Genomic DNA, 70,099 nt, shown 5'->3' on the forward strand with positions numbered 1-70,099 from the left:
TACAGGAGCCATAGTTTAATTTGCAGATCTCTACATGTGCACACATAGCACTTCTGCGTTGATAATAGATGTTGGATGAATGTGTAGGAATCATGTGATCATGAGCAGACACAGTGTGTCAGATTGCAGTTGATGGATTGGAAATGTTTTCTATAATTCTGGGTCTACGAAGTGCTTCATAGATTAAATAATTGTGTTTCAATTGGTTATGGAGGGACTTTTCCATTAAAGTAGGGAAGCAGCATTTAAGAAAACTATAATTGAATACATTTGAGACATGATTTTTAGGCTTTAATGTATATTGTGGTATATGTGCTGCTATTAAATATTAGGATACTAATCCAAAAACTATCACTTATACAAATACAAGGTTTTTGCTGTAACATTGCATTTTGCATATCTTGTATTTCAGTATCTTTCACAGATCTTGCTTTAAAGCTACTAATTTTATTTAATCAGGGATCCACATCCTTTCTTGACCTTTTGGCTAAGATCAAGTGTATTTAATCAGGGATCCAGAAGTAGATACGTATATGATCTGAATGTAGTCATAATTTTCTGTCTGTCTTGCACACTGTAATCAGGCAGTTGTTCTTATAGGAACTCTGTTCCTCTGTTCCATAGGTACAGAGTTCCTGTGCCTTGTACATTTGTTCCTGGAATGCAAGCAATTGATTCTTTCTGTTGCCATGCTAATTTTGAGTCATTCTTGCATTCATTTAATCCAGCTTGCCATGGGGCAGATACCTGCAGTTTAATACTGTACAGTGCATCTACATTTTATTACTATCTCTAAAGCTTTAAGTCCATATTTGGTTATGGAAACAGTCTTCATTTCATTTCAATTAAGTGAAAACTCATCATTAACAAAAATTTAAATATGGCAGCAATCTCAATTCAGATGACAAAGTGCAACCATAAAACTAAATTGAATCTGGTTTATTTAAAGAACCACAGCTGACTAATATTTTTGTATATTATGGATTCAGAGCACTAACTTTGTGACCAGCCCAGCCAGGTTCCAGTCCGCACTCTGTGCCTACTTATTGAATGAATTTGGACAAAGCACTTCCCCTCTGTGTAACTGTGTTGTGGAATGCAATGAGGAATGCCTCCTGAATCTCTGAGAATAAGTTACCCAATGGGTGGCCATTAAACCAGTGATTCACACTTCATAAGTGTGTAACTCCTGGAAGGTCCTATATGACAGAAGAGCTTTAAGTAGTATTTCAAAGTAGGAAGTATAGTTAAGTGCAGAATATAGAATTTCAGTTGACAATTCATGTGGCCCACACCTGATATTTCCATGCAGGATCCTCTACCCCAGAAGACAAATATCAGTCACTGTCAGCATGGCCACCAGGGATCTGGCAGTAGGAATGATCTTAATACAGACTGTGGTTGGAATCTTGGGGGAACTTCTGTCTTCTTTACCATTATCTCCTCCTTTATTTCACTGGGTGTAGGCTGAGGTCTACAGATTTGATTGTCAAAAATCTGATTGTAGCCAACATTTTGGTCCTGTTCTCTGCTGGAATACACAATACAATGTCATCTTTTGGGTGGTATCACATCCTCAGTGATTTTGAATGCAAAATTTCCCCCTGTGTTCGTGGGGTGGGTAGGGGGTGTCTATTGGCACCACCTACCTCCTGAGTGTCTTCCAGGCCATCACCATCAGCCCCAGGAATTCCAGGGTAGCAGCGCTTAAAGGGAAATCTCCCAAGTACATTGTCCCTTCAGTTGTCCTGTGTTGGGTGTTGCAGATACTGGTATATATCCTGTGTCCTTTGTTTATGACTATCACTTTGAACAACAAAAACATCACAAATAGAAAAAGTTTTGGATACTGTTCAATTAGTCGTCTAGAGAAAAGCAGAGACTTGCTGTATGTAGCATTGTTGTCATTCCCTGATGTGCTATTTTTGGGGCTCATGCTCTGGACCAGGAGCTCCATGGTCTTCCACCTGTACAGGCACAAGCAGAGAGTCCAACATATTCTTAGGACCAACATCATCATCACCCGAGACTACAGTCACCAAAACCATCCTTCTCCTGGTGAGCACCTTTGTCTACTTTAACATAACACCCTCTCCTCTATCATTCATATTGTTTTGGGTCTTTTTGATAATCTCAACTGGTACTTTTTGAACACAGATTTAGTGATCACTCTATGTTTCCCAACCCTCAGCCCCTTTCTGTTCCTGAGCCGTGACCCCAGGGTATCCATGGTCTGCTTTTCCTGGATAAGGAATATAAAATCCCCTCATGTTATGAGATATATGTAAATTGTAGGAATTTCCTGAATGTTCCTAATGTTGGTAATTAACTCATCCCCTCAGGGTCCCAAGTACAATGATGAAAAGGTAACAAATACCTTGAGCATCTCCTTCAAAGTTAACAATTAGTTATACTAGTAATTGTAATGTGATATTATATAATTATCTTGTAAATACTGATGTGCTTGAAGTTTTGCGATGGTCAGTGGAGGTGCACAAAAACAATGCAATTATAAACACCAGGTCCTGAAGCAATCGGGATATTATAGAGAAATCTTTGAGGATGTCACATAAGTTTGTTACCTAAATTTCCATGAAGTGAAATAGGCATGAAAGTGTAGGAAAAGGAGCATGTGTCAGGTTATCAGAGGAACTCAATTGTGCTGGAAGGGAAGTTCCATCAGTGAGAACAGGTTTGGAGGAGTCAGTGATCATTCTGTAGTTTCTCTACTAGAGGGGTAATGCTCAGTCATGTGAAATGCGATGTCATGGGAGCTTGGGAAATGAGGATGTATAAACATTTTCACGTAGAAAAGGACAGATTGAACTGCAATGGGTAGTAGAGAGCATAGAATTGCATTTTAGCTGCTTTTTAAATTATTATTATTATCATTATAATAATTATTTTTCACGTGGTATTTTATTACTTTTATTATTGTTATTTAAAATATTTTTTTTTATGTTTAACTTTTTTTTTCATTTTATTTATTTTTTCAGTGTAACAGTATTCATTCTTTTTGCACAACACCCAGTGCTCCATGCAAAACGTGCCCTCCCCATTACCCACCACCTGTTCCCCCAACCTCCCACCCCTGACCCTTCAAAACCCTCAGGTTGCCCCAACCTCCCACCCCTGACCCTTCAAAACCCTCAGGTTGTTTTTCAGAGTCCATAGTCTCTTATGGTTCGCCTCCCCCCCCAATGTCCATAGCCCGCTCCCCCTCTCCCAATCCCACCTCCCCCCAGCAACCCCCAGTTTGTTTTGTGAGATTAAGAGTCATTTATGGTTTGTCTCCCTCCCAATCCCATCTTGTTTCATTTACTTTTCTCCTATCCCCCTACCCCCCCCATGTTGCTTCTCCATGTCCTCATATCAGGGAGATCATATGATAGTTGTCTTTCTCCGATTGACTTATTTCACTAAGCACGATACGCTCTAGTTCCATCCACGTCATCGCAAATGGCATGATTTCATTTCTTTTGATGGCTGCATAGTATTCCATTGTGTATATATACCACATCTTCTTTATCCATTCATCTGTTGATGGACATCTAGGTTCTTTCCATAGTCTGGCTATTGTAGACATTGCTGCTATAAACATTCGGGTACACGTGCCCCTTCGGATCACTATGTTTGTATCTTTAGGGTAAATACCCAGTAGTGCAATTGCTGGGTCATAGGGTAGTTCTATTTTCAACCTTTTGAGGAACCTCCATGCTGTTTTCCAGAGTGGTTGCACCAGCTTGCATTTCCACCAACAGTGGAGGAGGGTTCCCCTTTCTCCACATCCTCGCCAGCATCTGTCATTTCCTGACTTGTTAATTTTAGCCATTCTGACTGGTGTGAGGTGATATCTCATTGTGGTTTTGATTTGTATTTCCCTGATGCCAAGTGACGTGGAGCACTTTTTCATGTGTCTGTTGGCCATCTGGATGTCTTCTTTGCAGAAATGTCTGTTCATGTCCTCTGCCCATTTCTTGATTGGATTGTTTGTTCTTTGGGTGTTGAGTTTGCTAAGTTCCTTATAGATTTTGGATACTAGACCTTTATCTGATATGTCGTTTGCAAATATCTTCTCCCATTCTGTCAGTTGTCTTTTGGTTTTGTTAACTGTTTCCTTTGCTGTGCAAAAGCTTTTGATCTTGATGAAATCCCAATAGTTCATTTTTGCCCTTGCTTCCCTTGCCTTTGCCGTTGTTCCTAGGAAGATGTTGCTACGGCTGAGGTCGAAGAGGTTGCTGCCTGCATTCTCCTCAAGGATTTTGATGGATTCCTTTCTCACATTGAGGTCCTTCATCCATTTGGAGTCTATTTTCGTGTGTGGTGTAAGGAAGTGGTCCAATTTCATTTTTCTGCATATTATTTTTAAATTTAAATTTAAATTTTATATTTTTAAATTTTTTTTTGTTTATTTTCAGAGTAACAGTATTCATTGTTTTTGCACCACACCCAGTGCTCCATGCAATACCTGTCCTCCCTATTACCCACCACCTGGTTCCCCAACCTCCCACCCCCTGCCCCTTCAAAACTCTCGGGTTGTTTTTCAGAGTCCATAGTCTCTCATGGTTCATCTCCCCTTCCAGTTTCCCTCAACTCCCTCTCCTCTCCATCTCCCCATGTCCACCGTGTTCTTTGTTATGCTCCACAAATAAGTGAGACCATATGATACTTGACTCTCTCTGCTTGACTTATTTCGCTCAGCATAATCTCTTCCAGTCCCGTCCATGTTGCTACAAAAGTTGGGTATTCATCCTTTCTGATGGAGGCATAATACTCCATTGTGTATATGGACCACATCTTCCTTATCCATTCATCCGTTGAAGGGCATCTTGGTTCTTTCCACAGTTTGGCGACCGTGGCCATTGCTGCTATAAACATTGGGGTACAGATGGCCCTTCTTTTCACTGCATCTGTATCTTTGGGGTAAATACCCAGCAGTGCAGTTGCAGGGTCATAGGGAAGCTCTATTTTTAATTTCTTCAGGAATCTCCACACTGTTCTCCAAAGTGGCTGCACCAACTTGAATTCCCACCAACAGTGTAAGAGGGTTCCCCTTTCTCCACATCCTCTCCAACACACGTTGTTTCCTGTCTTGCTAATTTTGGCCATTCTAACTGGTGTCAGGTGGTATCTCAATGTTGTTTTAATTTGAATCTCCCTGATGGCTAGTGACGATGAACATTTTTTCATGTGTCTGATAGCCATTTGTATGTCTTCATTGGAGAAGTGTCTGTTCATATCTTCTGCCCATTTTTTGATATGATTATTTGTTTTGTGTGTGTTGAGTTTGAGGAGTTCTTTATAGATCCTGGATATCAACCTTTTGTCTGTACTGTCATTTGCAAATATCTTCTCCCATTCCGTGGGTTGCCTTTTTGTTTTGTTGACTGTTTCCTTTGCTGTGCAGAAGCTTTTGATCTTGATGAAGTCCCAAAAGTTCATTTTTGCTTTTGTTTCCTTGGCCTTTGGAGACATATCTTGAAAGAAGTTGCTGTGGCTGATATCGAAGAGGTTACTGCCTATGTTCTCCTCTAGGATTCTGATGGATTCCTGTCTCACGTTGAGGTCTTTTATCCATTTCGAGTTTATCTTTGTGTACGGTGTAAGAGAATGGTCGAGTTTCATTCTTCTACATATCGCTATCCGGTTTTCCCAGCACCATTTATTGAAGAGACTATCATTTTCCCATTGTATATTTTTTCCTGTTTTGTCGAAGATTATTTGACCATAGAGTTGAGGGTCCATATCTGGGCTCTCCACTCTGTTCCACTGGTCTATGTGTCTGTTTTTATGCCAGTACCACGCTGTCTTGGTGATAACAGCTTTGTAGTAAAGCTTGAAATCGGGTAACGTGATGCCACCAGTTTTGTTTTTGTTTTTCAACATTTCCTTAGCAATTCCGGATCTCTTCTGATTCCATACAAATTTTAGGATGATTTGCTCCAGCTCTTTGAAAAATGCCGGTGGAATTTTGATTGGAATGGCATTAAAAGTGTAGATTGCTCTAGGCAGTATAGACATTTTAACAATGTTTATTTTTCCGATCCAAGAGCATGGAACGGTCATCCATCTTTTTGTGTCTTCTTCAATTTCTTTCATGAGTGTTCTGTAGTTCCTCGAGTACAGGTCCTTTACCTCTGTGGTTAGGTTTATTCCCAGGTATCTTATGGTTCTTGGTGCTATAGTAAATGGAATCGATTCTCTAATTTGCCTTTCTGTATTTTCATTGTTAGTGTATAAGAAAGCCACTGATTTCTGTACATTGACTTTGTATCCTGCCACGTTACTGAATTGCTGTATGAGTTCTAGTGGTTTGGGGGTGGCGTTTTGGGGTTTTCCATATAAAGAATCATGTCATCTGTGAAGAGAGAGAGTTTGACTTCTTCCTTGCCAATTTGGATACCTTTTCTTTCTCTTTGTTGTCTGATTGCTGTTGCTAGGACTTCTAATACTATGCTGAACAAGAGTGGTGAGAGTGGGCATCCTTGTTGTGTTCCTGATCTCAACGGGAAGGCTGCAAGCTTTTTCCCATTGAGGATGATATTTGCTGTGGGTCTTTCATAGATAGACTTTATGAAGTTCAGGAATGTTCCCTCTATCCCTATACTTTGAAGCATTTTAATCAGGAACGGATGCTGGATTTTGTCAAATGCTTTTTCTGCATCAATTGAGAGGACCATGTAGTTCTTCTCTCTTCTCTTATTGATGTGTTCTATCACACTGATTGATTTGCGAATGTTGAACTATCCTTGCAACCCAGGGATGAATCCCACCTGGTCATGGTGGATAATCTTTTGAATGTGCTGCTGGATCCTGTTTGCTAGGATCTTGTTGAGAATCTTTGCATCCATATTCATCAGTGATATTGGTCTGAAATTCTCCTTTTTGGTAGGGTCTTTGCCTGGTTTGGGGATCAAGGTAATGCTGGCTTCATAAAAAGAGTCTGGAAGTTGTCCTTCTGCTTCAATTTTTTGGAACAGCTTCAGGAGAATTGGTGTTATTTCTTCTTTGAAAGTTTGGTAGAATTCCCCAGGGAATCCGTCAGGTCCTGGGCTCTTGTTTTTTGGGAGGTTTTGGATCACTGCTTCAATCTCATTACTAGATATCAGTCTATTCAGGTTGTCAATTTCTTCCTGGTTCAATTTTGGGAGTTTGTAGCTTTCCAGGAATGCATCCATTTCATCTCGGTTGCTTAGCTTATTGGCATATAACTGTTGGTAATAATTTCTGATGATTGTTTCTTTTCCTTGGTGTTAGTTGTGATCTCTCCCTTTTCATTCATAATTTTATTAATTTGGGCTTTCTCTCTTTTCTTTTGGATTAGTGTGGCCAATGGTTTATCGATCTTATTGATTCTTTCAAAAAACCAGCTTCTAGTTTCATTGAGACGTTCTACTGTATCTCTCGTTTCTACCTCATTGATCTCTGCTCTAATCTTGATTATTTCCCTTCTTGCAGTGGAGTTGGTTTGATTTGTTGTTTGTCTGTAGATTGTTTCTGTATTTCTGTTCAATGATATTCCTAGGATTTTTTCTCTTTTATAGGACCCCCTTAATATTTCCTGCAGTGTCTGCTTGGTGGTTGCATAGTCTTTTAAGCCTTGCCGTTCTTGGAAACTCTTTATCTCTCCATCCATTTTAAATGTCAGTCTTGCTGGATAGAGTATTCTTGGTTGCATGTTCTTCTCATTTAGTACTCTGAATATATTTTGCCAGCCCTTCCTGGCTTGCCAGGTCTGTGGACAGGTCTGATGTTATTCTAATGGGCTTTTCTCTGTATGTAAGGAGCTTCTTTGTCCTAGCTGCTTTTAAGAGGGTCTGTCTTGAAACATAATTCCTCATTTTAACTATAAGGTGTCGTGAGGACTTTTGAGCATCTAAAATCTTGGGGGGAAGTCTCTCTGCCTGTAGTACATGAACGTTGTTTCCATCTTGAATTGGGAAAATTTTCATAGACAACTTCTTCCACTATATCCTCTTGACTTCTTTCTTTTTCCTCCCCTTCAGGGATTGCAATAATTCTGATGTTGGAATGTTTCATTGCATCATTTATTTCCCTGATTCTGTTTTCGTGGCTTCTGAGCTGCTTGTTCCAGGCTTCCTCCTGATCCTTTCTCTCTGTTTGTCCTCCAGATCACTAATTCCATATTCTGTCTCATTTAACCTAGCTTTTAGAGAATTCAGGTTAGATTGGAACTCATTGAGAGCATTTTGAACATCATCCCTGGTGGCTTTCAGTTCTGCCCTACTCAATTCTGTTTGGTCATCTATGGCTTTCTCCAACCTAGCTATTGCCTGGATAATTGTTAGTCTGAATTCCTTTTCCGACATATTGTCTATGTTGATAGCCATTAGCTCTGTTGCAGAAGGTCCATCCCCTGTATTTTTCTTCTGTTGGGTATTCCTCCTCCTAGTCATTTTGGTGAGAGATGACTGAACAGATGCACCTGGACTTATCGATTGTGGTGCAGTCAAGGTGCACCCTGGAACGCTTCTGTGCAGTCAGGATTCCCCACCCAAATGAGAGAGAAAAGAAAAGAAAAAGAAATAGAGACGAGGAAAGAAAAAGAAAAAAAGGGAAAAGAAAAAAGGAAAAATAAGAGAGGGAGAGAGAGACAGAAAAAAAAGGGAAGATAAAAGAGAAGGCTCAGCCCAAGTGGGCCCCAAGGTAGGATTTATGAAGTATACAAACAAAAACAGACAAACAAAAAGACTGATAAAAGTATATGACAAGAGAAGAAAAATATATATAAGCAAAAAAAGGGAAGAACCTCATCAGAAAGAACCCCAAGTATAAAATTTATATATTATCAGGACAAACACAAATTCACAGAAACACTGGCAGAAGGAAAAATTGGGAGAGTGGGTATAAATTCTCAGTGTGGGCGAGGAAGTTTATTTTGATTCTTCCTGGATGTATCTTGATGTTTTTGTTAAGGGACTCAAGTTTCCTAAGTTACAGAGGGATTAGAAACTGGTTTGCCTATAGGGGTAGCATTGATTGGGGAAAGGGGATTACCTTGAAGTTTAACTCTATATGTATAGTAGAAAATAAAAATTAAAAAAAGAATAAACTAAACTAAGTGAAATTAAAAAAAATTTAAAAAATAGAAAAGCAAAAGAAAAACACATGTGTATGTATCAAAAAGTTCAGGTTAGAAGGTTATTAAGGAATTTGATGTACTGGACATCTCAGTGTGATGGTAAATAAGTTAAAAAATTATCTGTATGTATTAAAAAAAAGAACCAGAATATTGGTAAAGAGTTAAAAATAAAAGTTGTATTTATGAAGTAGTGGTGGTTGTTCTCTTGTCGTCGTCTTTTTTTTTTTTTTTTCATCCTTCCTGGTTGGTTTTCTGGGGGAGGGGCCTGCCATGTGGGTTTTCAGACAATGATGTTCCCTGAGTTAGGCCCTCCCTCTCCCCTCAAGGGGATGGGCTCTGAGGAAATTGTTTTTTTCAGGCTTTTGTTCTCTGGGGGTTTTTATGTTCTTTCATCTGTTTTCTCTTGTCTTGACAGCTTTTGATGGTTTTTGGAGGTTTAGAGGAGAGCAAACTGCACCCCGACCTCCCTCTCAGAGAGAAGCCTCAGAATGCTCTGAGAGCTGGTGGCAGAGTCGGTTCTGAGTCCCGGTCCCTGGGGATGCAGGAGCTCCTCGTTGTACCCAATACCAGGGCAGCGGCGGCTGTCTAGGCAGCTCCAGACCGCCAGAGAGGTTACAAGCAGTGATCGCACACTGAGATTTTTCCCGCTGTCCTGGGCTGGGAATGTCTGGTTTTTCCAGATGCCAGCGCTCCAGCCTAGCACCTGTGCGCACCTCTCCCAGGGGAGGGTGGGGGATGCGAGCGTTTCAGGATTGCCATCTGGCCAGTCTCCCAGCCCCTCACGGGAGCCAGACCCCACTCGTTTTTGGGCGTGCTGGCTGCTCAGGCGTGCTGGTGGCTCAGCACTCTCTCCACTGCACTCTCTCTGGTTCAGCACCAGGGGAGGCTGTCCTGGGTCCGGGGACTTAGGTCCCTGCCCCTAACCACCCCGATTCCCACTATTTTCCCCCATGATCCTTTGCTCTTTGTTTTTTGAGTGCTTTCAACCAGACTCCAAGTTAATGCTGGTCCCCAGACACAGGGCACTCTCGTATTGGGGTATTACCTCCAATTGGTCACCTCTGGTGGCTCCCTCCCCCTTTTGTTTATCTTCCGATATCAGTCCGATGTTCCCACTCTGCTTTACCTGCCACTGGCGTCTTCTGCTCCTGTAGAGATCCAGACGTGTATAATTCTGATCTCAGGCTGATTTCATGGGTGGTTGAAGTTCTTTGGTAGGTAATCAGCTCACTTTAGGGTACAGGTTGAAATGGTGCCTCCTCCTAATTTCCCGCCATCTTAACTCCCCCCAAAATAAATTATTTTATGTTGAATTAGCCAACATACAGTACATCATTAGATTTGTAGTGTGCAATGATTCATTAGTTGCATATAACATCTGGTGCTCATCACAACATCAATACCCATCACCCAGTCACCCAACCTCCACACCCCTCCCTCCTATAAACCTTAGCTTGTCTCCTGGAGTCCAGAGTATCTCATGGTTTGTCTCCCTCTCTGATTTCTTCCCATTCAGTTTTCCTCTCCTTCCCCTATGTTCCTCCACACTATTCCTTATGTTCCACTAATGAGTGAAACCATATAATTGTAGCAGATTGGTAAGGAACATGGGGAACATCAGATTGTAACAACTTTAAGTGACATGAATTCCATAGAATTGGCATCTGTGGAAGGCAGATCTTTCTCTCCTTTATGAAGGTGTTTTGGGCTTGTTGGCAAGAAGGAGTCTTGGTGGTGAACACTCATGTACCTGAAGTGATTAGATTAGTTTATGGTGGAGACTTCCACTGAATTTGGAGCCCTGAATGGAGAGCCATTTGGAAGGCAGAAACATAAATCCTTTCTGTTTATGTGGAGTTTGTGGGTCCTTGATTTTCAATTTTCCTTTGATTTAGGAGAGATTTTTAAAAAGGTTTTTTTTTTTTATTTTAGAGAGAGAGAGTATGTCTATGTGACCGTGGAGGGACAGAGGGGAGGGAGAGGGGGAGGAAGACGGAATCTGAAGCCAACTTTGCACTGAGCATGGAGCCTGACTGTGGGGCTCCATCCTACGATCCCCAGATCACAACTTGAGCTGCAACAAAGAGTAAGACCCCCAATGGACTGAGATTTTATGTAGTTTATATATGTATCTAGATCTATATACAGATATCTATCTGTATCTAGATGTAGAATTTTGTAGTTTATATATCTTTGTGTGTATGTATTTACATCTATATTTGTATCTACTCTTTGTCCATATGTATCTATTTTGTATAGTTTATAGATACAGATATCTATAGATATACATAGACATACTTATAGATTACATGTAGAAGTTTGTACAACAGAGTAGAACCCATATTTGTAGCTCACATTAAACACTTAATTATTTTCTTCAAATTAGGTCACAACACAAGAAGAAGAAAATGTAGATATTGACACACTCATACTTACAGTTGTGCATGTAAGGATCTATTTGTATGATCTCTGTGCCAATATATGACATAGATGTAGAGTTAATCATGTTTGTTATCCACCAATCAATATATTGGAGCTTTGTTCTTTGGGGAAATTTTTCAATAATATCAGTTATTGTAATGACCAAATCAATGCCTAGGTGATCTGATGTGTATTTTGCCATGCTGATTATTTGATTGTTAAAGATCCATGAAATGCACTTTTCATTTTCCTAGTTTAACTCTCTTATTTTGCCATTATCTCTTGAAATAACACCCAGGGAACAGAAAAAACATACTTGATTTTAAAAGAGGTAATTAGAGTGATGATGGCATTACCAGGTGACAGTCCAGAGGAAAAGGGCTGTCCTCCACCCCCTGGAAAATCTGTTCTTTCTGAGTGAGTGGTATTATGCTATCTGTTCCTGCTGGAACTCTTCATATTTCTGTGCGAAGTTCTCCTGCTACCATCTCCAACAGCCGATCTAGTAGTGGATGTGGTGATGTCTCTCCAGAGCCTTAGAATTGAAGGAGTATGAGTCTTTCTTTGTGCAAAGGGAAATCTGTGTCACTGAAAGATGCCACTTGGTTTTAGTGTAGACCTGACCTTCCCATCTGCCATGCTGTCCTACTGCCTGCTGTTGCAGACCTCCATACTCCCAGGAAGGCATCATGAATAGCACCTTGCTCTTCTTCTGTGCTTCAGAGCTGCTGCCACTTGAGGTGCTCACGCTGGCTGCTTTCTCCAGTGTGAAGAGGACTTCAAGTACAAAGATTTCAGCCAGCAGCCATCATGGGCTGACACCACAGATATTTCTGGTCTTTGGCCAGAACAGTGAGACTTGGTGGGTCATTTTGTCCTGGGAAAGGTCACAGCTTTTCCTTGGCACAGTCATTTGTGTAACACACTGAGCACGAGGCCACTGGGCATCCTCTTCTAAAGTTAGACCAAGAGTATAAGAGACTCTTTTGTACTCCATTGTTGGGAGGGGCAAGGCTGTCCCGTCCTGGCCCTTCTCAGAAGTGGTTTCCTCCTGCCCTCCAGTTCTTTTTGATCATTCTGGCCAGTAAAACTTGTGTAGACTGTGTAGGCTCCTTGGGCTTCCAAAAGGCCTGGAACCACATATTCCCCATATATGCTGTGCCACCCCTTCACATGAGCACAGAGAAGCTCATGATGGTTGGCTTCCAGCATAACTCAAAAGCCTCTCATATCATTCCTCAGAGGCTGAATGCCAGGACTTTGTTAGTAGCTCATAGTGTTATTTTCCTAATCTCACCATAAAAGAAACATCTTAAAATAATAAATGTGCATTTTTTGTAAAAAAATAAAAATAAAAGGAGTAATTATTCTATTTACATTTAATATAATAATTCATACATGTACATATCACTTGGGTTTACTTCCTCTCTTTATGTATGTAAATTTCTCTTCATTGAATTTTACACATAGTTTTATATTATTATTTCATATAATAACCCACTTTTGAGCGGTATAGCCTTATTTTGTAGTATTGCCCAGATATTTCAACATATATTTATTTATTTTTCAAACAAAATTAAATTATTTTTTGTGTTCCAGAAGTCATTGTTTATGCACCACACCCAGTGCTCCATGCAATACGTGCCCTCCATAATACCCACCATCTGAGTCATCCAAACCCCCATGTCCCTCTCCTCCAAACCCTCAGTTTGTTTCTCAGAGTCCACAGTCTCTCATGGTTCATTTCCCCCTCCAATTTCCCCCAACTCTCTTTTCCTCTTCATCTCCCCATGTCCTCTGTGTTATTCCTTATGCTCTACAAGTAAATTAAACTATATGATAATTGACTCTCTCTGCTTGACTTACTTCACTCAGCAGCATAATCTCTTCCAGTCCGGTCCATGCTGATACAAAAGTTGGGTATTCATCCTTTCTGATGGAGGCATAATACTCCATAGTGTATATGGACCACATCTTCCTTATCCATTCGTCTGTTGAAGGGCATCTTGGTTCTTTCCACAGTTTGGCGACCGTGGCCATTGCTGCTATGAACATTGGGGTACAGATGGCCCTTCTTTTTACTACATCTGTATCTTTGGGGTAAATATCCAGTAGTGCAATTGCAGGGTCATAGGGTAGCTCTATTTTTAATTTCTTAGGGAATCTCCACACTGTTCTCCAAAGTGGCTGCACTAACTTGCATTCCCACCAACAGTGTAAGAGGGTTCCCCTTTCTTCACATCCTCTCCAACACACATTGTTTACTGTCTTGTTAATTTTGGCCATTCTAACTGGTGTAAGGTGGTATTTCAGTGTGGTTTTGATTTGAATTTCCCTGATGACTAATGATGATGAGCATTTTTTCATGTATCAATTAGCCATTTGCCTGTCTTCTTTGGAGAAGTGTCTGTTCACGTCTTCTGCCCATTTTTTGATGTGATTATCTGTTTTTTGTGTGTTGAATTTGAGGAGTTCTTTATATACCTTGGATATCAGCCCTTTGTCTGTAGTATAATTTGTGATTATCTTCTCCCATTCCGTGCATTCCCTATTTGTTTTGTTGACTGTTTCCTTTGCTATGTAGAAACTTTTGATCTTGATGAAATCCCAAAAGTTCATTTTCACTTTTGTTTCCTTTGCCTTTGGGGACATGTCTTGAAAGAAGTTGCTGTGGCTCATGTCGACCAGATTACTGCTTATGTTCTCCTCTATGATTTTGATAGATTCCTGCCTCACGTTGAGGTCTTTTATCCATTTCGAGTTTATCTTTGTGTATGGTGTAAGAGAATGGTCGAGTTTCATTCTTCTATATATAGCTGTCCAATTTTCCCAGCACCATTTATTGAAGAGACTGTCTTTTTTCAACTGTATATTTTTTCCTGCTTTGTCGAAGATTATTTGACCATAGAGTTGAGGGTCCATATCTGGGCTCCCTGCTCTGTTCCACTGGTCTTCTTTAAACAAAAGTATTGGCCTCAGTAAAACTAAACTCACATTGATTTGGAAAGGATGATACAGAAATTTCCTAGGAAAATATATTTTAACATCTCGATCCTATCTGTGCTTGGAAATCTAAACAAACAAACAATCCATAGAAATAGATGCTGAGGAAATGTCTATGACAAATAAAAGCACCAGGATAAGATTAAAAAATTTTATTTTTTATTTGACAGACAGAGATCACAAGTAGGCAGAGAGGCAGGCAGAGAGAGAGATAGAGAGAGAGAGAGAAAGAGGGAGAGAGAGAGGAGGAAGCAGGCTCCCCACTGAGTAGAGAGCCCGATGTAGGGCCCAATCCCAGGACCCTGGGTCCATGACCTGAGTCGAAGGCAGAGGCTTTAACCTACTTTAACCCACCAACCACCCCGGTGCCCCATGGATCAGATGTTTTAACAGGCAGGTTCTATCATTCTTTGAACTATCAGAGAAGCCAAAGCTACTTCCTTGTTCAACCGCACTGAAAAGTTAGGAGAGTTGTCTAGATTTATTTGTGCTGAAATTCCATATAGGAGCACTGGTTGATCATGTGATTAAAGAAGAGACATAAGGGTGCCTGTGTGGCTCATTTGGTTAAATGTCCACCTTTGGCTCAGGTCCTGATCCCAGGGTCCTGGAATCAAGCCACACCTTGGGTTCCCTGCCTACCAGGGAGTCTGCTTGTCTGTCTCCTCTTGGCTCTCCCCTACTCATGTGTCCTCTCTTGTGAGCTCTCCCTCTCTCAAGTAGATAAATAAAATGTTTCAAATAAAAGAAGAGGCTTTCTGCTCTAATCTGTATTATTTCTCTTCTCCTGCTTGGTTTAGGCCTTATTTTCTGTTCTTTCTCTAGCTCCTTCAGGTGTAGGGTTAGCATGTGCCTGTGTGATTTTTCTGTTTTGGAGAGAGACTTAGATGGTAATACTTCCCTTTAAGGACCGCCTTTGCAGTATTCCACAGGTTTAGGACTGATGTTTTTTTCATTCTCTCTCTCTCTTTTTCTTTCTTTCTTTTTTTTTTTTTTTCATTTTCATTAGTTTCCATGAGTTGTTTAAGTTCTCTTTAATTTCCTGGTTGACCCAATCATTCTTTAGCAGGATGCTCTTTAACTTCCAAGTGTTCGAGTTCCTTCCCAGTTTCTTTTTTTTTTAAATTAATTAATTTATTTGTATTTGTTTATTTACAGCATAACAGTGTTCATTGTTTTGGCATCACACCCAGTGCTCCATGCAGTACGTGCCCTCCCTATTACCCACCACCTGGTTCCTCAACCTCCCACCCCCCCCTTCAAAACCCTCTGGTTGTTTTTCAGAGACCATAGTCTCTCATGGTTCATCTCCCCTTCCAGTTTCCCTCAACTCCCTCTCCTCTCCATCTCCCATGTCCTCCATGTTATTTGTTATGCTCCACAAATAAGTGAGACCATATGATACTTGACTCTCTCTGCTTGACTTATTTCGCTCAGCATAATCTCTTCCAGTCCCGTCCATGTTGCTACAAAAGTTGGGTATTCATCCTTTCTGATGGAGGCATAATACTCCATTGTGTATATGGACCACATCTTCCTTATCCATTCATCCGTTGAAGGGCATCTTGGTTCTTTCCACAGTTTGGCGACCGTAGCCATTGCTGCAATAAACATTGGGGGTGCAGATGGCCCTTCTTTTCACTGCATCTGTATCTTTGGGGTAAATACCCAGCAGTGCAATTGCAGGGTCATAGGGAAGCTCTATTTTTAATTTCTTCAGGAATCTCCACACTGTTCTCCAAAGTGGCTGCACTAACTTGTATTCCCACCAACAGTGGAAGAGGGTTCCCCTTTCTCCACATCCTCTCCAACACACGTTGTTTCCTGTCTTGCTAATTTTGGCCATTCTAACTGGTGTTAGGTGGTATCTCAATGTTGTTTTAATTTGAATCTCCCTGATGGCTAGTGATGATGAATATTTTTTCATGTGTCTGATAGCCATTTGTATGTCTTCATTGGAGAAGTGTCTGTTCATATCTTCTGCCCATTTTTTGATATGATTATCTGTTTTGTGTGTGTTGAGTTTGAGGAGTTCTTTATAGATCCTGGATATCAACCTTTTGTCTGTACTGTCATTTGCAAATATCTTCTCCCATTCCGTGGGTTGCCTCTTTGTTTGGTTGACTGTTTCCTTTGCTGTGCAGAAGCTTTTGATCTTGATGAAGTCCCAAAAGTTCATTTTTGCTTTTGTTTCCTTGGCCTTTGGAGACATATCTTGAAAGAAGTTGCTGTGGCTGATATCGAAGAGGTTACTGCCTATGTTCTCCTCTAGGATTCTGATAGATTCCTGTTTCACGTTGAGGTCTTTTATCCATTTCGAGTTTATCTTTGTGTATGGTGTAAGAGAATGGTTGAGTTTCATTCTTCTACATATCGCTATCCAGTTTTCCCAGCACCATTTATTGAAGAGACTGTCCTTTTTCCATTGAATATTTTTTCCTGTTTTGTCGAAGATTATTTGACCATAGAGTTGAGGGTCCATATTTGGGCTCTCCACTCTGTTCCACTGGTCTATGTGTCTGTTTTTATGCCAGTACCATGCTGTCTTGGTGATAACAGCTTTGTAGTAAAGCTTGAAATCGGGGTAACGTGATGCCGCCAGTTTTGTTTTTGTTTTTCAACATTTCCTTAGCAATTCGGGGTCTTTTCTGATTGCATACAAACTTTAGGATTATTTGCTCCAGCTCTTTGAAAAATATCGGTGGAATTTTGATCGGAATGGCATTAAAAGTATAGATTGCTCTAGGCAGTATAGACATTTTAACAATGTTTATTCTTCCAATCCAAGAGCATGGAACAGTCTTCCATCTTTTTGTGTCTTCTTTAGTTTCTTTCATGAGTGTTCTGTAGTTCCTCGAGTACAGGTCCTTTACTTCTTTGGTTAGGTTTATGCCCATGTATCTTATGGTTCTTGGTGCTATAGTAAATGGAATCGATTCTCTAATTTCCCTTTCTGTATTTTCATTGTTAGTGTATAAGAAAGCCACTGATTTCTGTACATTGACTTTGTATCCTGCCACGTTACTGAATTGCTGTATGAGTTCTAGTAGTTTGGGGGTGGAGTCTTTGGGGTTTTCCATATAAAGAATCATGTCATCTGCGAAGAGAGAGAGTTTGACTTCTTCCTTGACAATTTGGATACCTTTTATTTCTCTTTGTTGTCTGATTGCTGTTGCTAGAACTTCTAATACTATGCTGAACAAGAGTGGTGAGAGTGGGCATCCTTGTCGTGTTCCTGATCTCAACGGGAAGGCTGCAAGCTTTTTCCCATTGAGGATGATATTTGCTGTGGGTCTTTCATAGATAGATTTTATGAAGTTCAGGAATGTTCCCTCTATCCCTATACTTTGAAGCGTTTTCATCAGGAACGGATGCTGGATTTTGTCAAATGCTTTTTCTGCATCAATTGAGAGGACCATGTGGTTCTTCTCTCTTCTCTTATTGATTTGTTCTATCACATTGATTGATTTGCGAATGTTGAACTATCCTTGCAACCCAGGGATGAATCCCACCTGGTCATGGTGGATAATCTTTTGAATGTGCTGCTGGATCCTGTTTGCTAGGATCTTGTTGAGAATCTTTGCATCCATATTCATCAGTGATATTGGTCTGAAATTCTCCTTTTTGGTAGGGTCTTTGCCTGGTTTGGGGATCAGGGTAATGCTGGCTTCATAAAAAGAGTCTGGAAGTTGTCCTTCTGCTTCAATTTTTTGGAACAGCTTCAGGAGAATTGGTGTTATTTCTTCTTTGAAAGTTTGGTAGAATTCCCCAGGGAATCCGTCAGGTCCTGGGCTCTTGTTTTTTGGGAGGTTTTGGATCACTGCTTCAATCTCATTACTAGATATCGGTCTATTCAGGTTGTCAATTTCTTCCTGGTTCAATTTTGGGAGTTTGTAGCTTTCCAGGAATGCATCCACTTCATCTAGGTTGCTTAGCTTATTGGCATATAACTGTTGGTAATAATTTCTGATGATTGTTTCTATTTCCTTGGTGTTAGTTGTGATCTCTCCCTTTTCATTCATAATTTTATTAATTTGGGCTTTCTCTCTTTTCTTTTGGATTAGTGTGGCCAATGGTTTATCGATCTTATTGATTCTTTCAAAAAGCCAGCTTCTAGTTTCATTGAGACGTTCTACTGTATCTCTCGTTTCTACCTCATTGATCTCTGCTCTAATCTTGATTATTTCCCTTCTTGCATGTGGAGTTGGTTTGATTTGTTGTTGATTCTCCAGTTCTTTAAGGTGTAGAGACAGCTGGTGTATTCTGGATTTTTCAATGTTTTTGAGGGAGGCTTGGATGGCTATGTATTTCCCCCTTAGAACCACCTTTGCTGTATCCCATAGGTTTTGGACCGAGGTGTTTTCATTCTCATTGGTTTCCATAAATTGTTTAAGTTCATCTTTGATCTCCTGGTTGATCCAAGCATTCTTAAGCAAGGTGATCTTTAGCTTCCAGGTGTTTGAGTTCCTTCTGAACTTTTCCTTGTGATGGAGCTCCATTTTCAAAGCGTTGTGATCGGAGAATATGCAGGGAATAATGTCAGTCTTTTGGTATTGGTTCAGTCCTGCTTTGTGACCCAGTATGTGGTCTATTCTGGAGAAGGTTCCATGTGCACTTGAGAAGAATGAGTATTCTGTTGTTTTAGGGTGGAATGTTCTGTATACGTCGATGAGGTCCATCTGGCCCAATGTTTCATTCAATGCTCTTATTTCTTTATTAATTTTCTGCTTCAGTGATCTGTCTATTTCTGAGAGAGGCGTATTAGGATCTCCTACTATTATTGTATTCATATCAATATGACTCTTTATCTTGATTAATAGTTTTCTTATGTAATTGGGTGCTCCCATATTGGGGGCATAGATATTCACAATTGTTAGATCGTCTTTGCGGATAGTCCCTTTAAGAATTATGTAGTGTCCTTCTGTATCTCTGACTACAGTCTTTAGTTTAAAATCTAATTTATCTGATATGAGAATCGCTACTCTGGCCTTCTTTTGAGGCCCATTGGCATGAAAGATTCTTCTCCATCCCTTCACTTTCAGTCTGGGTGTATCCTTAGGTTCAAAATGGGTCTCTTGTAGACAACATATGGACGGGTCCTGTCGTTTTATCCAATCTGCAACCCTGTGTCGTTTTATGGGTGCATTTAGGCCATTCACATTGAGAGTGATTATTGAGAGATAGGTTTTTATTGACATTGTGTTGCCTTTGAAGTCTTTCTGTCTAACGATTGTCTCTATATTTCTGTTCAATGATATTCTTAGGATTTTTTCTCTTTTATAGGACCCCCCTTAATATTTCCTGCAGTGTCAACTTGGTGGTTGCATAGTCTTTTAAGCCTTGCCGGTCTTGGAAACTCTTTATCTCTCCATCCATTTTAAATGTCAGTCTTGCTGGATAGAGTATTCTTGGTTGCATGTTCCTCTCACTTAGTACTCTGAATATATTTTGCCAGCCCTTCCTGGCTTGCCAGATCTCTGTGGAAAGGTCTGACGTTATTCTAATGGGCTTTCCTCTGTATGTAAGAAGCTTCTTTGTCCTAGCTGCTTTTAAGAGGGTCTCTCTTGAAACAAAATTCCCCATTCTAACGATAAGGTGCCGTGAGGACTTTCGAGAATCTAAAATCTTGGGAGGAAATCTTTCTGCCTATAGTACATCAACGTTGTTTCCATTCGTGAAATTGGGAAAATTTTCATAGACAACTTCTTCCACTATATCTTCTAGACTTCTTTCTTTTTCTTCCCCTTCAGGGATTCCAATAATTCTGACATTGGAACGTTTCATGGCATCATTTATTTCCCTGATTCTGTTTTCGTGGCTTCTGAGCTGTTTGTTCCAGGCTTCTTCCTGATCCTTTCTCTCTATCTGTTTGTCCTCCAGATCACTAATTCTATCTTCTGTCTCAGTTACCCTAGCTTTTAGAGAATTTAGATTGGATTGGAACTCATTGAGAGCATTTTGAACATCATCCCTGGTGGCTTTCAGTTCTGCCCTAACATTGTGAACATCATCCCTGGTGGCTTTCAGTTCTGCCCTAATCAATTCTGTTTGGTCATCCATGGCTTTCTCCAACCTAGCTATTGCCTGGATAATTGTTAGCCTGAATTCCTTTTCTGACATATTGTCTATGTCGATAGCCATTAGCTCTGTTGCAGAAGGCCCATCCTCTGTATTTTTCTTCTGTTGGGTATTCCTCCTCCTAGTCATTTTGGAAAGAGATGACTGAACAGATGCAGCTGGACTTATCGATTGTTGTGCAGTCAATGTGCACCCTGGAATGCTTCTGTGCAATCAGGATTCCCCACCCAAATGAGAGAAAAAAGAAAAGAAAAAGAAATAGAGAAGAAGAAAGAAAAAAAAGGGGAAAGAAAAAAGGAAAAAAAAAGAGAGAGAGAGAGATAGGAAAAAAAGGGAAGATAAAAGAGAAGGCTCAGCCCAAATGGGCCACAAGGTAAGATTTGTGGAGTATACAAACCAAAACAGACAGACAAAAAGAGTGATAAAAGTATATGACAAGAGAAAAAATATATATATATAAGCAAAAAAAAAAGGGAAGAACCTCATCAGAAAGAACCCCAAGTATAAGATTTATATATTATCAGGACAAACACAAATTCACAGAAACACTGACAGAAGGAAAAATTGGGAGAATGGTTATAGATTCTCAGTGTGGGTGAGGAAGGTTATTTTGATTCTTCCTGAAGGTATCTTGATGTTTTTGTTAAGGGACTCAACTTTCCTAAGTTACAGGGGGATTAGAAACTGGTTTGCCTATAGGGGTAGCATTGATTGGGGAAAGGGGATTACCTTGAAGTTTAACTCTATATGTATAGTAGAAAATAAAAATTAAAAAGGAATAAACTAGGCTAAACTAAGTTAAAATTAAAAAAGAATTAAAAAAATAGAAAAACAAAAGAAAAACACGGTGTATGTATCAAAAAGTTCAGGTTAGAAGGTTATTAAAGAATTTGATGTACTGGACATCTCAGTGTGATGGTAAATAGGTTAAAAAATTATCTGTATGTATAAAAAAAAAAGAACCAGAATATTGGTAAAGAGTTAAAAATAAAAGTTGTATTTATGAAGTAGTGGTGGTTGTTCTCTTGTAGTCTTTTTTATTTTTTCTTCCTTCCTGGTTGGTTTTCTGGGGGAGGGGCCTGCCACGTGGGTTTTCAGACAATGATGTTCCCTGAGTTAGGTCCTCCCGCTCCCCTCAAGGGGGTGAGCTCTTTTTTTTTCAGGAAACTGTTTTTTTCAGCCTTTTGTTCTCTGGGGGGTTTTTATGTTCTTTCATCTGCTTTCTCTCGCCTTGACAGCTTTTGATGGTTTTTGGAGGTTTAGAGGAGAGCAAACAGCACCCCAACCTCCCTCTCAGAGAGAAGCCTCAGACTGTTTTGCAAAAGCTGCTGGCAGAGTCGGTTCTGAGTCACTGTCCCTGGGGATGCAGGAGCTCCTCGTTGTACCCAAAACCAGGGCAGCGGTGGCTGTCTAGGCAGCTGCAGACCGCCAGAGAGGTTCCGAGCAGAGATCGCACACTGAGATTTTCCCGCTGTCCCGGGCTGGGAATGTCTGGTTTTTCCGGCTGCCAGAGCTCCAGGCTAGCGCCTATGAGCACCTATCCCAAGGGAGGGTGTGGGACGTGCACGTTTCAGGATTGCCGTCTGGCCAGGCTCCCAGCCCCTCACGGGAGCCAGACCCCACTCGTTCTCGGGCGTGCTGGCATTCAGGTGAACTGGAGGCTCAGGGACGGAGACCTGATTTCTCTGCCGCACTCTCTCTGGCTCTGCGCCAGGGGAGGCTGTCCTGGGTCCCGGGTCTTAGGTCCCTGACCCTAACCGCCCAGGTTCCCACTATTACCCCCCGCGATCCTTTGCTCTTTGTTTTTTGAGTGCTTTCAACCAGACTCCAAGTTAATGCTGGTCCCCAGATGCAGAGCACTGTCGTGTTGGGGTGTTACTTTCTGATCGGTCACCTCTGGTGGCTCCCTCCCCCTTTTGTTTATCTTCCGATATCAGTCCGATGCTCCCAGTCTGCTTTACCTGCCACTGGCGTCTTCTGCTCCTGTAGAGATCCAGACGTGTATAATTCTGATCTCAGGCTGATTTCATGGGTGGTCGGAGTTCTTTGGTAGGTAATCAGCTCACTTTAGGGTACAGGTTGAAATGGTGCCTCCTCCTCCTTCCCCGCCATCTTGCTCCTTCCCAGTTTCTATTTGTGGTTGAGCTCCAGTTTCACAGCACTGTGGTCCGAAAATATGCAGGGGATAATCTCAATCTTTTGGTATCAGTGAAGATCTGATTTGTGGCCCGGTATGTGGACTATTCTGGAGTAATTTCCATGTACACCAAGGAAGAATGAGTATTCTGGTGTTTAGAATGGAATGTTCTGTATATATCCACAGAGTCCATCTGGTCTAATGTGTCATTCAAAGCTCTTGTTTCTTTGTTGATCTTCTGCTTAAATGAACTGTCCCTTGCTGTGAGTGGAGCATTGAGATCTCCTCCTATTAATGTATTAATATCAATGTTTCTTTATTTTGGTTATGAATTGGTTTATATAATCAACTGCTCCCATGTTGGGGGCCAGATATTTACATTTGTTAGATCTTCTTGTTGGATGGACCCTTTAAGTGTGATATAATGTCCCTCTACATCTCTCATTATGGTCTTTGTTTTAAAATCTAATTTGTTGGGGGCGCCTGGGTGGCTCAGTGGGTTAAAGCCTCTGCCTTTGGCTCAGGTCATTATCTCAAGGTCCTGGGATCGAGCCCCGCATTGGGCTGTCTGCTCAGCAGGGAGCCTGCTTCCCTTCCTCTCTCTCTCTAGCTGCCTCTCTGCCTACTTGTGATCTCTGTCAAATAAAGGGGCGGGGGCGGGGTGGGAGGTTGAGGAACCAGGTGGTAGGTAATAGGGAGGGCACGTACTGCATGGAGCACTGGGTGTGGTGCAAAAACAATGAACACTGTTACGCTGAAAATAAACAAATAAAAAAATCTAATTTGTTGGATATTGGAATTACTACCTTAGTTATCATTTGAGGTCTGTTGATGTTGTAAATGGTTCTCCATCCCCTCACTTTGAATCAGGAGGTGTCTTTAGGTTCAAAACAAGTTCTTGTACACATATGGATGGGTCCTGCTTTTTTTTTTTTTTTAAAGATTATTTATTTATTTATTTGACAGACAGAGATCACAGGTAGGCAGAGAGGCAGGCAGAGAGAGAGGAGGAAGCAGGCTCCCCACTGAGCAGAGAGCCTGATGCAGGACTTGATCCCAGGACCCTGAGATCATGACCTGAGCTGAAGGCAGAGGCTTTAACCCACTGAGCCACCCAGCCGCCCCTGGGTCCTGCTTTTTCATCCAATCTAAAACCCTGTGTCTCTTGATGGGAGCATTCAGCCTATTTACATTGAGAGTAATTATTGAAAGATATGAATTTAGTGCCATTGTATTGCTTGTAAAGTCCTCTTTCTATAGATTTTGTTTCTTTTTGGTCTATGTGATTCTTGGCATTTCTCTTCACTTACAGAACCCTTAATATTTCCTGCAGAGCTGGCTTGCTGGTCACATATTCTTTCATTTTCTGCCTGTCCTGAAAGCTCTTTACCTCTTTCAGTTCTGATTGACAGCCTTGCATGTTCTTTTCATTTAGTACTCTGAATGTGTTCTGCTAGCCTTTTCTGGCTTGCAGGTTTTTGTGGATAGGTCTGTTGTTATTCTGATATTCCTCCCTCCCTACATAAAAATGTCTTCACCCCACCCAAAACTATAAGATACCTAGGAATAAACCTAACCAAAGAGGCTAAGAATCTATATGCAGAAAACTATAAAGGACTCATGAAAGAAATTGAGGAAGACACAAAGAAATGGAAAAATGTTCCATGCTCCTGGATTGGAAGAATAAATATTGTGAAAATGTCTATGCTACCTAAAGCAATCTACACATTTAATGCAATCCCTATCAAAATACCATCCAGTTTTTTCAAAGAAATGGAACAAATAATCCTAAAATTTATATGGAACCAGAAAAGACCTTGAATAGCCAAAGGAATATTGAAAAAGAAAGCGAAAGTTGGTGGCATCACAATTCCGGACTTCAAGCTCTATTACAAAGCTCTCATCATCAAGACAGCTTGGTACTGGCACAAAACCAGACACATAGATCAATGGAACAGAATAGAGAGCCCAGAAATAGACCCTCAACTCTATGGTCAACTAATCTTCGACAAAGCAGGAAAGAATGTCCAATGGAAAAAAGACAGCCTCTTCAATAAATGGTGCTGGGAAAATTGGACAGCCACATGCAGAAAAATGAAATTGGACCACTTCCTTACACCACACACGAAAATAGACTCCAAATGGATGAAGGACCTCAATGTGAGAAAGGAATCCATCAAAATCCTTGAGAACGCAGGCAGCAACCTCCTCGACCTCAGCCGCAGCAACATCTTCCTAGGAACAATGGCAAAGGCAAGGGAAGCAAGGGCAAAAATGAACTATTGGGATTTCATCAAGATCAAAAGCTTCTGCACAGCAAAGGAAACAGTTAACAAAACCAAAAGACAACTGACAGAATGGGAGAAGATATTTGCAAATGACATATCAGATAAAGGGCTAGTATGCAAAATCTATTAGGAACTTAGCAAACTCAACACCCAAAGAACAAACAATCCAATCAAGAAATGGGCAGAGGACATGAACAGACATTTCTGCAAAGAAGACATCCAGATGGCCAACAGACACATGAAAAAGTGCTCCACGTCACTCGGCATCAGGGAAATACAAATCAAAACCACAATGAGATATGACCTCACACCAGTCAGAATGGCTAAAATTAACAAGTCAGGAAATGACAGATGCTGGCAAGGATGCGGAGAAAGGGGAACCCTCCTCCACTGTTGGTGGGAATGCAAGCTGGTGCAACCACTCTGGAAAACAGCATGGAGGTTCCTCAAAATGTTGAAAATAGAACTACCCTATGACCCAGCAATTGCACTACTGGGTATTTACCCTAAAGATACAAATGTAGTGATCCGAAGGGGCACGTGTACCCGAATGTTTATAGCAGCAATGTCTACAATAGCCAAACTATGGAAAGAACCTAGATGTCCATCAACAGATGAATGGATAAAGAAGATGTGGTATATATACACAATGGAATACTATGCAGCCATCAAAAGAAATGAAATCTTGCCATTTGTGATGACGTGGATGGAACTAGAGGGTATCATGCTTAGTGAAATAAGTCAATCGGAGAAAGACAACTATCATATGATCTCCCTGATATGAGGACATGGAGAAGCAATATGGGGGGTTAGGGGGCTAGGAGAAGAATAAAGGAAACAAGATGAGATTGGGAGGGAGACAAACCATAAATGACTCTTAATCTCACAAAACAAACTGGGGGTTGCTGGGGGGAGGTGGGGTTGGGAGAGGGGGAGGAGGTTATGGACATTGGGGAGGGTATGTGCTATCGTGAGTGCTGTGAAGTGTGTAAACCTGGCGATTCACAGACCTGTACCCCTGGGGATAAAAATACATTATATGTTTATAAAAAAAAAATTGGAGGGGAGGCGAACCATAAGAGACTATGGACTCTGAAAAACATCCTGAGGGTTTTGAAGGGCCAGGGGTGGGAGTTTGGGGGAACAGGTGGTGAGTAATAGGGAGGGCACGTTTTGCATGGAGCACTGGGTGTTGTGCAAAAACAATGAATACTGTTACGGTGAAAAAATAAAAAAAAATTAAAATTGAAAAAAAAATGTCTTCACCCTAGCTGCACTCGGTATAGCTTCCGCTGCTCTAAGATTTGCAAGCTTCACTATGACATGTCAGGGTGTTTATCTATTTTTATTGATTTCAGGAGGGGTCCTCTGTGCCTCTTGGATACAAATGCATGCTTTCTTCCCCAGATTAAGGAAGTTCTAAGTTTTGATTTGATCAGATATACCTTCTAGTCCTCTCTCTCTCCATCCCCTTGGGGATCTGAGTAATTCTGACATTGGCATGTTTCATGGCATCGTGGATCTCTCTAAGTCTATTTTCATGGGTTACTACCTACCTATCTCTATCTTCCTCAGCTGCCTTCCTTTCTATCAGCTTACATTCCAGGTCAGTAATTTGTTCCTCTCCCTCATTTACCCTGTCTGTTGGAGTATCCAGTTTAGACTGCATCTCATTGATAGCATTTTAAAATTTGGTTTGATTAAATCTCATTTCTGCCACTAGGGATTCTCAATTGTCACCAATGGTTTTTTTCATGCCTAGTGATTGACTTCCTGATTGCTATCCTGGATTCTATCTGTGACATCTTTCTTATATCCATATCCATTAGATCTGTGGCAGAGGACATTTTCTCTGGCCTTTTTTTGTTGGGAGTTCCTCCTCCTAGTTATTATGTTGAGGGATGGTTGAGATAATGGACAGAATCCAAAATATCAACCATGACCCAAGCTCGATGCAGCCTAGCAAAAATCTGGAGTGGTCTGATACCATCACCAAAAAGACAAATCCAAAATTCAACAAAAGAGTAAAATGAAAATATTTAAAAAATTAAAAAAGAAAGAAACAAACATAAATTTGAAGAGCCAAAATGAATTCTGTGGATTTCCTACCAGCAAATCCATCCCTTCCCCCTGTGAAAATTTTATTCCAAGAAAGAAGTTCAAGGGACAATGATCCATGGAAGACCACACTCACTGATAATACCAATTGCAATTTTGTAGGTGTCCAAAACCAAGCTCAGTTTCCATAGTTCTCTAGAGGAGCTCAGAGAGCTCACTGAGAGCTGTCTGCTCATTATTTTGGATTATTACAGGAAATGAACAGATGAACATTAGACAGGGACAAGATGCATGGGGCAGAGAACAGGAAAAGTACTCACTGTGAATATTCTAGTTGCTTCTTTCTGTGGAGTCATATGGAGTGTTACTTTCTTAGGTCAATGTGGGACAACACTCAACAGCATATTGGCAATGAGGGAGGCTCACCCAAGCCTTGGTGCCCAGAATTTTTACTACAGTTCTACCACATACCTTCTGGATGGCTGACCTTAGTCTCCATTCTCTCCCCTGGGTGAGTTGATACATTTGGTCTTCGGCCATTCGGAGGCTCACATGAGAATTTGGGCCTAAGTGTCCACTGTTCACTCCATGGTTGGTTTGGTGGCAAACCAGTCCAAGCAAACAGTGTCAAAGCAGAGTGTCCAAGCAAACAGACACTCTTATAAGGCATGAGATTCAAAGTTGAGAGATCACTTCCCTGTATAGAGGGCAAAGGCCAAGTCTCCCTTTGGGGGAGGCTAATTCTTCTCTACACTGGTGACCTCCTGGACTCTGCCCAAGACTCTCTCACAGCAAAATGTACATGTTTGTCTGTGTATCTACTTATGGTAAAGTACTAACATCATGATTTTGGACAGTATAATTGGGAGTATGTTTACCATTGGAAGAAGTATTGTAGGGTAGTGATAATATTATGGAAACAGCTAATCTGTCTTCTAAAGTCATTACATACTTTTTCATAGTTTGGTACTAAGTTGCTTATTTTCCTTCTTGACCTACTGAGTGATGTTTGGAAGAGGTGAATTCTTCTCTGCCCCCACCATAGTTTCCCCATCAAGGAAGATAGCCCATATGGCTGACAACCCATTCTCTAACCACATAAATGCACACACTTGCTTACTCAGACCTATGTGCAACTCAGACACTCAAAGCCACTTAAGGCTGTAAGTCATACTCAAACTCAGATGCACACTCACCATGCAGACATCCCCATTCTGGCACATTCATGGTGCACACACTTACACAGATGATGCTGTCCCACTCACTTTCCCACAGTCACTCACACCTGCACCAGGTAGATATGTCTCTCACTAACGTGTTTGTCAGTGGAGGTTTCATGCATATCTCCAAACCTCTGTAGCAAGACAAGAGGATTCTAATTGGTCTTTAGACTCCTCACACACCACAGCCCACAATGGAAGTATTAAGTGTACAACATTGAAAATGTGCTCTGAGCTTTGCCACTTGAACAGTGGGTCTGGTGAGAAATTTTGTGTGTGCAGGGTCTGAGTTGGATGAGATAGAGCACTGGGAATGGGGACACAGTAGAAAGGGATGCGGTAAGGATAGGGTGTGGGTATGATAAAGTCAGTGTGTAAAATGCATAGGGGTATAGTGTATGGAGTGTTTTAAGCACATCATGGGGCTTCATGGCACAAGCAGACAGCATGGGCAAGGAAATTGAGGGTACCAGTACCACATACTAGACTCTGTGGGGTTAAGGGGCACAGAGGTCATAGAAACAAAAGACAGAATGGAGAGGAGAGCATGTGGCCAAGTGAGTGAGGGGCAGGACTGTGCAAGAGGCATAGGAGAGTCCATGTCCACAGGAAGTTAAGGAACATAGTGGGATGAAGTGTATGTCTTTTATAAGATGAAAGTTTCTTGGAGTCAAGATGGCGGAGAAGTAGCAGCCTGAGACTACATCAGGTAGCAGGAGATCAGCTCGATAGCTTATCTAAACATTGCAAACACCTACAAATCCAACGGGAGAGCGAAGAGAAGAAGAACAGCAACTCTAGAAACAGAAAATCAACCACTTTCTGAAAGCGGAGAAGTGAATCTAAAACGACGGGAAGATAGACCGCGGGGGGAGGGGCCGGCTCCCGGCAAGCGGCGGAGGAATGGAGCACAAAATCAGGACTTTTAAAAGTCTGTTCCACTGAGGGACATTGCTCCAGAGGCTAAACCAGGGTGAAGCCCACGCGGGGTCAGCGTGGCCCCAGGCCCCGCAGGGTCACAGAAGGATCGGGGGTGTCAGAGTGTCAGAGAGCTCGCAGGTATTAGAACGGAGAAGCCGGCTGCAGAGACAGAGCTGAGGACTGAACTCTCAGCTCGGGGTTACCTTGAACTGGTCGCGGGCTGGGTGAGCTCGGAGCGCGGCTAGAGGCTGGGGATAAGGGAGTGATTGGGTGCTGTCCTCTGGGGGCGCACTGAGGAGTGGGGCCCCAGGCTCTCAGCTCCTCCGGGCCGGAGACTAGGAGGCCGCCATTTTCATTCCCATCCTCCGGAACTCTACGGAAAGCGTTCAGGAAACAGAAGCTCCCAAAAATGAACCCAAGCCGATTACTTAGTCCGGCCGCCGGTAAGGGCGGTGCAATCCCGCCTCGGGCAAAGACACTTGAGAGTCACTACAACAGGCCCCTCCCCCAGAAGATCAACAAAATATCCAGCCAGGACGAAGTTCATCTATCAAGGAGAAAGCAGGTTCAATTCCTAAGACAGCAGAGCAATTCCAGAGGAGGAGAAAGCAAAGCACGGAACTCATGGCTTTCTCCCCATGATTCTTTAGTCTTGCGGCTACTTCAATTTTTTTTTTCTTTTTTCAATTTTTTTTCTTTTTTCTTTTTTCTTCTTCTGCTAAATTTTTTAAAACTTTTACCCTTTTCTTTTTTAACGTTTTTTGACTAGTTCATCTAAATATATATATTTTTTCTTTCTTTTTTATATTTTTTTATTTGTTTTATTTTTTAAATTTTTTCTTTTTTTTTCCTTTTTTTTCTTTCTTTTCTTTTTTTTTTCCAGAACCTGTTTTTATCCCCCTTCTCGCCCCCACAATTAGGGGTCTCTTCTGATTTGGTTACAGCGCATTTTTCTGGGGTCTTTGCCACCCTTTTAGTAGTTTATTTGCTCCTTCATATCCTCTTATCTGGACAAAATGACAAGGTGGAAAAAATCACCACAAACAAAAGAACAAGAGACAGTACCGAAGGCTAGGGACCTAATCAACACAGACATGGGTAATATGTCAGATCAAGAGTTCAGAATGACGATTCTGAACATTCTAGCCGGGCTCGAAAAAGGCATGGAAGATATTAGAGAAACCCTCTCTGGAGATATTAAAGCCCTTTCTGGAGAAATTAAAGAACTAAAATCTAACCAAGTTGAAATCAAAAAAGCTATTAATGAGGTGCAATCAAAAATGGAGGCTCTCAGACAAACCATAAATGACTCTTAATCTCACAAAACAAACTGGGGGTTGCTGGGGGGAGGTGGGATTGGGAGAGGGGGAGCGGGCTATGGACATTGGGGAGGGGAGGCGAACCATAAGAGACTATGGACTCTGAAAAACAACCTGAGGGTTTTGAAGGGTCAGGGGTGGGAGGTTGGGGGAACAGGTGGTGGGTGATGGGGAGGGCACGTTTTGCATGGAGCACTGGGTGTTGTGCAAAAAGAATGAATACTGTTACGCTGAAAAAATAAATAAAAAGGGAAAAAAAATGGAGGCTCTCACTGCTAGGATCAATGAGGCAGAAGAAAGAATTAGTGATATAGAAGACCAAATGACAGAGAATAAGGAAGCCGAGCAAAAGAGGGACAAACAGCTACTGGACCATGAGGGGAGAATTCGAGAGATAAGTGACACCATAAGACGAAACAACATTAGAATAATTGGGATTCCAGAAGAAGAAGAAACAGAGAGGGGAGCAGAAGGTCTATTGGAGAGAATCATTGGAGAGAATTTCCATAATATGGCAAAGGGAACAAGCATCAAAATCCAGGAGATGCAGAGAACCCCCCTCAAAGTCAACAAGAATAGGTCCACACCCCGTCACCTAATAGTAAAATTTACAAGTCTTAGTGACAAAGAGAAAATCCTGAAAGCAGCCCGAGAAAAGAAGTCTGTAACATACAATGGTAAAAATATTAGATTGGCGGCAGACTTATCCACAGAGACCTGGCAGGCCAGAAAGAGCTGGCATGATATATTCAGAGCACTCAACGAGAAAAACATGCAGCCAAGAATACTCTATCCAGCTAGGCTATCATTGAAAATAGAAGGAGAGATCAAAAGCTTCCAGGACAAACAAAAACGGAAAGAATTTGCAAACACCAAACCAGCTCTACAGGAAATATTGAAAGGGGTCCTCTAAGCAAAGAGAGAGCCTAAAAGTAGTAGATCAGAAAGGTACAGAGACAATATACAGTAACAGTCACCTTACAGGCTAATAATGGCACTAAATTCATATCTCTCAATAGTTACCCTGAATGTTAATGGGCTAAATGCCCCAATCAAAAGACACAGGGTATCAGAATGGATAAAAAAACAAAACCCATCAGTATGTTGCCTACAAGAAACTCATTTTAGACGCGAAGACACCTCCAGATTTAAAGTGAGGGGGTGGAAAACAATTTACCATGCTAATGGGCATCAGAAGAAAGCTGGGGTGGCAATCCTTATATCAGATCAATTAGATTTTAAGCCAAAGACTATCATAAGAGATGAGGAAGGACACTATATCCTACTGAAAGGGTCTGTCCAACAAGAAGATCTAACAATTTTAAATATCTATGCCCCTAACGTGGGAGCAGCCAACTATATCAACCAATTAATAACAAAATCAAAGAAACACATCAATAATAATACAATAATAGTAGGGGACTTGAACACTCCCCTCACTGAAATGGACAGATCATCCAAGCCAAAGATCAACAAGGAAATAAAGGCCTTAAATGACACACTGGACCAGATGGACATCACAGATATATTCAGAACATTTCATCCCAAAGCAACAGAATACACATTCTTCTCTAGGGAACATGGAACCTTCTCCAGAATAGATCACATCCTGGGTCACAAATCAGGTCTCAACCGGTATCAAAAGACTAGGATTATTCCCTGCATATTTTCACAGAGCATTTCACAATGCTCTGAAGCTAGAACTCAATCACAAGAGGAAAGCTGGAAAGAACCCAAATCCATGGAGACTAAACAGCATCCTTCTAAAGAATGAATGGGTCAACCAGGAAATTAAAGAAGAATTGAAAAAATTCATGGAAACAAATGATAATGAAAACACAACAGTTCAAAATCTGTGGGACACAGCAAAGGCAGTCCTGAGAGGAAAATATATAGCAGTACAAGCCTTTCTCAAGAAACAAGAAAGGTCTCAAGTACACAACCTAACCCTACACGTAAAGGAGCTGGAGAAAGAACAAGAAAGAAACCCTAAACCCAGCAGGAGAAGAGAAATCATAAAGATCAGAGCAGAAATCAATGAAATAGAAACCAAAAAAACAATAGGAGACATATCTTGAAAGACGTTGCTGTGGCCGATGTCGAAGAAGTTACTGCCTATGTTCTCCTCTAGGTTTCTGATGGATTCCTCCCTCACGTTGAGGTCTTTTATCCATCTCGAGTTTATCTCTGTGTATGGTATAAGAGAATGGTGAGTTTCATTCTTCTACACACCACGGGCATTTTTCAAAGAGCTGGAACAAACAATCCTAAAATTTGTATGGAATCAGAAGAGACCCCAAAGTACTAAGGAAATGCTGGAAAGGAAACAGAAAACTGGGGGCAGCATGTTGCCTGATTTCAAGTTTTCCTACAAAGCTGTGATCACCAAGACAGCATGGTTCTGCCCATTTTTTGAGGTGGTTATCTGTTTTTTGGGTGTTGAGTTTGTGAAGTTCTTTTTTTTATATGATTTTATTTATTTATTTGAGAGAGAGAGAGAGAGAGTGAGAGAGAAAGCATGAGGGGGAGAGGATCAGAGGGAGAGCAGAATCCCTGCAGAGCTAGGAGCCTGACATGGGACTCAATTTGAGGACTCCGGGATCATGACGTGAGCTAAAGGCGTTTGCTCAACCAACTGAGCCTCCCAGAAGCCTGAGTTCGAGAAGTCCTTTATAGATCTTGCATATCAGCCCTTTATCTGTAGTGTCCTTTGCAAGTATCGTCTCCCATGTTGTGGGTTGCCTCTTTGTTTTGTTGACTGTTTCCTTTGCTGTGCAGAAACGTTTTATCTTGTTGAAGTCCCAACAGTTCATTTGTGCTTTCCTTTCCCTTGCCTTTAGAGACATGTCTTGAAAGAAATTGCTGTTGGCAATGTTATGAGGTTACAGTATATGTTCTCCTCTAGGATTATGATGGATTCTGTCTCACCTTGAGGTCTTTCATCCATTTAGAGTTGATCTTTCCGTATGGTGTAAGAGAATAGCCCAGGTTCATTTTTCTCTATAGAGCTGTCCAATTTTCCCTCACCATTTCTGGAACAGACTGTCTTTTTTTTTTTAAAGATTTTATTTTATGTATTTGACAGAGAGAGAGATCACAAGTAGGCAGAGAGGCAGGCAGAGAGAGAGGAGGAAGCAGGCTCCCTGTGGAGCAGAGAGCCCGACGTGGGGCTCGATCCCAGGACCCTGAGATCATGGCCCGAGCCGAAGGCAGCGGCTCAATCCACTGAGCCACCCAGGCGCCCCGAGACTGTCTTTTTTCTGTTGGATCTGTTATTCCTGCTTCATCGAACATTAGTTGACCATTGAGTTGAGGGTCCATATCTGGACTCTCTGTTCTGTTCCATTGGCTTATGTGTGTCTTTTTGTGCTAGTACCATGCTGTCTTGGTGATCCAAGCTCTGTAATATAGCTTAAAGTCAGGCAACGTGATGCCCCCAGCTCTGTAAGATTTTTCTACAAGTAAACAGAGAGAGGGTGACAAATCTTGAGAGACTCTGGACTCCAGGAAACAAACTGAGAGTTCCAGAAAGGAGGGAGGTGGGGTGATGAGGTAACCAGGTGTCAGATATTAAGGAGGGCACATGTTGTGATGAGCACTGGGTGGTACACACAACTGATGAATTGTTGAACACTACAACAAACACTAATGATTTTGGCTAATTGAATAATAAAATCAATCAATCAATCAATCAATAATAATAAACAAATGAGGAAAAAAGTGAAATGTGCTCCCTGAGATCGAGTCACACCCTCCACCACCAAGCCAGACAGTTGCCCCATGGTCATTCTCCTTCCTAACACAATAAAACAATAAAACATATGTAAGAAACATTTGTGTTATGCCTTCACTTCACTCCCTGTCCATACACAGATTTCCTGCAGTGACACAATGATGTCATTTTTGTCTGTTCTCAGAAATCTTGATCCAGTCCTGTCATGGATTTATTTTATTGGCTTCATTCTTTAGTCTTTACTCAAGATCAGTTAGCACTTTTGCTTCAGTGATAGTGACAGTATTGAGAAATGCTGTCTTTGTTTTGCAGAATGTCCCTCATTGTCGGTGTCTCAGATTGTGTCTGTCATCCTGAGTTCAGGCAGCACCATGGAGCACAAGGCCTAGACACAGATGATGGTGGGACCTCCTGAGTGCCTGAACTCAGAGGCTAAGTTGATGAGAAAATGTCGGTGCTCTAGATGTGTGGTTGAGCTTCTTCTAGGGCGAAGCAGGAGCTGTATGTAGTTTGATGGTCAGGGTGAGTTGGGGACAGAGGGTGTATCCATAGATTTCAGGCTCCTGGAGGAACGCAGTCAGCTCTGAGATGCAGGATGACCAGAGGCCCATTATTAGAGTGGAACACCCCACAGAAGCTCTTTCAGAAAGATACCCAGATGTTTCCCAGGCTCATTTCAATTTGAGAAGTAGTGTGGAGTTAAATGGTCCTCGGTACTGGATTCCCAGTTAGGATCACTTGGGGACTTTCACAAACATCATCACTTGTGCTCGACTCACCCTCCATTTTCATTCTGTGAGTTTTTGAGTCTCTAGGACACCTTTCAGCAGAGCTGAAGCTCTGGCCCATGGGGACCCAACAGGGTCTTCTCTGCATGGGGTGTTTTGTTTTTTTAAGATTTTATTTATTTACTTGACAGAGTGAGAGAGAGAGAGAGATCCTACGTAGACAGAGAGGTAGGCAGAGAGAGGTCGAAACAGTCACCCTGTTGAGCAGAGAGCCCGATGCAGGACTGGATCCCAGGACCCTGAGATCACAGCCTGAGCCAAAGGCAGAGGCTTAACCCACTGAGCCACCCAGGCACCTTCTCCATCGGTTTCCTAGAAGGATTGGATGTAGGCCCATCCCCAGTGCTTTTTTGGGATTTGGGATGTTGCTAGGAGGGCAATGTCCCTGCTGAATGGTGAGGAAAACTCATGTTATGACCTTCAGATCAGAGCTGTGTGTCTTTGAATCCCCCCTGTGGCAAGGCACAGGCAATTTCAGGTTTTTCTGCATTTCAGGGGCCTTGTTCTTGTGGGGAGGCAGGTGACAAGGGAAGATGTATCAGTTTGCTGGTGTTGTGACAAGAGGGACCATGAGCTCGGGTCTAAAGCAAAGGAAATTTATTATCTGGCAGTTCTGGCGGCACACAGTCCAAGATCAAGGTGTCCTCAGGGCCATGTTCCCTCGGAAGGTCATGGTGGAGCATCTCTCAAAGGCTCTATCCCAGCAATCTCTTCATTGCCTGTGGCAAACAAATTTGTGTTCCCCCCGATTTCCTCTTTCTGTAAGGATACCAGTCATGATGGACTAGCCGCCACCCAACTCCACCGGATCTCATCTTACCAGATTCTATCTTGAATGACCCTATTTGCCGCCTCCAGTTGGTGATGGGAGAGGAATTAGGCACAAACAAGTCAGTTGCAAGTGACTTGGAACAGGGGGCAACAGTCGAAAAGACTGTGGCCATGAGCAACTCCACAGTCTCACTTTTATTAGATAGAAACAATAGCCAACAGAAGAATCGATGAAGGTCAAACGCTAGTCACATGTCTTGTGGACAAGCAAGAAGGAGGATAAAGTTTATAGTCAACCAAGCACATTCAAAGGACTCATCTAAAAGACATAGGGTGCTTCTGGGAAGAGAAAGGAGCAAATACCGGAAAAGGGAAGCAGGCAGTATTTCATTCCACCCTCAGCTGACCGGTTGTTCCCAGGTGCTCAGCTTCCCTGAAGCAGGTGGCGTTCCGCCCTGAGCTAGCCGGGCATCCCCAGCTGCCCAGCTTCACGGTCGTGTATCGTCCTTCTCCCCAAAGACTTGTTGCCAGTATATATTTTTCTTAAGGCCATATCTAAATGTGATTGGCAAATAGTAAAATCCTCCAGTGGCTATAGTTTAAGTAAAAAATTATTCTGAGGGGCAGTAGCACCTATTTCCTGTGAAGGCCATATTTTTAGGTACTGGGAGTTAAGACTTCACATATTAATTTTGAGGAGACTCAGTGCAACCCATAATACAAGGGTAGTTGATGCTTTTGAAAAGGGACCTTTTTACTTACTTATTTATTTTTCCTGACAACAAAAGTTGAGGGAACATTTCCCTGCTTCTTTTATTTTTATAAAAGATTTTTTTATTGTGTTATGTTAGTCACCATAAAATACAGCATTAGTGGGGCACTTGGGTGGCTCATGTATTAAGCCTCTGCATTCAGCCCAGGTCAAGCACTCAGGGTCCTGGGACTGAGCCCAGCATCAGGCTCTCTGCTCAGCAGGGAGCCTGTTCCCTCTCCCCCACCTCTCAGCCTACCTGTGATCTCTATCTGTCCAACAAAAATACATACATACATACATACATACATAAAAGATTTAAAAAATACACCATTAGGGTTTCTTTTTCAGTGTTCCAAGATTTATTATGTATGTAAAGGGCATCTTTAAAATGTGTCTGTTTTTTCCAGATAATGAGAAAGAGGCCTGGAAACTTGGGGATCAAAGGGAAAAGGTCTTTCTCAGAAATCAGGTCCAGGTGAGACACTGTGACTTTCCTTCCTCCTGAGAGGCCATGTTCATAACTTGGAAACTTTCACTTCTGTCTCTCCATGTTGTCACCCTCCCCTTCCCCCCAGAGTCTCTGGATCCCTCACACCCACTCTTCTCTCCAGCGTTCTCTGTTTAGCGCCAGTGTTTTCTACCCATACTTCTTATTTCCCCCAGGCTCTGTGTCCTTTTACCACACGCCAGCAGTTTCATAAGAGTTGCTAGCTAGGGGCACCTGGGTGGCTCACTGGGTTAAAGCCTCTGCCTTTAGCTCAGGTCATGGTCCCAGAGTCCTGGGATTGAGCCCCACATGGGGGTCTCTGCTCCCTAGGGAGCCTGCCTCCTCCCCTCTCTCTCTCTGCCTGCTACTTTGCCTAGTTGTGATCTCTGTGTATCAAATAAATAAAATCTTAAAGAAAAAGAGTTGTTAGCTAGAAACTTGTTGTTTCTAGCTAGCAACTAGTTGTTCTTCCTAATTGGCAACTGGGAGAAAGGTTTTCAAAAATATTCTCAGCTCCCAAGCCTGTCAGTGCCAGTGCTGCTTCAGGTGAAATGATAATTGCAGTTGTGAAGGGAGGGGAGCTCCCAGAGTCATAAAAACACATCTCAGTGCCCAGCAGTCCTCTTGCACCTGTACTGCCTGCTCTGACCATCACCCTGAGCTCTCCAGTTGGGCAGCAGGAAGAATTTGGTGGGTTCAATCTGGAAGGCAAGGAGTTGTCTCAGGAGTCCAGGTACGAGAGCATAGTGGACAAAGGGCGATTTCTGTGTATGAATGAGGTCCAGTGCCGAAGCCAGGCATGGAGGTGGAATCTATCCTGAGGCAGGAGCTGAGTCAGTAAAGAGAGATGTGGATGCTAGACTAGCACCCCCCTTGATGACTCCTGAGGCAACAGAGTAGAATCCTCCCTGACAGTGACTGTTGTGTTTTCGTCAGAGAGGTCGTCCAAAGTGACTTTTTAAAGTGTTAATTTTAATTCCAGTTACTTACCATCAGAGTCAATTTTTGCTTACATGTACAATATAGTAGTTCAACACTTTCTCCGAAGATCTGTAATTTTAATATGCCTAAGGACTGTTATTCTGGAGTGAGTCTGCTGTCGAGTCTGTGTTACTGGAGCCATAGCATAATTTGCAGATCTCGACATGTGCACGCATAGCACCTCTATGTTTGTAATAAATGTTGGATGTATGTATAGAAATCATGTGATCATGTGCAGACACAGTGTGTCAGATCACAGTTGCTGGAGTGGACATATTTTCTATAACTCTGGGTCTATGAAGTGCTTAATGGATTAAATACTTGTGTATCAATTGGTCATGGAGGGACATTTCCCATTAAAGTAGGGAAGCATCATTTAAGAAAAATAGAACTTAATAAATTTCAGACATGATTTTTAGGCTCTAATATATCTTTTCTTGTATATGCTCATATTAAATATTAGAATACAAATTCAAAAACTACATCACTTATTTTTTAAATTTTTAAATTCTTTTTATTTCTATTACTATGTCACTTATACAAGATACAAGGTTTCTACTGTACATTGCTTTTTCCATGTCTTGTATTTCAGTATCTTGCACAGATCTCTCTTTACAGCTACTAATGTTATTTCATCAGGTATTCATAAATACATACATATATGATCTGAATGTAGTCGTTATTTTGTTTCTACTTTACACAATGTAATCTGCCAGTGTTGCTTCTTGTGCGAGTCTATGCCTTGTACATTTGGTCCTGGAATGAAAGCAAAGGATTCTTTCTGTTGCCATGCTCATTTTGAGTCATTCTTGCATTCTTTTAGTCCTGCTTGTGGTGGGACAGGGTCCTGCATCATTGTCGTACTGTAACCAGTGCATCTACAGTTTATTACTAACTCTAAAGCTTTATTTAAGTTCATATTTGGTTTGGAACAGTCTTCCTAAATAATTGAAAACTCATCATTAAGAAAAATTTAAATATGGCAGCAATCTCAAGTCAGATGACAAGGTGCAAACATAAGACTCAATTGAGATCTGGTTTATTTAAAGAACCACAGCTGTCTAGTATTTTTGTATACTATGGATTCAGGGCACTAGCCTTGTGACCAGCCCAGCCCGGTTCCAGTCCCCATCCTGGATTGGTGAGTGGATTTAGACAAAGCAGTTCACCTCTGTGTAACTCTTTTGTCCTCATCTTTATGAGAAATGCAGTGAGGAATGCCTCATGAATCTGTGAGAAATAAGATGTGACCCCCATGGGTGGCAATTAAACCAGCGATTCACACATGCAAGTGTTGAGTAATGGTTGTGTATGTAACTATTAGAAGGCCCTAAATGACAGAAGAAGTTTAGTATTTCAAAGTAGGGAGTGTAGAAACGTGAAGAATATCAGATTTCAATTGACACGTGTGGCCCACACGTGATATTCCCATGCAGGATCCTCTGGCCCAGAAAACAGAGATCAGTCTTTGATATTTGACTGAGAACTGACAGGGTGGCCACTAGGGATATGACAATAGGAGTGATCATCTTAATACAGACTGTAGTAGGAATTCTGGGGAACTTCTGTCTTCTTTACCATTATCTCCTCCTTGATTTTGCTGGGTGTAAGCCAAGGCCCACAGATTTGATTGTCAAAAACCTGACTGTAGGCAACATTTTGGTTCTGTTCTCTATTGGAATACACAATACGATGTTATCCTTTGGGTGGTATCACACCCTCAGTGATTTTGGATGCAAATTTTTCCCCTATGTTCGTGGAGTGGGCAGGGGGGTGTCCATTGGAACCACCTGCCTCCTGAGTGTCTTCCAAGCCATCACTATAAGCCCCAGGAACTCCAGGTGGGCAGCACTTAAAGGAAAATGTCATCTCAAGTGCATTGTCCCTTCAATTGTCTTGTGCTGGGTCTTGCACCTATTGGTAAATGTCCTGTATACTTTGTTTATGACTATCACTTTGAACAATGAAAACATCACAGATAGGAAAAGTTTTGGATACTGTTCAATTACTCGTCATGAGAAAAGCAGAGACTTGCTGTATTTAGCATTGTTTTCGTTCCTTGATGTGGTATTTTTGGGGCTCATGCTCTTGGCCAGCAGCTCCATGGTCTTCCACCTGTACAGGCACAAGCAGAGGGTCCAACATATTCGTAGGACCAGCATCTCCACATTGACACCTGAGTCTACAGCCACCAAAACCATCTTTCTCCTGGTGAGCACCTTTGTCTACTTTAACACCCTCTCCTCTATCTTTCGTATTATTTTAGGTATCTTTGATCATCTCAGCTGGTACCTTCTGAACACCAATTTGATAATCGATCTGTGTTTCCCAATCCTCAGCCCCTTTCTGCTCATGAGCCGTGACCCCAGGATATCCATGGTCTGCTTTGCCTGGATAAGGAACATAAAATCCCCTCATGTTATGAGAAACACGTAAATTGTTGGAATTCCCTTACTGTTCCTAATGTTGGTAATTCACTCATCCCCTCAGGGTCCCCAGTACAATGATGAGACACTAACAGAACATCTTTTTGTTTTCTTCACTCACAGTATGGTTTTTCTTTATTTTTTATTTTTTTATAAACATATAATGTATTTTTATCCCCAGGGGTACAGGTCTGTGAATCGCCAGGTTTACACACTTCACAGCACTCTCCATAGCACATACCCTCCCCAATGTCCATAACCCCACCACCCTCTCCTGGCCCTCCTACCCCCAGCAACCCTCAGTTTGTTTTGTGAGATTAAGAGTCTCTTATGGTTGTCTCCTTCCCGATCCCATCTTGTTTCATTTATTCTTTTCCTACCCCCCAAATCCCCTATGTTGCAGCCCTACTTCCTCATATCAGGGAGATCATATGATAGTTGTCTTTCTCTGGTTGACTTATTTCGCTAAGTATAATACCCTCTAGATCCATCCACGTCATCCCAAATGGCAGGATTTCATTTCTTTTGATGGCTGCATAATATTCCGTTGTATGTATATACCACGTCTTCTCGATCCATTCTTCTGTTGATGGACGTCTAGGTTCTTTCCATAGTTTGGCTATTAGTGGACATGGCTGCTACAAACATTGAGGTGCATGTGCTCCTTCGGATCACTACGTTTGTATCTTTCAGGTAAATACCCAGTAGTGGAATTGCTGGGTCATAGGGTAGCTCTATTTTCAACTTTCTGAGGAACCTCCATGCTGTTTTCCAGAGTGGTTGCACCAGTTTGCATTCCCACCAAGAGTGTAGGAGGATTCCCCTTCTCCGCATCCTCGCCAGCATCTGTCGTTTCCTGACTTGTTAATTTTAGCCATTCTGACTGGTGTGAGGTAGTATCTCATTGTGGTTTTGAATCTAATGGAACATCTTGATCATCTCCTTCAAAGTTAACAAGTCATAATTGTAATTATCATGTGATATTTTATAATTATCTTATAAATACTCGTGTGATTGAAGTTTTGCTAATGGCCAGTGGAGGAGCACAGAAACTATACAATTATACACTCCAGGTCCTGAAGTGATCTAGGTATTATAGAGAAGTCTTTGAGTGTGTCAGGTAAATTTATTATGTTAAATTTCCCAGAAGTGAAATTGTCATGGAAGTATAGGAAAAGGACCATGAAAATGGATCAGCATGTGTCAAGTTATCAGGCAAACTGCAGAGAATTGTACTGGAGGGGAAATTCAACCAGTGAGTATAGTTTTGGGGGGCCAGTTATTACTTTGTTGTTTTCCTACTAGAGAGGCCGTAGTCAGTCATGTGAAGTATGATGTCATGGGAGCTTGGGAGATGAGCATTGTAAACATTTTCAGGTAGAAATAGACAGATTGAACTGAAATGGGTAGTGGTGAGCATAGAATTACATTTTACCTAACTCTTAAAGAACATCAGGTGATTGTATCAATTTTAAATGACATGAATTCCATAGAATTGGCCTCTGTGGAAGGCAGATTTCTCTCTCCTTTTGAGGACGTGATTTGGGCTTGTTGGCAAGAAAGAGGTTTGGTGGTGAACACTCATGTTCCTGAAGTGAGGAGAGTAGTTTATGGTGGGGCCTTCCAGTGAATTTGGAGCTGTGAAGGGAGAGTTCTTTGAAAGGCAGAGACATACATCCTTTCTGTTGATGTTCGAGCTTGTGGCTCCTTGGTTTTCAATTTTCCTCAATTTTAGGGGAGTTTTTAAAAAAGTTTTAATTTTTTTTAGCTTAGAGAGAGAGAGAGAGAGAGAGAGGAAAGCGTGTGTGTGCGACCATGGAGGGACAGAGGAGAGGGAGAGGGGGAAGGAGTCGCAATTTGAAGCCAAGTTTGTAGTGAGCATGGGGTCTGACTTCGGGGCTCCATCCTGCAACCACCGGATCACAACTTGAGATGATACCAAGAGGAAGTCCCTCAATGGACTCAACCACCCAGTACGCCTAGGAGAGATTTTTATACAGTTTATGTATGTATCTACATCTGTATGGAGATATCTATCTGCATGTAGAATTTTGTAGTTTATATACCTATGTGTATGTATATATATTTACAAACATATTTATACTAATCTATATCTATAATGTATCTATATTTTGTATAGCTTATCGATATAGATAGAGATAATTATAGATCATATGTAGAAGTTTGTACAACAGAGTGAAACTTATTGGAGCTCACATGAAACCCTTAAATATTTTCTTCAAATTAGATCACAACACAAGAAGAAGAAAAGGTAGATATTGACACATCATAGCTACAGTTGTGCATGTAAGGATCTATTGTATGATCTCTGTGCCAATATGCAATATAGATGCAGAGTTAATCATGTTTGCTATCCACCAATCAATGTAATGGAGCTTTGTCCTCTGGGGAAAATTTTCAATAGTATCAGCTATTGTAATGACCAAGTCAATGCCTATGTGATCTGACGCGTATATTTCCATGCTAACTGTTTGATTGTTAAAGATCCATGAAATGCACTTTTCATTTTCCTACCTTAGCTCTCTTATTTTGCCATATCTCTTGAAATAATACCCAGTGAAGAGAAGAAACATATTTGATTTTAAGTGAGCTAATTAGTGTGAAGATGGCATTGCCAGGTGACAGTCTGGAGGAAAAGGGCTGTCCTCCACCCCCTCGAAATCCTGTTCTTTCTAAGTGGGGGGTATTATGCTGCCTACTCCTACTCTTCATTTTCGTCATATTTCTGTACAAATCTCTCCTGCTACCATCTCCAACGCCCAGTCTAGTAGTGGACTTGGTTATACCTCTCCTGAGCTTCAGAACTGAAAGGGTGTGACTCTTTTTTGGTACAAGAGGAATCCTCTGCCTTTGAAAGATGCCACTTGGTATTTATATGGGATTGACCTTCCTGTCTGCCATGCTGTTGCCCTACTGCCCCCTGCCGCAGACCTTTGTGCTCCGCTGGGAGGTCATCGTGGACGGCATCTTGCTCTTCTGTGGTTCCCAGCTGCTGCCGCTTAAGCTGCTCACCCTGGCTGTTTTCTCCAGTATGGACAGGATTTCAAGTACCAAGATTTCACCCACCAGCCGTCATGGGCTGAGACCACAGATACTTCTAGTCTTTGGCCACACCAGGGAAACTTGGTGGGTCAAGTTGTCCTGGGAAAGGTCATAGCTTTTCCTAGACACAGTCCTTTGTGTAACACACTGAGCACGAGGCCCCTGGGTGTCCTCTTCTAAAGTTAGACCAAGTGTCTAAGAGACTCTTCTGTATTCCATTGTTGGGAGGGGCAAGGCTGTCCTGTCCTGTCCTGGCCCTTCTGAGAAGCAGTTTCCTGCTTCCCTCTAGTTCTTTTTGATGGTTCTGGCCAGGGCATCTTGTGTGGGCTGTGTAGGCTCCTTGGGCTTCCAAAAGGTCTGGAACCACATACTCCCCATATGTGCTGTGCCACCCCTTCACATGAGCTCAGAGAACCTCAGGATGGCTGACTCCTGAATGCCAGGACTTTGTTAGCAGCTCATAGTGTTATTTTCCTAATCTTTCCATGAAAGAAACATTTTAAAATAATAAATGTGTATTTTTTTGTAAAAAAATAAAAATAAAAGGAGTGATAATGCTATTTACATTTAATATAATTCATACATTTATGTATCACTTGGATTTATTTCCTCTCTTTATATATGTAAACTTCTTTTCAGTCAATTTTACCTGAGTTTTACATTATTATTTCGTATAATAATTGACCCCTTGTTTTGAGTTGTGTAGCCTTATTTCTTAGTTTTACCAAGATAGTTCAACCTATATTTAAATGTTAATCACAATGTCATTTCATTATGTGCTATGAAACCCCACCTTTGTAATTTAAGCACAATCTTAACCCATTTACCATATCCCATTGTTTGATTGGTGAGGTGTATTTTAAAAATTTAAAGGCACATTCAGTAGTCACAAGTGTGTAGCTCAATGGAAGTTTACACAGTGATCACCTTTGTGTACTTGGTACCAACTGCGCAAAATAGAATATTGTCAGAACCCCCGCCCCCCAAGAAGCCCCTTGTGCTCCTTACCAGACACTAGTCCTCAGGATCATCACTGCTCTGACCCGAAACATCATAGGTCACTTTAGCTTGTTCTGCATTTGGTGTAAAGTAAGTACTAGAGCTTGGATGTATTTGTAATTTGCTCTTGCCCTTCCTTCTGTTGTTTGTGAATTTATTGCTGCATGCTGTTATTGGTCATCCATGGACGTTGCTGTATATGTTTCCATTGTGTATATATAAAAGAATTTCTTTGGTCATTCCACTGCGAATGAGAGTAGGGGTGGTCTTCAGTGTGGGAGTATTAGAAATTCTGTTGGTATGTAAATTTAGATCTCACTTTGATGGCATACATACAAATTTCTCTTGGCCATTCTAACTGGTGTAAAGTGATACCTCAATGTGTTTTTTAAAATTGTGCTAGATTAGTCACCATGCAGTACATTGTTAGTTTTTTTTTCTTTTTTTTTCTTTCTTTATTTTCAGCATAACAGTGTTCATTGTTTTTGCACCACACCCAGTGCTCCATGCAGTGCGTGCCCTCCCTATTACCCACCACCTGGTTCCTCAACCTCCCACCCCCCCCACACCTTCAAAACACTCTGGTTGTTTTTCAGAGTCCACAGTCTCTCATGGTTCATCTCCCCATCCAGTTTTTGATGTAGTGTTCCATGATTCATTGTTAGAATTTCCCTGATGGCTGATGATGATGAACACTTTTTCATGTGCCTGCTAGCCATTTGTATTTCTTCTTTGGAGAAGTGTCTGCTCAGGTATTCTGTCCATTTTTTGACTTGGCTGTCTGTTTTTTGGGTGTTGAGTTTCAGAAGTTCTTTTTTTTTAAATGATTTTATTTATTTGAGAGAGAGAGTGAGAGAATACGTGAGAGGGGAGAGTATCAGAGGGAGAAGCAGACTCCCTCGGAGTTAGAAGCCCAATGTGGGACTCAATCTGAGGACTCTGGGATCATGACCTGAGCCAAAGGCATTTGCTCAACCAACTGAGCCACCCAGGCGCCTGAGTTTGGGAAGTTCTTTATAGATCTAGCATATCAGCCCTTTTTTTTTTTAAAGATTTTATTTACTTATTTGACAGACAGAGATCACAAGTAGGCAGAGAGGCAGGCAGAGAGAGAGGAGGAAACAGGCTCGCCACAGAGCAGAGAGCCTGATGCGGGGCTCGATCCCAGGACCCTGGGATCATGACCTGAGCCGAAGGCAGAGGCGCATATCAGCCCTTTATCTGTAGTGTCATCTGCAAATATCTTCTCCCATTCTGTGGGATGCCTCTGTTTTGTTGGCTGTTTCCTTTGCTCTTTGCTGTGCAGAAATGTTTTATCTTGTTGAAGTCCCAATAGATCATTTGTGGTTTTCTTTCCCTTGCCTTTGGAGACACGTCTGGAAAGAAGTTGCTGTGGCTGACGTCGACGAGCTTACAGTCAATGTGCTTCTCTAGGATTATGATGGATTCCTGTCTCACATTGAGGTCTTTCATCCATTTAGAGTTGATCTTTCCGTATGGTGTAAGAGAATAGTCCCGGTTCATTTTGCTCTATATAGCTGTCCAATTTTCCCAGCACCATTTATGGAGGAGACTGTCTTTTTTCCATCGGATCTGTTATTCCTGCTTGGTCGAACATTATTTGACCATTGATTGGAGGGTCCATATCTGGGTCCATTGGCCTATGTGTCTGTTTTTGTGCTAGAACCATGCTGTCTTGGTGATCCAAGCTCTGTAATATAGCTTGAAGTCAGGCAACGTGATGCCCCCAGCTTTGTCAGAGTTTTCTACAAGTGAAAAGAGAGAGGGTGACTAATCTTGAGAGACTCTGGACTCCAGGAAACAGACTGAGAGTTCCAGAAAGGAGGAAGGTGGGGCAATGAGGTAACCAGGTGTCCGATATTAAGGAGGACACGTGTTGTGATGAGCACTGGATGTTACACACAACTGCTGAATTGCTGAACACTACAACAAACACTAATGATGTACTATAGGTTGGCTAACTGAATAATAAAATCAATCAATCAATCAATCAATCAATCAATCATAATAAACAAATGAGGAAAAAAGTGAAATGTGCTCCCTGAGATCGAGTCACACCCTCTACCACCAAAGCCAGGCAGTTGCCCCATGGTCATTCTCCTTCCTAACACAATAAAACAATAAAACATATGTAAGAAACATTTGTGTTATGCCTTCATTTCACTCCCTGTCCATACACAGATTTCCTGCAGTGTCACAATGATGTCATTTTTGTCTGTTCTCAGAAATCTTGGATCCAGTCATGTCAGGGCTTTATTTTATTGGCTTCATTCTTTAGTCTTTAATCAAGATCAGTTACCACTCTGGCTTCGTCTTTGTCCTCAGTGATAGTGACAGTATTGAGAAATGCTGTCTTTGTTTTGCAGAATGTCCCTCATTGTCGGTGTCTCAGCTTGTGTCTGTCATCCTGAGTTCAGGCAGCACCTTGGAGCACAACGTCTAGACACAGATGATGGTGGCACCTCCTGAGTGCCTGAGCTCAGAGGCTAAAGTGATGAGGAAATATTGTTACCCTAGATGTGTGGTTGAGCTTCTTCTAGGGAGAAGCAGGAGCTGTGGTTTGATTGTCAGGGTGACTGGGGAGAGAGGGTGTATCCACAGATGTTCAGGCTCCTGGAGGAGCACAGTCAGCTCTCAGATGCAGGATGACCAGAAGCCTATTATTAGAGTGGAACACCCCACAGAAGCTCTTTCAGAAAGATACCCAGATGATTCCCAGGCTCATTTCAATTTGAGAAGTAGTGTGGGGCTAAATGGTCCATGGTACTGGGTTCCCAGTTAGGATCACTTGGGGACTTTCACAAACACCATCACTTGTGCCCTACTCACCCCCCATTTTCATTCTGTGAGTTTTTGAGTCTCTCGGACACATTTCTAAGAGCGGAGCTGAAGCTCTAGCCCAAGGGGACACAACAGAGTCTGCTCTGCATGGGGTGTTCTGTTTTTTCTTTTAAGATTTTATTTATTTACTTGACAGAGTGAGAGAGAGAGAGAGATCCTACGTAGACAGAGAGGCAGGCAGAGAGAGGGGGAAGCAGGCTCCCTGTTGAGCAGAGAGCCCGATGCAGGACTGGATCCCAGGACCCTGAGATCACAGCCTGAGCCAAAGGCAGAGGCTTAACCCACTGAGCCACCCATGCACCCTCAGGGCCATGTTCCCTCGGAAGGTCATGGTGGAGCTACTCTCAAAGGCTCTATCCAAGCAATCTCTTCGTTGCTTGTGGCAAACAAATTTGTGTTCCCCCCGATTTCCTCTTTCTGTAAGGATACCAGTCATGATGGACTAGCCGCCACCCAACTCCACCTGATCTCATCTTACCAGATTCTATCTTGAATGACCCTATTTGCCGCCTCCAGTTGGCGATGGGAGAAGAATTAGGCACAAACAAGACAGCTGCAAGTGATTTGGAGCAGGGGGCAACAGTCGAAAAGACTGCGGCCATGAGCAACTCCACTGTCTCACTTTTATTAGATAGAAACAATAGCCAACAGAAGAATCGATGAAGGTCAAACGCTAGTCACATGTCTTGTGGACAAGCAAGAAGGAGGATAAAGTTTATAGTCAACCAAGCACATTCAAAGGACTCATCTAAAAGACAACGGGCGCTTCTGGGAAGAGAAAGGAGCAATACCGGAAAAGGGAAGTAGGCAGTATTTCATTCCACCCTCAGCTGACCGGTTGTTCCCAGGTGCTCAGCTTCCCTGAAGCAGGCGGCGTTCCGCCCTGAGCTAGCCGGGCATCCCCAGCTGCCCAGCTTCACGGTCGTGTATCGTCCTTCTCCCCAAAGACCTGTTGCCGGTATATGTTTTTCTTAAGGCCATATCTAAATGTGATTGGCAACTAGTAATATCCTCCAGTGGCTATAGTTTAAGTAAAAAAATTATTCCGAGGGGCAGTAGCACCTATTTCCTATGAAGGCCATATTTTGAGGTACTGGGAGTTAAGACTTCACATATTAATTTTGAGGAGACTCAGTTCAACCCATAATACAAGGGTATGTTGATGCTTTCGAAAAGGGAATCTTTTTACTTACTTCTTTATTTTTCCTGACAACAAAAGTTGAGGGAACATTTCCCTGCTTCTTTTATTTTTATAAAAGATTTTTTTTATTGTGTTATGTTAGTCACCATAAAATACAGCATTAGTGGGGCACATGGGTGGCTCATGTATTAAGCCTCTGCATTCAGCCCAGGTCAAGCACTCAGGGTCCTGGGACTGAACCCTGCCATCAGGCTCTCTGCTCAGCAGGGAGCCTGTTCCCTCTCCCCCACCTCTCTGCCTACCTGTGATCTCTATCTGTCCAACAAAAATACATACATACATACATGCATACATACATACATACATACATAAAAGATTTTAAAAATACACAATTAGGGTTGTTTTTTTCAGTGTTTCAAGATTCATTATGTATGTAAAGGGCATCTTTAAAATGTGTCTTTTTTTTTCCAGATAATGAGAAAGAGGCCTGGAAACTTGGGGATCAAAGGGAAAAGGTCTTTCTCAGAAATCAGGTCCAGGTGAGACACTGTGACTTTCCTTCCTCCTGAGAGGCCATGTTCATAACTTGGAAACTTTCACTTCTGTCTCTCCATGTTGTCACCCTCCCCTTCCCCCCAGAGTCTCTGGATCCCTCACACCCACTCTTCTCTCCAGCGTTCTCTGTTTAGCGCCAGTGTTTTCTACCCATACTTCTTATTTCCCCCAGGCTCTGTGTCCTTTTACCACACGCCAGCAGTTTCATAAGAGTTGCTAGCTAGGGGCACCTGGGTGGCTCACTGGGTTAAAGCCTCTGCCTTTAGCTCAGGTCATGGTCCCAGAGTCCTGGGATTGAGCCCCACATGGGGGTCTCTGCTCCCTAGGGAGCCTGCCTCCTCCCCTCTCTCTCTCTGCCTGCTACTTTGCCTAGTTGTGATCTCTGTGTATCAAATAAATAAAATCTTAAAGAAAAAGAGTTGTTAGCTAGAAACTTGTTGTTTCTAGCTAGCAACTAGTTGTTCTTCATAATTGGCAACTGGGAGAAAGGTTTTCAAAAATATTCTCAGCTCCCAAGCCTGTCAGTCCAATGCTGCTTCAGGTGAAATGATAATTGCAGTTGTGAAGGGAGGGGAGCTCCCAGAGTCATGAAAACACATCTCAGTGCCCAGCAGTCCTCTTGCACCTGTACTGCCTGCTCTGACCATCACCCTGAGCTCTCCAGTTGGGCAGCAGGAAGAATTTGGTGGGTTCAATCTGGAAGGCAAGGAGTTGTCTCAGGAGTCCAGGTACGAGAGCATAGTGGGCAAAGGGGGATTTCTGTGTATGAATGAGATCCAGTGCCGAAGCCAGGCATGGAGTTGGAATCTATCCTGAGGCAGGAGCTGAGTCAGTAAAGAGAGATGTGGATGCTAGACTAGCACCCCCCTTGATGACTCCTGAGGCAACAGAGTAGAATCCTCCCTGACAGTGACTGTTGTGTTTTCGTCAGAGAGGTCGTCCAAAGTGACTTTTTAAAGTGTTAATTTTAATTCCAGTTACTTACCATCAGAGTCACATTTTTTTTTACAGGTACAATATAGTAAGTAGTTCAACACTTTCTCTGAAGATCTGTAATTTTAATATGCCTAAGGACTGTTATTCTGGAGTGAGTCTGCTGTCGAGTCTGTGTTACTGGAGCCATAGCATAATTTGCAGATCTCGACATGTGCACGCATAGCACCTCCATGTTTGTAATAAATGTTGGATGTATGTATAGAAATCATGTGATCATGTGCAGACACAGTGTGTCAGATCACAGTTGCTGGAGTGGACATGTTTTCTGTAACTCTGGGTCTATGAAGTGCTTAATGGATTAAATACTTGTGTATCAATTGGTCATGGAGGGACATTTCCCATTAAAGTAGGGAAGCATCATTTAAGAAAAATAGAACTTAATAAATTTCAGACATGATTTTTAGGCTCTAATATATCTTTTCTTGTATATGCTCATATTAAATATTAGAATACAAATTCAGAAACTACGTCACTTATTTTTTAAATTTTTAAATTCTTTTTATTTCTATTACTATGTCACTTATACAAGATACAAGGTTTCTACTGTACATTGCTTTTTCCATGTCTTGTATTTCAGTATCTTGTACAGATCTCTCTTTACAGCTACTAATGTTATTTCATCAGGTATTCATAAATACATACATATATGATCTGAATGTAGTCGTTATTTTGTTTCTACTTTACACAATGTAATCTGCCAGTGTTGCTTCTTGTGCGAGTCTATACCTTGTACATTTGGTCCTGGAATGAAAGCAAAGGATTCTTTCTGTTGCCATGCTCATTTTGAGTCATTCTTGCATTCTTTTAGTCCTGCTTGTGGTGGGACAGGGTCCTGCATCATTGTCGTACTGTAACCAGTGCATCTACAGTTTATTACTAACTCTAAAGCTTTATTTAAGTTCATATTTGGTTTGGAACAGTCTTCCTAAATAAGTGAAAACTCATCATTAAGAAAAATTTAAATATGGCAGCAATCTCAAGTCAGATGACAAGGTGCAAACATAAGACTCAATTGAGATCTGGTTTATTTAAAGAACCACAGCTGTCTAGTATTTTTGTATACTATGGATTCAGGGCACTAGCCTTGTGACCAGCCCAGCCCGGTTCCAGTCCCCATCCTGGATTGGTGAGTGGATTTAGACAAAGCAGTTCACCTCTGTGTAACTCTTTTGTCCTCATCTTTATGAGAAATGCAGTGAGGAATGCCTCATGAATCTGTGAGAAATAAGATGTGACCCCCATGGGTGGCCATTAAACCAGCGATTCACACATGCAAGTGTTGGGTAATGGTTGTGTACGTAACTATTTGAAGGCCCTAAATGACAGAAGAAGTTTAGTATTTCAAAGTAGGGAGTGTAGAAATGTGAAGAATATCAGATTTCAGTTGACATGTGTGGCCCACACGTGATATTCCCATGCAGGATCCTCTGGTCCAGAAAACAGAGATCAGTCACTGATATTTGACTGAGAACTGACAGGCCACTAGGGATATGACAATAGCAGTGATCTTCTTAATACAGACTGTAGTAGGAATTCTGGGGAACTTCTGTCTTCTTTACCATTATCTCCTCCTTGATTTTGCTGGGTGTAAGCCAAGGCCCACAGATTCAATTGTCAAAAACCTGACTGTAGGCAACATTATGGTCCTGTTCTCTATTGGAATACACAATACAATGTCATCCTTTAGGTGGTGTCACATCCTAAGTGATTTTGGATGCAAATTTTTCCCCTATGTTTGTGGAGTGGGCAGGGGGGTGTCCATTGGAACCACCTGCCTCCTGAGTGTCTTCCAAGCCATCACTATAAGCCCCAGGAACTCCAGGTGGGCAGCACTTAAAGGAAAATGTCATCTCAAGTGCATTGTCCCTTCAATTGTCTTGTGCTGGGTCTTGCACCTATTGGTAAATGTCCTGTATACTTTGTTTATGACTATCACTTTGAACAATGAAAACATCACAGATAGGAAAAGTTTTGGATACTGTTCAATTACTCGTCATGAGAAAAGCAGAGACTTGCTGTATTTAGCATTGTTTTCGTTCCTTGATGTGGTATTTTTGGGGCTCATGCTCTTGGCCAGCAGCTCCATGGTCTTCCACCTGTACAGGCACAAGCAGAGGGTCCAACATATTCGTAGGACCAGCATCTCCACATTGACACCTGAGTCTACAGCCACCAAAACCATCTTTCTCCTGGTGAGCACCTTTGTCTACTTTAACACCCTCTCCTCTATCTTTCGTATTATTTTAGGTATCTTTGATCATCTCAGCTGGTACCTTCTGAACACCAATTTGATAATCGATCTGTGTTTCCCAATCCTCAGCCCCTTTCTGCTCATGAGCCGTGACCCCAGGATATCCATGGTCTGCTTTGCCTGGATAAGGAACATAAAATCCCCTCATGTTATGAGAAACACGTAAATTGTAGGAATTCCTTTACTGTTCCTAATGTTGGTAATTCACTCATCCCCTCAGGGTCCCCAGTACAATGATGAGACACTAACAGAACATCTTTTTGTTTTCTTCACTCATAGTATGGTTTTTCTTTATTTTTTATATTTTATAAACATATAATGTATTTTTATCCCCAGGGGTACAGGTCTGTGAATCGCCAGGTTTACACACTTCACAGCACTCTCCATAGCACATACCCTCCCCAATGTCCATAACCTCACCACCCTCTCCTGGCCCTCCTACCCCCAGCAACCCTCAGTTTGTTTTGTGAGATTAAGAGTCTCTTATGGTTGTCTCCTTCCCGATCCCATCTTGTTTCATTTATTCTTTTCCTACCCCCCAAATCCCCCATGTTGCAGCCCCACTTCCTCATATCAGGGAGATCATATGATAGTTGTTAGTTGTCTTTCTCTGGTTGACTTATTTCGCTAAGTATAATACCCTCTAGATCCATCCACGTCATCCCAAATGGCAGGATTTCATTTCTTTTGATGGCTGCATAATATTCCGTTGTATGTATATACCACATCTTCTCTATCCATTCTTCTGTTGATGGACGTCTAGGTTCTTTCCATAGTTTGGCTCTTGTGGACATGGCTGCTACAAACATTGAGGTGCATGTGCTCCTTCGGATCACTACCTTTGTATCTTTCAGGCAAAAGCTTCTGCACAGCAAAGGAAACAGTCAACAAAACAAAGAGGCAACCCACGGAATGGGAGAAGATATTTGCAAATGACAGTACAGACAAAAGGTTGATATCCAGGATCTATAAAGAACTTCTCAAACTCAACACACACAAAACAGATAATCATATCAAAAAATGGGCAGAAGATATGAACAGACACTTCTCCAACGAAGACATACAAATGGCTATCAGACACATGAAAAAATGTTCATCATCACTAGCCATCAGGGAGATTCAAATTAAAACCACATTGAGATACCACCTGACACCAGTTAGAATGGCCAAAATTAGCAAGACAGGAAACAACGTGTGTTGGAGAGGATGTGGAGAAAGAGGAACCCTCTTCCACTGTTGGTGGGAATGCAAGTTAGTGCAGCCACTTTGGAGAACAGTGTGGAGACTCCTGAAGAAATTAAAAATAGAGCTTCCCTATGACCCTGCAATTGCACTGCTGGGTATTTACCCCAAAGATACAGATGTAGTGAAAAGAAGGGCCATCTGTACCCCAATGTTTATTGCAGCAATGGCTACGGTCGCCAAACTGTGGAAAGAACCAAGATGCCCTTCAACGGATGAATGGATAAGGAAGATGTGGTCCATATACACAATGGAGTATTATGCCTCCATCAGAAAGGACGAATACCCAACTTTTGTAGCAACATGGACGGGACTGGAAGAAATTATGCTGAGCGAAATAAGTCAAGCAGAGAGAGTCACGTATCATATGGTCTCACTTATTTGTGGAGCATAACAAATAACATGGAGGACATGGGGAGATGGAGAGGAGAGGGAGTTGAGGGAAACTGGAAGGGGAGATGAACCATGAGAGACTATGGACTCTGAAAAACAACTAGAGGGTTATGAAGGGGCAGCGGGGGAGTGGGGGGGTTGGGAGGTTGAGGGACCAGGTGGTGGGTAATGAGGAGGGCACGTACTGCATGGAGCACTGGGTGTGATGCCAAAACAATGAACACTGTTATGCTGTAAATAAACAAATAAAAATTAAAAAAAAAAAGGATTATTCACCACGATCAAGTGGGATTTATTCCAGGCCTGCAGGGTTGGTTCAACATCCGCAAATCAATCAATGTGATACAATACATTAAGAAAAGAAAGAACAAGAACCATATTATACTCTCAATAGATGCTGAAAAAGCATTTGACAAAGTACAGCATCCCTTCCTGATCAAAACTCTCCAAAGTGTAGGGATAGAGGGCACATACCTCAATATTATCAAAGCCATCTATGAAAAACCCACCGCAAATATCATTCTCAATGGAGGAAAACTGAAAGCTTTTCCGCTAAGGTCAGGAACACGGCAGGGATGTCCATTATCACCACTGCTATTCAACATAGTACTAGAAGTCCTAGCCTCAGCAATCAGACAACAAAAAGAAATTAAAGGCATCCAAATTGGTAAAGAAGAAGTCAAACTATCACTCTTCGCAGATGATATGATACTATATGTGAAAAACCCAAAAGACTCCACCCCAAAACTGCTAGAACTTGTACAGGAATTCAGTAAAGTGTCAGGATATAAAATCAATGCACAGAAATCAGTTGCATTTCTGTACACCAACAACAAGACTGAAGAAAGAGAAATTAAGGAGTCAATCCCATTTACAATTGTACCCAAAACTATAAGATACCTAGGAATAAACCTAACCAAAGAGACTAAGAATCTACACACAGAAAATTATAAAGTACTCATGAAAGAAATTGAGGAAGACACAAAGAAATGGAAAAATGTTCCATGCTCCTGGATTGGAAGAATAAATATTGTGAAAATGTCTATGCTACCTAAAGCAATCTACATATTTAATGCAATCCCTATCAAAATACCCTCCATTTTTTTCAAAGAAATGGAACAAATAATCCTAAAATTTATATGGAACCAGAAAAGACCTCGAATAGCCAAAGGAATATTGAAAAAGAAAGCCAAAGTTGGTGGCATCACAATTCCGGACTTCAAGCTCTATTACAAAGCTGTCATCATCAAGACAGCATGGTACTGGCACAAAAACAGACACATAGATCAGTGGAACAGAATAGAGAGCCCAGAAATCGACCCTCAACTCTATGGTCAACTAATCTTCGACAAAGCAGGAAAGAATGTCCAATGGAAAAAAGACAGCCTCTTCAATAAATGGTACTGGGAAAATTGGACAGTCACATGCAGAAAAATGAAATTGGACCACTTCCTTACACCACACACGAAAATAGACTCCAAATGGACGAAGGACCTCAATGTGAGAAAGGAATCCATCAAAATCCTTGAGGAGAATGCAGGCAGCAACCTCTTCGACCTCAGCCGTAGCAACATCTTCCTAGGAACAACGGCAAAGGCAAGGGAAGCAAGGGCAAAAATGAACTCTTGGGATTTCATCAAGATCAAAAGCTTCTGCACAGCAAAGGAAACAGTTAACAAAACCAAAAGACAACTGACAGAATGGGAGAAGATATTTGCAAACGACATATCAGATAAAGGGCTAGTATCCAAAATCTATAAGGAACTTAGCAAACTCAACACCCAAAGAACAAACAATCCAATCAAGAAATGGGCAGAGGACATGAACAGACATTTCTGCAAAGAAGACATCCAGATGGCCAACAGACACATGAAAAAGTGCACCACGTCACTCGGCATCAGGGAAATACAAATCAAAACCACAATGAGATATCACCTCACACCAGTCAGAATGGCTAAAATTAACAAGTCAGGAAATGACAGATGCTGGCGAGGATGCGGAGAAAGGGGAACCCTCCTCCACTGTTGGTGGGAATGCAAGGTGGTGCAACCACTCTGGAAAACAGCATGGAGGTTCCTCAAAATGTTGAAAATAGAACTACCCTATGACCCAGCAATTGCAGTACTGGGTATTTACCCTAAAGATACAAACATAGTGATCCGAAGGGGCACGTGTACCCAAATGTTTATAGCAGCAATGTCTACAATAGCCAAGCCATGGAAAAAACCTAGATGTCCATCAACAGATGAATGGATAAAGAAGATGTGGTATATATACACAATGGAATACTATGCAGCCATCAAAAGAAATGAAATCTTGCCATTTGCGACGACGTGGATAGAACTAGAGTGTAATATGCTTAGTGAAATAAGTCAATCGGAGAAAGACAACTATCATATGATCTCCCTGATATGAGGACATGGAGAAGCAACATGGGGGGGTAGGGGGATAGGAGAAGAATAAATGAAACAAGATGGGATTGGGAGGGAGACGAACCATAAATGACTCTTAATCTCACAAAACAAACTGGGGGTTGTTGGGGGGAGGTGGGATTGGGAGACGGGGAGGGGGCTATGGACATTGGGGAGCATATGTGCTATCATGAGTGCTGTGAAGTGTGTAAACCTGGCGATTCACAGACCTGTACCCCTGGAGATAAAAATACATTATATGTTTAAAAAAAAAAATTTGGAAGGGGAGGCGAACCATAAGAGACTATGGACTCTGAAAAACAACCTGAGGGTTTTGAAGGGTCAGGGGTGGGAGGTTGGGGGAACAAGTGGTGGGTAATAGGGAGGGCACGTTTTGCATGGAGCACTGGGTGTTGTGCAAAAACAATGAATATTCATAAAAAGAGTCTGGAAGTTTTCCTTCTGCTTCAATTTTTTGGAACAGCTTCAGGAGAATTGGTGTTATTTCTTCTTTGAAAGTTTGGTAGAATTCCCCAGGGAATCCGTCAGGTCCTGGGCTCTTGTTTTTTGGGAGGTTTTGGATCATTGCTTCAATCTCATTACTAGATATCGGTCTATTCAGGTTGTCAATTTCTTCCTGGTTCAATTTTGGGAGTTTGTAGCTTTCCAGGAATGCATCCATTTCATCTAGGTTGCTTAGCTTATTGGCATATAACTGTTGGTAATAATTTCTGATGATTGTTTCTATTTCCTTGGTGTTCGTTGTGATCTCTCCCTTTTCATTCATAATTTTATTAATTTGGGCTTTCTCTCTTTTCTTTTGGATTAGTGTGGCCAATGGTTTATCGATCTTATTGATTCTTTCAAAAAACCAGCTTCTAGTTTCATTGAGACGTTCTACTGTATCTCTGGTTTCTACCTCATTGATCTCTGCTCTAATCTTGATTATTTCCCTTCTTGCATGTGGATTGGTTTGATTTGTTGTGGATTCTCCAGTTCTTTAAGGTGTAGAGACAGCTGGTGTATTCTGGATTTTTCAATGTTTTTGAGGGAGACTTGGATGGCTATGTATTTCCCCCTTAGAACCGCCTTTGCTGTATCCCATAGGTTTTGGACCAAGGTGTCTTCATTCTCATTGGTTTCCATGAATTGTTTAAGTTCGTCTTTGATCTCCTGGTTGATCCAAGCATTCTTAAGTAAGGTGGTCTTTAGCTTCCAGGTGTTTGAGTTCCTTCTGAACTTTTCCTTGTGATTGAGCTCCAGTTTCAAAGCATTGTGATCGGAGAATATGCAGGGAATAATGTCAGTCTTTTGGTATCGGTTGAGTCCTGCTTTGTGACCCAGTATGTGGTCTATTCTGGAGAAGGTTCCATGTGCACTTGAGAAGAATGAATATGCTGTTGTTTTAGGGTGGAATGTTCTGTATACGTCGATGAGGTCCATCTGGTCCAATGTTTCATTCAATGCTCTTATTTCTTTATTAATTTTCTGCTTCGATGATCTGTCTATTTCTGAGAGAGGCGTATTAAGATCTCCTACTATTATTGTATTCGTATCAATATGACTCTTTATCTTGATTAATAGTTTTCTTATGTAATTGGGTGCTCCCATATTGGGGGCATAGATATTCACAATTGTTAGATCGTCTTGGCAGATAGTCCCTTTAAGAATTATGTAGTGTCCTTCTGTATCTCTGACTACAGTCTTTAGTTTAAAATCTAATTTATCTGATATGAGAATTGCTACTCCGGCCTTCTTTTGAGGCCCATTGGCATGAAAGATGCTTCTCCATCCCTTCACTTTCAGTCTGGGTGTATCCTTAGGTTCAAAATGGGTCTCTTGTAGACAACATATGGATGGGTCCTGTCGTTTTATCCAATCTGCAACCCTGTGTTGTTTTATGGGTGCATTTAGGCCATTCACATTGAGAGTGATTATTGAGAGATAGGTTTTTATTGACATCGTGTTGCCTTTGAAGTCTTTCTGTCTATAGATTGTTTCTATATTTCTGTTCAATGATATTCTTAGGATTTTTTCTCTCTTATAGGACCCCCCTTAATATTTCCTGCAGTGTCAGCTTGGTGGTTGCATAGTCCTTTAAGCCTTGCTGGTCTTGGAAACTCTTTATCTCTCCATCCATTTTAAATGTCAGTCTTGCTGGATAGAGTATTCTTGGTTGCATGTTCTTCTCATTTAGTACTCTGAATATATTTTGCCAGCCCTTCCTGGCTTTCCAGGTCTCTGTGGAAAGGTCTGACGTTATTCTAATGGGCTTTCCTCTGTATGTAAGAAGCTTCTTTGTCCTAGCTGCTTTTAAGAGGGTCTCTCTTGAAACAAAATTCCCCATTCTAACGATAAGGTGCCGTGAGGACTTTCGAGAATCTAAAATCTTGGGAGGAAATCTTTCTGCCTCTAGTACATGAACGTTGTTTCCATTCGTGAGATTGGGAAAATTTTCATAGACAACTTCTTCCACTATATCTTCTAGACTTCTTTCTTTTTCTTCCCCTTCAGGGATTCCAATAATTCTGACGTTGGAACGTTTCATGGCATCGTTTATTTCCCTGATTCTGTTTTCGTGGCTTCTGAGCTGTTTGTTCCAGGCTTTCTCCTGATCCTTTCTCTCTATCTGTTTGTCCTCCAGATCACTAATTCTATCTTCTGTTTCAGTTACCCTAGCTTTTAGAGAATTTAGATTGGATTGGAACTCATTGAGAGCATTTTGAACATCATCCCTGGTGGCTTTCAGTTCTGCCCTAACATTGTGAACATCATCCCTCGTGGCTTTCAGTTCTGCCCTAATCAATTCTGTTTGGTCATCCATGGCTTTCTCCAACCTAGCTATTGCCTGGATAATTGTTAGCCTGAATTCCTTTTCTGACATATTGTCTATGTCGATAGCCATTAGCTCTGTTGCAGAAGGCCCATCCTCTGTATTTTTCTTCTGTTGGGTATTCCTCCTCCTAGTCATTTTGGTAAGAGATGACTGAACAGATGCAGCTGGACTTATCGATTGTGGTGCAGTCAATGTGCACCCTGGAACGCTTCTGTGCAATCAGGATTTCCCACCCAAATGAGAGAAAAAAGAAAAGAAAAAGAAATAGAGAAGAAGAAAGAAAAAAAAGGGGAAAGAAAAAAGGAAAAAAAAAGAGAGAGAGAGATAGGAAAAAAAGGGAAGGTAAAACAGAAGGCCCAGCCCAAATGGGCCACAAGGTAAGATTTGTGGAGTATACAAACAAAAACAGACAGACAAAAAGAGTGATAAAAGTATATGACAAGAGAAAAAAAATATGTATATATAAGCAAAAAAAAAAAAAGGGAAGAACCTCATCAGAAAGAACCCCAAGTATAAGGTTTATATATTATCAGGACAAACAGAAATTCACAGAAACACTGACAGAAGGAAAAATTGGGAGAATGGTTGTAGATTCTCCGTGTGGGTGAGGAAGGTTATCTTGATTCTTCCTGAAGGTATCTTGATGTTTTTGCTAAGGGACTCAACTTTCCTAAGTTACAGGGGGATTAGAAACTGGTTTGCCTATAGGGGTAGCATTGATTGGGGAAAGGGGATTACCTTGAAGTTTAACTCTATATGTATAGTAGAAAATAAAAATTTAAAAAGAAAAAACTAGACTAAACTAAGTTAAAATTAATAAAGAATTAAAAAAATAGAAAAGCAAAAGAAAAACACGGGTGTATGTATCAAAAAGTTCAGGTTAGAAGGTTATTAAAGAATTTGATGTACTGGACATCTCAGTGTGATGGTAAATAGGTTAAAAAATTATCTGTATGTATAAAAAAAAAGAACCAGAATATTGGTAAAGAGTTCAAAATAAAAGTTGTATTTATGAAGTAGTGGTGGTTGTTCTCTTGTAGTTTTTTTTTTTTCTTCCTTCCTGGATGTGGAGAAAGGGGAACCCTCTTACACTGTTGGTGGGAATGCAAGTTAGTGCAGCCACTTTGGAGAACAGTGTGGAGACTCCTGAAGAAATTAAGAATAGAGCTTCCCTATGACCCTGCAATTGCACTGCTGGGTATTTACCCCAAAGATACAGATGTAGTGAAAAGAAGGGCCATCTGTACCCCAATGTTTATTGCAGCAATGGCTACGGTCGCCAAACTGTGGAAAGAACCAAGATGCCCTTCAACGGATGAATGGATAAGGAAGATGTGGTCCATATACACAATGGAGTATTATGCCTCCATCAGAAAGGACGAATACCCAACTTTTGTAGCAACATGGACGGGACTGGAAGAGATTATGCTGAGTGAAATAAGTCAAGCAGAGAGAGTCACGTATCATATGGTCTCACTTATTTGTGGAGCATAACAAATAACCTGGAGGACATGGGGAGATGGAGAGGAGAGAGAGTTGAGGGAAACTGGAAGGGGAGATGAACCATGAGAGACTATGGACTCTGAAAAACAACCAGAGGGTTATGAAGGGGCGGCAGGGGAGTGGGGGGGGGGGTGGGAGGTTGAGGAACCAGGTGGTGGTAATAGGGAGGGCACGTACTGCATGGAGCACTGGGTGTGATGCCAAAACAATGAACACTGTTATGCTGTAAATAAACAAATAAAAATAAATATAAAAAAAATAAAAAAATTAAAAAAAAACAATGAATACTGTTACGCTGAAAAAATAAATAAAATGGAAAAAAAATAAAAATAAAAACAAAAGGAGTGATAATGCTATTTACATTTAATATAATTCATACATTTATGTATCACTTGGATTTATTTCCTCTCTTTATATATGTAAACTTCTTTTCAGTCAATTTTACATGAGTTTTACATTATTATTTCGTATAATAATTGACCCCTTGTTTTGAGTTGTGTAGCCTTATTTCTTAGTTTTACCGAGATAGTTCAACCTATATATAATGTTAATCACAATGTCATTTCATTATGTGCTATGAAACCCCACCTTTGTAATTTAAGCACCATCTTAACCCATTTACCATATCCCATCTGTTTGATTGGTGAGGTGTATTTTAAAAATTTAAAGGCACATTCAGTAGTCACAAGTGTGTAGCTCAATGGAAGTTTACACAGTGATCACCTTTGTGTACTTGGTACCAACTGCGCAAAATAGAATATTGTCAGAACCCCCACCCCCCAAGAAGCCCCTTGTGCTCCTTACCAGACACTAGTCCTCAGGATCATCACTGCTCTGACCCGAAACATCATAGGTCACTTTAGCTTGTTCTGCATTTGATGTAAAGGAAGTACTAGAGTTTGGATGCATTTGTAATTTGCTCTTGCCCTTCCTTCTGTTGTTTGTGAATTTATTGCTGCATGCTGTTATTGGTCATCCATGGACGTTGCTGTATATGTTTCCATTGTGTATATATAAAAGAATTTCTTTGGTCATTCCACTGCGAATGAGAGTAGGGGTGGTCTTCAGTGTGGGAGTATTAGAAATTCCGTTGGTATGTAAATTTAGATCTCACTTTGATGGCATACATACAAATTTCTCTTGGCCATTCTAACTGGTGTAAAGTGATAACTCAATGTGTTTTTTAAAATTGTGCTAGATTAGTCACCATGCAGTACATTGTTAGTTTTTTTTTTCTTTTTTTTTTCCTTCTTTATTTTCAGCATAACAGTGTTCATTGTTTTTGCACCACACCCAGTGCTCCATGCAGTACGTGCCCTCCCTATTACCTACCACCCGGTTCCTCAAACTCCCCCCCCCCCGCCCCTTCAAAACCCTCTGGTTGTTTTTCAGAGTCCACAGTCTCTCATGGTTCATCTCCCCCTCCAGTTTTTGATGTAGTGTTCCATGATTCATTGTTAGAATTTCCCTGATGGCTGATGATGATGAACACTTTTTCATGTGCCTGCTAGCCATTTGTATTTCTTCTTTGGAGAAGTGTCTGCTCAGGTATTCTGCCCATTTTTTGACTTGGCTGTCTGTTTTTTGGGTGTTGAGTTTCAGAAGTTCTTTTTTTTTAAATGATTTTATTTATTTGAGAGAGAGAGTGAGAGAATACATGAGAGGGGAGAGTATCAGAGGGAGAAGCAGACTCCCCTCGGAGCTAGAAGCCCAATGTGGGACTCAATCTGAGGACTCTGGGATCATGACCTGAGCCAAAGGCATTTGCTCAACCAACTGAGCCACCCAGGCGCCTGAGTTTGGGAAGTTCTTTATAGATCTAGCATATCAGTCCTTTATCTGTAGTGTCATCTGCAAATATCTTCTCCCATTCTGTGGGATGCCTCTGTTTTGTTGGCTGTTTCCTTTGCTGTGCAGAAATGTTTTATCTTATTGAAGTCCCAATAGATCATTTGTGTTTTTCTTTCCCTTGCCTTTGGAGACACGTCTTGAAAGACGTTGCTGTGGCCGACGTCGACGAGGTAACAGTCAATGTGCTTCTCTAGGATTATGATGGATTCCTGTCTCACATTGAGGTCTTTCATCCATTTAGAGTTGATCTTTCCATATGGTGTAAGAGAATAGTCCCGGTTCATTTTTCTCTATATAGCTGTCCAATTTTCCCAGCACCATTTATGGAGTTGACTGTCTTTTTTCCATCGGATCTGTTATTCCTGCTTGGTCGAACATTATTTGACCATTGATTGGAGGGTCCATATCTGAGTCCATTGGCCTATGTGTCTGTTTTTGAGCTAGAACCATGCTGTCTTGGTGACCCAAGCTCTGTAATATAGCTTAAAGTCAGGCAACGTGATGCCCCCAGCTTTGTAAGAGTTTTCTACAGGTAAAAAGAGAGAGGGTGACTAATCTTGAGAGACTCTGGACTCCAGGAAACAGACTGAGAGTTCCAGAAAGGAGGAAGGTGGGGCAATGAGGTAACCAGGTGTCCGATATTAAGGAGGACACGTGTTGTGATGAGCACTGGATGTTACACACAACTTATGAATTGTTGAACACTACAACAAACACTAATGATGTACTATAGGTTGGCTAACTGAATAATAAAATCAATCAATCAATCAATCAAGAATAATAAACAAATGAGGAAAAAAAGTGAAATGTGCTCCCTGAGATCGAGTCACACCCTCCACCACCAAGCCAGGCAGTTGCCCCATGGTCATTCTCCTTCCTAACACAATAAAACAATAAAACATATGTAAGAAACATTTGTGTTATGCCTTCATTTCACTCCCTGTCCATACACAGATTTCCTGCAGTGTCACAATGATGTCATTTTTGTCTGTTCTCAGAAATCTTGGATCCAGTCATGTCAGGGCTTTATTTTATTGACTTCATTCTTTAGTCTTTACTCAAGATCAGTTACCACTCTTGCTTCGTCTTTGTCCTCAGTGATAGTGACAGTATTGAGAAATGCTGTCTTTGTTTTGCAGAATGTCCCTCATTGTCGGTGTCTCAGATTGTGTCTGTCATCCTGAGTTCAGGCAGCACCTTGGAGCACAAGGTCTAGACACAGATGATGGTGGCACCTCCTGAGTGCCCGAGCTCAGAGGCTAAAGTGATGAGGAAATATTGTTGCCCTAGATGTGTGGTTGAGCTTCTTCTAGGGAGAAGCAGGAGCTGTGGTTTGATTGTCAGGGTGAGCTGGGGAGAGAGGGTGTATCCACAGATGTTCAGGCTCCTGGAGGAGCACAGTCAGCTCTCAGATGCAGGATGATCAGAAGCCTATTATTAGAGTGGAACACCCCACAGAAGCTCTTTCAGAAAGATACCCAGATGATTCCCAGGCTCATTTCAATTTGAGAAGTAGTGTGGAGCTAAATGGTCCACGGTACTGGGTTCCGAGTTAGGATCGCTTGGGGACTTTCACAAACACCATCACTTGTGCCCTACTCACCCCCCATTTTCATTCTGTGAGTTTTTGAGTCTCTAGGACACATTTCTAAGAGCCGAGCTGAAGCTCTGGCCCAAGGGGACACAACAGAGTCTGCTCTGCATGGGGTGTTCTGTTTTTTCTTTTAAGATTTTATTTATTTACTTGACAGAGTGAGAGAGGGAAAACCCATGAAGACAGAGAAGGAGGTAGAGAGAGGGGGAATCAGGCTCCCTGCTGAGCAGAGAGCCCAATGCAGGACTGGATCCCAGGACCCTGAGATCACAACCTGAGCCAAAGGCAGAGGCTTAACCCACTGAGCCATCCAGGCACCCTCTGCATCAGTTTTCTAGAAGGATTGGGTGTAGGCCCATGCCCAGTGCTGTTGCGGGATTTGGGCTGTTGCTAGGAGGCCAATGTCCCTGCCGACAGGTGAGGAAATCTCATCTTATGACCTTCAGATCAGCGCGGTGTGTCTTTGAATCCCTCCAGGACATGCAACCTCAGGTTTTTCTGCATTTCAGGGGCCTTCTTCTTGTGGGGGAGGCAGGTGACAAGGGAAGATGTATCAGTTTGCTGGTGTTGTCATTAGAGAGACCATGAGCTCGGGTCTAAAGCAAAGGAAATTTATTATCTGGCAGTTCCGGAGGCAAACAGTCCAAAATCAAGGTGTCCTCGGGGCCATGTTCCCTCTGAAGGTCATGGTGGAGTATCTCTCAAAGGCTCTATCCCAGCAGTCTCTTTGTTGCTTGTGGCGAAGCAAATTTGTGTTCCCCCCGATTTCCTCTTTCTGTAAGGATACCAGTCATGACGGACTAGCCGCCACCCAACTCTACATGACCTCATCTTACCGGATTCTATCTTGAATGACTATTTCCTATGAAGGGCATATTTTAAGGTACTGGGAGTTAAGACTTCAGCATATTAATTTTGATGAGACTCAGTGCAACCCATAATACAAGATGTACATTGGTGATTTTGAAAAGGGGATCTTTTTACTTATTTATTTTTAGAAAACAAAAGTTGAGGGAACAATTCCCTACTGCTTTTTAAAGAAAATTTTTTTATTGTGTTATGTTAGTCACCATAAAAGACCGCATTAGTGGGGCACATGGGTGGCTCACTGTATTAAGCCTCTGCTTTCAGCTCAGGTCATGATCTCAGGGTCCTGTGACTGAGCCCCACATCAGGCTCTCTGCTCATCAGGGCGCCTATTCCCCCCTCTCCCGCCTCTCTGCCTATCTGTGACCTCACTCTCTCTATCTAATAAAAATAAATAAATGCATACATACATACATATATACATAAACAAAAGATTTAAAAAAATGCACCATTAGTTTTGTTTTTGCAGTGTTCCAAGATTCATTATGTATGTAAAGGGCATCTTTAAAATGTGGTTTTTTCCAGATAATGAGAAAGAGGCCTGGAAATTTGGGGAGCAAAGGGAAAAGGTCTTTCTCAGAAATCAGGTCCAGGTGAGACACTGTGTCTTTCCTTCCTCCTGAGAGGCCATGTGTTCATAACTTGGAAACTTTCACTTCTGTCTCTCCATGTTGTCACCCTCCCCTTCCCCCTGGGGTCTGTGGCTCCCTCATACCCACTCTTCTCCAGCGTCTTCTGGTTTTTGCCCGTGTTTTCTACCCATGCTTCTTATTTCCCCCAGGCTCTGTGTCCTTTTCCCACATGCCAGCAGTATCCTAAGAGTTGCTAGCTAAGGGCGCCTGGGTGGCTCAGTGGGTTAAAGCCTCTGCCTTCAGCTCAGGTCATGGTCCCAGAGTGCTGGGATTGAGCCCCACATGGAGGTCTCTGCTCCGTAGGGAGCCTGCTTCCTCCTTTCTCTCTCTCTGCCTGCCTGTCTGCCTACTTGTGATCTCTGTCTATCAAATAAATAAAAATCTTTTTTAAAAAAGAGTTGCTAGGTAGAAACTTGTAGTGGTTCTTCATAACTGGCACCTGGGAGAAAGGTTTTCAAAAATATTCTCAGCTCCCAAGCCTGTCAGTGCCAAAGCTGCTTCAGGTGAAATGATCATTGCAGTTGTGAAGGGAGGGGAGCTCCCAGAGTCATCAAAACACATCTCAGTGCCCAGCAGCCCTCTTGTACCTGTACTGCCTGCTCTGACCATCACCCTGAGCTCTTCGGTTGGGCAGCAGGAAGAATGTGGTGGGTTCTCTGCATCTTTCTATCTGAGAGGTACAAACTGGAAGGCAAGGAATTGTCCAGGTATGGGAGCATAGTGGACAAACAGGGATTTCTGTGTATGAATGTGGTCCAGTGCCGAAGCCGGGCATGGAGGTGGAATCTATCCTGAGGCACGAGCTGAGTCAGTAAAGAGAGATGTGGATGCTAGACCAGCACCCACCCCTGATGGCTCCGGAGGCAACAGGGAAGAATCCTTCCTGACAGTGACTGTTGTGTTTTCATCGTCAAAACTGAATTTTTAAAGTGTTAATTTTAATTCCAGTTACTTACTATCAGAGTCACATTTTTATACAGGTACACTATAGTAGTTCAACACTTTCTCCAAAGATCTCTAATTTTAATATGCCTAAGGACTGTCGTTCTGGAGTGAGTCTGCTGTCGAGTCTGTGTTACTGGATTCATAGCATAATTTGCAGATCTCGACATGTGCTCGCATAGTACCTATATGTTTGTAATTAATGTTGGATGTATGTATAGAAGTCATTAGATCATGAGCAGACACAGTGTGTCAGATCACAGTTGCTGGAGTGGACATGTTTTCTATTTCTCTGGGTCTATGAAGTGCTTAATGGATTAAATCCTTGTGTATCAATAGGTTATAGAGCTACTATTCCCATTAAAGTAGGGAAGCATTATTTAAGAAAAATAGAACTTAATACATTTCAGACATGATTTTTAGGCTCTAATGTATCTTCTGTTATATATGCTGCTCTTAAATATTAGAATACAAATCCCAAAACTATGTCACTTATACAAGATACAAGGTTTTTACTATACATTGCATTTAGCATGTCTGGTATTTCAGTATCTTGCACAGATCTTGCTTTACAGCTACTAATGTTATTTCATCAGGTATTCATAAATACATACATATATGATCTGAATGTAGTCGTTATTTCATTTTTACCAGAGGGAAATTCAGTCAGTGAGTACAGGTTTAGAAGTCAATGGTCATTTTGTAGTTTTCCTACTAGAGGGGCAATAGATAGTCATGTGAAGTATGATGTCTTGGGAGCTTGGGAGATGAGCAGTGTAAACATTTTCTGGTTGAAATGGACAGGCTGAACTGTAATAGGTAGTGGAGAGCATAGAATTACATTTTACCTAATTCTTAACATCAGGTGATTGTAACAATTTTAAATGACATGAATTCCATAGAATTGGCATCTGCAATTGCACTACTGGGTATTTACCCTAAAGATACAAACATAGTGATCCGAAGGGGCACGTGTACCCGAATGTTTATAGCAGCAATGTCTACAATAGCCAAACTATGGAAAGAATCTAGATGTCCATCAACAGATGAATGGATAAAGAAGATGTGGTATATATACACAATGGAATACTATGCAGCCATCAAAAGAAATGAAATCATGCCATTTGCGACGACGTGGATGGAACTAGAGCGTATCATGCTTAGTGAAATAAGTCAATCGGAGAAAGACAACTATCATATGATCTCCCTGATATGAGGACATGGAGAAGCAACATGGGGGGGCAGGGGGATAGGAGAAGAATAAATGAAACAAGATGGGATTGGGAGGGAGACAAACCATAAATGACTCTTAATCTCACAAAACAAACTGGGGGTTGCTGGGGGGAGGTGGGATTGGGAGAGGGGGAGGGGGCTATGGACATTGGGGAGGGTAAGTGCTATCGTGAGTGCTGTGAAGTATGTAAACCTGGCGATTCACAGACCTGTACCCCTGGGGATAAAAATACATTATATGTTTATTAAAAAAAAAATTTGGAAGGGGAGGCGAACCATAAGAGACTATGGACTCTGAAAAACAACCTGAGGGTTTTGGAGGGTCAGGGGTGGGAGGTTGGGGGAACAGGTGGTGGGTAATGAGGAGGGCATGTTTTGCATGGAGCACTGGGTGTTGTGCAAAAAGAATGAATACTGTTACGCTGAAAAAGTAAATAAAATGGAAAAAATAAAAAAAAAATTAAAAAAAAATAAAAAAAAGAATCAAACTGAACATTCTGGGCCATGCATCTTACAGAGAGGGCGACCTCTCTCTGCTTCACGACTACCTTTTAAGGGCAAAGGCCATGTGGTTGGGCCTGGCCACGCACAGGTGGCCAATGAAATTGTAACACACAGAGAAAGCTGCACAGTCATGTTAGGTCACACATAAGTGACCAATTGAAATACAATTTACCCTAATAGATATTTGAACCAGCCTATCACCTTGGTCAGAATTGGTGCCCAAAAGGTGCCCAGAGGGCAGGGCCCATACTCCTTGGTAACTAGGGAGACATTATGCACCCCCCTACTGATCAGATGTCTCCACCTGGCCTGACCCACCCTTGTATTTGGGCTTTATTACCTGGGACTGGTTTCTGGGACTTGTTTTTAAGTAAGTCCCCTGGAGAAGGGGGGGCAGGGCCAGTTTAAGGATTAAACAACAAGGTTATTGTTTAATGTGGATGGAAGTGCTCTGGATAAATTAGGTCCTTACAATACCAAAAGGAACAGCAGATAACTAGTCATCTTCCTACTTGCAGACAAAGGTATTCCTGAATCACTTCCCTCAGAAATGTTACTTTTCACAATGAATAGAGAAGAAGAGGTACCTCTGTAACACCTCCTCAAAGACACTATTCGTGCGTTCTCTTTGAACTTTACAGTTAACAGGCCTATTAAGATGACAAGCAGAAATGCTTTTAAAAACTGGGATAAAATGGAAGTTGTAAGGCAGTGTTTCACACTGTGTGTAAATAGCCCAGTGATGTACCCAGTACTGAGACGGTATGACTGAGTGTTAAATAACTTTGAATCACATGATGTAAAAGCTCTTTCCTCTCTAATCCTCCTTCAGCCATTTTGATTACATCTGGGAGAAGTTCTCAGTTTTAACACCTTTTAAACACTTGCAATGTCTCTTTTTTTTCCTCTCTCTTAAGGATTTTATTTATAATCTTTAAAAAAATAAAAAAATAAAAAAATTTATTATGTTACTCACCATACAGTACTCATTAGTTTTTTTTTAATTTCTTTATTTACAGCACAACAGTGTTCATTGTTTTGGCATCACACCCAGTGCTCCATGCAGTACGTGCCCTCCCTATTACCCACCACCTGGTTCCTCAACCTCCCACCCCCCCCGCCCCTTCAAAACCCTCTGGTTGTTTTTCAGAGTACTCATTAGTTTTTGATGTATTGTTCCATAATTCATTATGTGTGTATAACACCCAGTGTTCCCTGCAATATGTGCCCCCCTTAATCCCATTAATGGGCTATTCCATACTTTCACCCCCCCCAAAACCCTGTCTGTTTTTCAGAATCCATAGTCTCTCATGGTTCGTCTCCCCCTCCATTTTCCTCCACCTTCATTTTCCCTTCTTTCTCCTAATGTCCTCTAGGCTCTTCGTTATGTTTCACAATATGTGAAGCCATATGAAAATTCAGTTTCTGTAGTTATTTCACTTAGCATAATCTCCTCTAGTTCCATCCATGTGGATGCAACATTTTAGTGTTCATCTTTCCTGGTGACTGAGTGATATTCCATTGTATATATGGACCACATCTTCTTTATCCATTTATCTTGTTGAAGGGCATGTCAACTCTTTCCACAGTGTGGCGATTGTGGACACGGCTGCTATGAACATTGGCCTACATATGGCCCTTGTTTTCACTACATCTGTGTCTTTGGGGTAAATATCCAGTAGTTCAATTGCAGGGTCATTGGGTAGCTGTATTTTGAACGTTTTGAGGAACCTCCA

General features: G+C 41.7%; 4 pseudogenes; all 4 read left to right on the top strand.

Annotated features, from left to right (window-relative positions):
- Positions 1–1,352: 1,352 nt before the first annotated feature.
- LOC123930562 lies at positions 1,353–2,288 on the top strand (annotated as a pseudogene).
- A 9,925-nt stretch (positions 2,289–12,213) lies between these two features.
- On the top strand, positions 12,214–40,498 carry LOC123930563 (annotated as a pseudogene).
- A 1,188-nt stretch (positions 40,499–41,686) lies between these two features.
- Positions 41,687–43,666, top strand: LOC123930564 (annotated as a pseudogene).
- A 7,708-nt stretch (positions 43,667–51,374) lies between these two features.
- Positions 51,375–52,521, top strand: LOC123930565 (annotated as a pseudogene).
- Positions 52,522–70,099: the final 17,578 nt, after the last annotated feature.

Source organism: Meles meles, chromosome 19 (genome assembly GCF_922984935.1).
Source record: "Meles meles chromosome 19, mMelMel3.1 paternal haplotype, whole genome shotgun sequence".
NCBI lineage: Eukaryota > Metazoa > Chordata > Mammalia > Carnivora > Mustelidae > Meles > Meles meles.